At 42.3% G+C, this 72,089-nt stretch overlaps 1 protein-coding gene across 1 annotated transcript; it reads left to right on the top strand.

Annotated features, from left to right (window-relative positions):
• The first annotated feature begins 12,216 nt into the window (after positions 1 to 12,216).
• LOC147418478 (uncharacterized) lies at positions 12,217 to 13,397 on the top strand. The gene has a single exon (XM_086507148.1). It carries the CDS (start codon positions 12,448 to 12,450, stop codon positions 12,976 to 12,978), a length of 531 nt encoding a protein of 176 aa, XP_086363274.1. The 5' UTR covers positions 12,217 to 12,447; the 3' UTR covers positions 12,979 to 13,397.
• The last annotated feature ends 58,692 nt before the right edge of the window (positions 13,398 to 72,089 follow it).

Below are 72,089 nucleotides of genomic sequence, written 5' to 3' on the forward strand. Positions count from 1 at the left end.
GCAATTTTTTGCATTTCTGTCAATTTGCTACAATTTCTGCGTTTTTTCTGCATTTTCTGTCAATTTCTGCAGTTTTCTGCATTTCTGTCAATTTGCTGCAATTTTTGCGTTTTTTCTGCATTTTCTGCAATTTCTGCGTTTTTCTGCATCAAAAAAAATAAAAAAATTTTAAAAAAAAAATTGAAAAAAAAAAAGTTTTTTGAAAAAAAATAAAATAAAATATTTTGGGAGTCACGTTTTTTATTTTTCGAAAATAAAAAACGTGACTCTTAAAACGGACGGTTTGTATAAAAGGTAGATCGGGATCATTTTCCCAAGCCCAAGCCCAAGCCCAAGCCTCAGTCCTCAGTCTTATGATATATACTAGACTCACTCTTATATATATACCCTACTCCCTCAAGAGAGAATGAGAGCATGTGGGACAAGTCCTCCACTCTCCTCCTTTCTCTTCCCACTTGCACCCTTAGACTTTCTAGTTTGGGCCTAGTTCCCTACTGGAAATTGACAGTTTTAGGGATTTCGAGGGCATAGAGTGACCAAACGGAGGGCTGTAAAGCACGGCACGACCCTCTGACCGATACGCTCGTTTTGAGCTATCACACGGCCCATTTCACGACACGCTCTAAAAAATCTAGCAAAAAAACAAACAAAAAACACGCTAAAAACTAGTCACAAGGCCTCCTAGAGCAGCTTTTTGACACCTTAGGGTATCAAAAGCACATGCACTTACGCTCTGGGCGGGTGCTAGAACACGAGTATATTGAGGGTGCCTCTGTTCATACGGACACCCATTACCCATCCACGATAAGCTCTAGACCCTCAGCGGGGACACAAGGTAGCACCACCCAAGACCCTAAAATAGCCGCTAGTGATTCCTCCTCCGACTCAGAAATCATGGAAGCATACCCTACCCAAAACACTGAGAGAGAAGGCCATGCACCTCCCGAAGCTCCACAGCCTAGTACTAGTATGTTTAGTCGTTTCATGGAAACATTAGGTAGAGCTACTCGCTCGGAACCTGATGCAGATGAAGCACGCGAAGGGGGTGGGGAAGTGGAATCTCCTTTCACATCGCACGTGGACCCCACACCCCCAAAGAGTGTCCATGTGGATATCCTACCAACTTCTTACCAAGAAGGCCCTGTTGAGCTGCCTCCTTCAGAAGTTCCCTCTAGAGTACCGTTGGTGACAAGTAAAACCACGGGGAGCAACATTGCTTCTACCTCACAAGAAACCGTTAACACGTCGACTCTAGAAGGATGGTTCATTAATGATCATTGGACATACGACCTCCACACTGAGGTGTTGACGGATCTACACTCTGGCCACGCCTACCATGTAGGATGGATAGAGATTGTACAATCCACCTCTAGTGCCACGAGCATCGAAGATCAACAGAAAATGATCTGTAATGTTATCCATGGCATTATTCAATCAGAAAGGCAAAACCGAGGGGTAAATATACTCTCAACTGGCCCCATGAGATTTCTGGATACGAGCAAGGCTCAACAGCCTACTCTATCACAAATGGAGACTCCTCTAATGAGCCCCATGGACCCATCTTACGTCATTTCACCTGGGGTCTCTATGCAATCTGAGCCTCCGAGCGAAAACTTTAGCTTCCCTAACTTGGCTCAACCCTCTATCAAGGAAAACACAGTGCTCACTCCAGGGATAAGCCTGACAGAGAATGTACCGATGACATCTACGGTTAGCGCAGTGCCACTACCTAGTGTCGTAGTACCTAATATGGGGCCTCGACCATATGTGCCTCTAGCCCCTTATGCACACATGGCCCCCACACCTCCAATTGTACCACTTGCTTATGCTCCTCGAGTGCCGCTCCCTAGCTCTTATCCGAGTGGACCTATGCCCGGTTATGTTCCATATCCTGCATCATCCACACATATGCCAAGACCGGTACCCGTTCCTCTCCCACATATGATTCCAAGAGTACCTCCACCGGCCCTGCCTCCTCACATAGGTGACTTGGCAGCGTTTGCTCAAACCATAGGTCGATCTATCGCGGAAAATATGCGTCATGCATCTGATAGAGAGCCTAGAAGTAAGGCAGTACAAATTGCCAAACTCACGCAAAAATTCAATGGGGACGAAGATGCTAGGAAACACATTGAAGTGTTTGAACAAGTATGTGATTCCTTAGGGGAACGCAACGAACTACATAAGTGCAATGCCTTAAGCTTGACATTAAGTGGGAAGGCTGGAGATTGGTATAGGACCCTAAGGGTGGATGAGAAAACAATCTACCCTACCCTTCGAAGGTTGTTTCTAAAGGAGTACATACGAGAAGGTGTGCTTTGGGGTGTAGCATCTCAGCTACAGAAGGCCGAACGTAAGGAAGGAGAGTCAGTAAGGGACTTCATTAGTCGTCTAAAGCACTTAAACTCTCGTTGCCCTGTAAATGAGCGCTTCAACAATAACCAACTGCTTGATCGATTCATTCGAGGGTTGAGGAATGAAGGAATCTATAATGGACTAGTGATTAGAGGTATCACAACCTGGGAAGATGTCACTGCCAATGCAATCCAATTAGAGGACAACTTGATGATAGCAGGCATGAGGGTGTCTACTGACACGAGATCCACTAGCTCACAAGCCATTGAGTATGAACCCATGACTGCAAAGCCCATTGCCAATGAGCCAAAGGTATTTGAGACATTCTTGACAGACCTCACCAAGGCAATCCAAGAGTCTCTTAAGGATAATCGACCCCCTCAAAATAGTCACATGTATCCAAGAAGGGAGCAACAATGGTGTTCCATTTGCTTAGGTCCACATAGCACTAGTGAGTGCCCTACGTTTAGAGTAAAATTTAATGGAACTTGCAACACATGTGGTAGGTATGGTCACCAAGCTAAGGATTGTTTAATGATCAAACGTATGATGGCAAATAGACCACCTGTAGCCTGGACGGATGCACCTCGAGCTCCTGTATTGATGCCTACTCCACCTGTTGAGCAACTACCGCAACACATGGTCCCTAGATCTCAAAATGTTGTACAAGCTACACCGTTACCACCTCCTGTGCTAGGACCGCAGCCCCCGCATCCAAGAGTCGCCCCTATGAACCAAGTGGGTTGCGAGGAGGAAATAGACAGATGGTTGTGAGGAGGAAATAGACACTAGTATTGCCTACGGACTTGATACATTGGAAGAATGTCCTATATACTACATGGAAGATTGTTGGGGACAAGTCAAGCCGGTTTATCAAGCTGCTGCTCTCGCATCCAGAGGTCAAAATATCAACACCCAGGCTAGGAGGCCACCTCTTCAATGCTACGAGTGTGGTGGACCACATCGAGTAGCGGAGTGCCCTATTAGGCTGCAAAAGAATGCTGCACAGATGCAAGTGAATCAAGGGAGCACGTCTGCAATACCAATACTCACATGTAATCGTTGTGGCATAGATCACTTGATTGCCCAATGCCCCTATAACCCAAATGCGCCTAAAATCACACCCCTGAATTTGGTCGAAATTGCTAGTGTGACATCGCCAATACCACCCGTCGCACCCGCTTATGCGATTACACGGTCCATGCTTCAAGGGCCAATACATATCCTCGAAGAGAGAGATACCGCGTCAGTTATCCAAGCAAAGAAAAAGAAGACACGAAGGAAGAAGTCGCAGAATACGGAAAATTCAAAGCCAAGTTCCAAAACAAACATAGGAACAGGAGATGACCCCGTGTATATGAATGACCTCGAGGATGATTCAGATTCAGTCGAGACAATGGAGACTAGAACCAATACCACAAAGGGAAAGACCGACAAAGAAAACCGTAACATGGAACCAAATGAAAACCGAATGAGAGAAAACCATAAAGAGCCTCTGAAAACACCACAAGTGTTTCCAAATCCAATCCAAGACCCCCAAGAAAAACCGCAGGGGCAAAAAGGGAAGAATCGTAAAAAGAAGATTGGGACGTACCCAAACCCTGTAGACGAGATTAAGCAGGTGAAACATCTAAGAGGTTTAGTGGAGGAGACTCAAAGGAAACTAGAACCAGAACCCATGCATGTAAAAATTCATGACACAGTGTTTCCCACGCAAGTTCATCCACCCCACATGAACCATAGACCGTTAGCCATATCTAGTATCATCCAAGAAGGGAGTGAGGACAGGACATCAGAAAGTGAGCATACACCCTTCTTGTTGGAAAGGATGTTTAACGAAGGAATACCTGATCCCATTGAGGAATATGAGATTCCATCCTCACCAGTTCCTAGTGAAGGACCTACACCCTGTAAAACGCCAATGAATGTTGCCAAACTAGTGGACTTCATGTCTTTTGAGGTCCGAACCACGATCATAGCAAAGCTGTATGGAGATCCTGAGTTATTCCTTGCACTTCGAGCATTCCTTAACGGAGAGCTACGAACGGGATTACCGCAGTTTGCGCAACCAAATAGGCCTGACTCGATTATGATTGATGAGGAAAATCATGTGCAATCACTTGACTTAGATGGACACGAGTCTGTGATCGAGGTACCCATTAACGAATTAGGGCAGTATTTTGAAGGCGACGAGTCTAATGCGACCCTACCCATCACTACCAAGGGATTAACTATAAAGGGAATTCTTGATGGTGGTGCGGGAGTTAGCATCGTTACAAAAGATTGTTGGGAATCCATGGGAAAACCCCGCCTCAGTGTTACTAACATTGTGGTAAAGATGGCAAATGGTACCATAGCCAAACCTATGGGGATGCTCAAGGATCTTAAGATCAAAGTTCTAGGACACAAGGTACGACATACGTTCATTGTAATGGATTTCTCTAAACACCTTATGTCATATGAAATGATTTTAGGACGACCATTCATGAGGGAAGCACAAATGGTTCACGATTGGTCTAAAAATCATGTCTATTTGCAATTCCAAGACTCTGTCCTTAGAGTGGATTTGGTGACTGGTAAGGTACACCCCTTAGGGAGTAAAACCATTATTGATCATCGCTCTGACACCACAGTTCACTCGACCCCACTACAATATTGTTACACTTGTAAGAAGGATACAGACATTGGCCAAGATTCTCCTTATATGGATATCCTACCTGGGATGACTGAGTCGGACAATGTGGATTGGGTACACCTAGCTGCAACCATAGATACCTGGGGAAATAGAGGAACCACTTGGGTAACACCTGAGGGGGATGAAATGCATATACCCTTAAATATGCTACAAGCAATGCATATCGCTTCCGACAAGACTCATCCTAATGTAACGAAGAAAACATACAAGTGGGTCCCTAAAGCTTCTTTAGTGACCATATCTAGTGCTAAAAAACAGAATCCTTGTAAGAAACGTACCACTCGCTCCAAGAAAAGTAAGAAAATGTTGCGATGGATCCCTAAACGACTATTGGAAGCCCAAGGCTACTATCAAGGAAATGATCAAATCTGGGTGCCAAAACGTAGATTGTGCTCTTACCGATCACCTGACCCAAGTGAGCCCAATCCCGTAGTTCCAAAACGAATCAATGATCGTGGAAAGAAAAAAATCACAGAATGCTACACACCCGCTCCCGAGCTAGTTTGGGTACCAAAGAAAGAACGATTTGTTCCACCTAGCTCAGGAAGGGGGGAGTCCCATGAAGATTCTAGCTCCTCCTGTAATACATCCATAGAGGTAAAAGCTTCTACACAGCCTCCATCTATAGTAGTGGACCTCCATGAAGCTACAAAAGAATCCACACCTCCGAGTGTTCAAGAATCACCTAATGAACCACTTCAGGTTCGATCCTGGGAGAGTACCTTACCACCGTTGCAACTTGATAAGGCACCTAGGGTAATAGAAAACTACTGGCAAAAATCCTCACCTCTTACCAACTGGAATAATTGGTTTCAAAGGGTGACAAGCTCATTTCAAACGGTATGATCTACCCAAGGAAGGGGGGAGTGTTTGCTGACAGTCATCATTCATTTGTTTCCCTCTCAACCTTTTTCCCTGACCTCTCAATCTCCGATCTTAGGGAATGTACATATAAAGCTTTATACTCACAAAAAACAAAAAAAAGAGCAAGAGCAATTAGCAAACGAGTATACACATTAAAGTCAAAACATTGACTCAGACCTACACATGTCACATCTGGTACAGTGAAACGGAAACCTATGCCATAAAACACCTTTGATCCTCATCACTTGAGTGATGGAGGGTAGGTAAAATTAGTACGATAGGAGTGTTTCTGTTTTAGAGTTGAGTGATTAGCAAAGTTCTCTTTTCCCACTGATGTGCCTCCTAGAGGTATTGTTTGTGTTTCATAGTGTGTACAGGAGCGTGTTGCTATTGATAGGATTTGGACCTTCATGGAACCTTCAAATCAAGCGCGACCATCAACACAAACAGGTGTTTCTTGTCCATTAGCATTGCCCTTATCTTTTTTGCATCCATGTTTGTGTGCTTTGATTATGATTGGTAGCATAATATTCAGTGCATTTGCTTAGTATCAAACATTTAATTCAATGTAATCTTTTGTCATAATCACTTGTTTAGGTGTAAAAATCAAGCAGTCCGACTAAGGTAGTTTGACCAAGCTAGGTATTAGAAATCTTCTCTTAATACCATGGGGAATGCCTTCCTAATAATCAATGGTTACTTAGGTTCTTAATCCGATTTAGGCAGCATTGTATGAAATGTACTAGGGCTTTCTAGTGGGCTTAACCCTATTGACCTTTAGCTTAAGTATTATAAAGGGAGTTTACTAATGTGATGAGCCTGGGGAATGTAACAGTGTTATATGACCTCCCAAAGTTACAAAATTAAAATGATGAAATGAACAAACAAAAAATCAAAGTGCCACAATGTAAAATTTTAAGCTGGAAGCGAAATCTCAGCTTGATTTGGTACTTCACTCACATGTATCGCCTATGATACTAGAGCCCTAGAGGTTCCCAGCGTGGGCGCTTTTCCTTGAAAAGCAAAAAACCCAAGGCATACAAAATAAGCACACACATCATAATTGAATCACTGTGAAAAGACCTTGGGGGGTCAAAGAAAAAGTAATCAGTCAGGCGATGATTTCATGAGAAATTCCTTTTATGGTAGCTTAACTACAAAGTTTTCTAGATATAGCCTCTAGTCAGCCCTCGAACATGAATACTTGGCTCTCGCGATTAAACAACTTAATTGACCACAGAAAGTTAAGAAGCTTACCCATGGTATTAATATTCGATCTCTAGTGCTTTTCGACCGTCAAATTAGCGACCCCAGACTTGTTTAATTTTTTGCCTTTACATCTGTTTATGCATTTGATTACATTGCAATTTAATGTTCATTGCTAACAAATTGTTTGAAATTCTTTTACCAATCAATGTGTCTACCTAAAACTGCATATGCTTTTTAAGAGAATGCAATTACTGTGCCAATATTGTTTGATTTTGCAGTGACTGAAGAAGGCTAAGGACATTCATCTCAAATGCTCTTCCACCTCGACGAACCAGCTTCAACTCAATAGCTTCCGAGGACGGAATCTACATCAGGAAGGGGGGCATGTTAACCCTCATGGCACACGGACACCCATCACCTACGATGGACGCGTATTATGTATGATTTAGAGTCAGGTACCGGGCTTGTCGGACCAATAGGGAAAGGTAGAGTGATCGCCGATGAGAGGCGCACTTTAACTTGGACATTCAAGGGATTAGTTGGTTAAGCATGGGCGCCCAAGTGTGAATGGGGTGAGCTCCTATAAAAGCCAACTAAACCTAATTTTTACTCATTCTCTCATTTGTGCAATTGAAGAGTGCTCTTGCTCCATCTCCATCTTCTTCTTCTTCACCTCCTTGTGTGTGTGTGTGTGAGAGAGAGAGAGAGGGAGAGTGTGTGTGCGATCGAGCATTGCGAAGGCACGACGGCGGCGAAGCGGTTGAGCGCGGCACGACTGCAGCTTCTTCTTCATCGCGGCGAGGAATCCACCACGAAGACGAGCGTAGAGCGGTGAGTGACACACGCTTTGTTTTCTTGAGCTTGCTAGTTTAGGCTTGTTGTGTGCTTGGAGCCGTTTGTGGCTCGCATACGGTGTATTGGCAAGTCCCTTGCTTCGACAGTGCGGCAAGGAGCGCACAGATAGCATAAGCAGACCATCTAAGTGCAAACCAAAGTAGCTTGATTTTTGTACACCTTTCCTCCTAGAATTATGTCATTCTTGAAGAAGCAGACCTTCCAAGTCTTCTGCACCCATTGGAAAACTTTACTCACTAGACCTCTCATGGCTGGACAGCCTCCAAAAAGATAAAGAGGGTCTTCAACAACAGCCGCTTTGCATTCCAAGCAAATAGCTATGTGTATCCCTCTAGCTTTTATCTTCTAATTCAGTAGGTATTGTCCCCCAAAGTACCTTCCAAAGGAAATTTTTAATCATGTTAGACCTTGGAGGATCCCAAATGTTGTGAGCAATTTCCACCCACTTAAGACTCTGGCCACTCTAGTCTCTTAGCATGGTGAACCAATCCGTCACTCTATAGATAAGCTTGTGGTAAGTTTCCCTTAGTTGTGGTAGAGCGAGATTCCCTGTCGATGGGCCAATGCCAAACATTCCATTAAAATTCAGCGTCACAAACACGTGCTAAAAAGAGCGGAGACTATCAACCACTCTGATGATGAGAAGACCTTTGTGTCTAATGAGGTTGTACAGAGTAGTCAGCTGATATGCTTCCTTCCAGCTCAGACTGCTTTGGTCCCAAAATTGAGTTAATGAGTTAACCCTTTGTTGTCGAATCTTTTGGCTACTTCTCTCCAGAAGGGCTAAAGAGAGCCTCTGATATATGATAGCCACAGGGACCAATGGGTAATAGAGTTCTTGAAGTATCTGGTTGACTCCCTCCATTCTAGTGCTTCTGATGCTTTGGCACATTTGCGTACTAGTTCGCCTATGTTGCCACCAAGTTTCATAGTGGCCCAATGAAGAGCAAGTAACTTGTCTTGAACCCCTACGCCTTTCCATTGCCCCCCTTGGGAGTAAAGATTTGCTTTGTCTACAATGTAGTAATGGCACATTCTTTATCTTGGCTTGTAAGAGACACCATCCGCTTGGCACACTAGGGCTTCACATGCACCGCCTAGTTTACGGAACCCCCCCCCCCCCCCCCCCCCCCCCCCCCCCCCCCCCCCCCCCCCCCCGCCCCCCGCGGCAATCCACTCCCAACATGCCCATTGCCCCTATATCACATCTTTGTGGTTCCAAGAATTCTTTCCAATTGCTTTTCGTGAATTTTGGGATTGAAAAACGAAGGATAGGTACGGGATTATGAGTGAGTTGACTATCTTGACTCTATTGTGGAAGGGGCGAAGCACATACACCTTCTTATCTTGTTCCTACTTTTTTCCATGACCCATAGAATCTTTTGCTTGTCCGAGACTCCTATCTTGTTTCCTATACTAATTGGACCTACCTTTTCATGTGAACATTGAAATATTTCTGTGTTTTTAGTTTGTGAAAAGGTTCTTTGATTTATAGCCTTACATAACTTCACCTCCTTTCCATTTTATTGTTTCCTTTTTGTGCATTACTATGTGATACCTTGCAGTAAACCACCTCTTCCAGTATATTGATTTTTTGTTCTTATTTTATTGTGTTCAAGAATCCTTGGGCTTTTAAATTTAAGGTTGATATTTTTTTGGCAAGCAATACCATGCCTTGAGGGAAACTAATGCATTTAAAAATGTTTGTATATACTTCACTTTTAAATAATTTAGAATTTATTCAAGAGATAATATCTAATAATGGTTTATATTATTACATATGAACCCTTTTACAGTTATTTGGAACAACCCACCCTTTACCCTTGAGTACATGCACAAGATCACCTTGCAAGTAATGCCATTGGAATCGATTTGTTTGTTATATTGCTCTTTATCCATGCCAACCCTGGTAATTTCGTACTCACAAGACCTATTTTCATGCAAGGGGATTGTAATCTTCTTTTGTGTTTGAAATCTCCATCAACATGGAGCCCAAGATGACTTCAATGCATTGATAGATGATGTGGATAGTTATATGACGAACTACTTCGTATACTTCAAGGTTTGGAGAAAATATGAGTGCCCATTGAGCTTTCTTAAGGGGAACAGCTTGTGATAATGGATTTTATGCTATGGAAACTTTCGTAGTGATTTTTGAGCTTGGAGATGTACCCCCTAATGCTCAAAGGTGGTAACAAAGAGAGTAGACACAAACCAATCTATACCCAAAGAAGTCGTAGTCCTATCAGAGGTGGAGGTCAAAGAGGAGACCATGGCCTTGATCAAGAAGAGATCAATGTGGGAAATGAAGTGACTAAAGCAATCCTTAACCTTGAAATCCTCTACTTACACCCAATTGGGATTATAATTTGCAAGGGCTACAAGAGGATGAAGCACTCTATCTACTCGAAGTGAATGAGAGAAATTTGAGATAAAATTGAGGATTCATCCTTGCAAAGGTTACTAGGGTCGTACACCTTCAATAGTGCAAGGATGTTGGAAGAGATTGTAGCATGTGACATTTTCGAAATGAGACAGCTACAAATATGTCCAGAGCATCTCAAAGAGTGAATTCTAGCAAAAAATCCTCACATTGAGCATGGCATTAATGATGTGACAAGCACAGACCTTGTCAAACCTCACACAATCTTTAATGAATTGTACAAAGTACCATCGAATAAATTTGTGTGACCACCATGGATATCAATATATTTGTGATGGAGACGAGACACTCGCAAAGCATTTGAGGGAGACATTCCTCCTTATGGAATTATGTGCCTATATTGGTACGTACATCTTGAGGGTTGTTGGCTACAAAAAGGACTCAAAAGGAAGTGCAATGTTGAGTTGTTCACATCCAAAGCCTTAAGTAACGTTCTCCTAGAGTACTTGGCCACTTTGAAAGCCAACCTATGCATCTTGATGAATAGGAAGGATTGAATGGTAGCAACATTATAGCTTTATGGCATCGATGACAATACCAACAATATCAATGATATAATTTTGGTGTCATGGAACATAATTGACACTAGAGAGTTGTTGCTAAAAGATTGTGATGACCGACTCTAAATAGATTACAAAAAGGCTCAAGAAGGACAAGCATTTTTATAGAATATGGGAGTTAAAAAATCATATTGCAGAGTGCTATCTTGGCCAACATGTAACTTGGGACAAATCACTTACAAAAAAAGTACACATGAACTTGAGTTCAACAAGAAGGCATTGAAAGTTCTTAAAACTTATAGAAATGCATTTATAGAAGGATACTGAATTTTCATTCTCAAAAGCACTTACAGATTTTAAAGTAAAGAGCACTCCTCGGAAGATACATGGATAAGAGGTTTTAGAAAGATATCTTGGACGCATGTGATATGGTAGAATTACACATAGTGAATCCCTTGAGACTCAAGCACAAATTGGAAGGGGTCGATTAGCAAGTGTTATAAGTTTGGTTTGGACTAGGTAGAGAGAAGATTGTGAACGAGGCTTGACCAAGACCAAGGTCCATGAAAACAAGGGTCGGGCAAAAATTAAGAAGAAAGGGGGGGGGGGTGGCGGTTGGGGGGGGGCACAATAAGATGTACAAAGTTCTCATTGCAAATCGAGTGATCCCATAAATTGCTTAAATCAGACACACATTATTCTCAAGAAACTATAACTTGGATCATCCAACCTCGTGTCAAAAGTACCATGTCAAAGAGAACATGTTGTGATCTCAAAATTATATCAAATAATTGCTCTTGCTAATCATGACAGTTCCTATTACCCATTCTGTGAAGTGGCTAAGATCAACTTCATTTTGCAAGTGTCTATAAAATTGAAAAACTTTTATACCAATCTATGTGGCAAACACAAGGTGGGCTTAGTCCCTGTATAAACAATCAATAGGGTTCAATCCAAACCAGAGGAGCTCCTCATAAAGAGACAACCAATCAAGTCTGATATTTCCTTGCTTCCTTCCAAGCTCAAAACGCCAATAATGGAGCACAATCAGGATCACCATACGAAAACTCACGCTCATTCACCTTCTGTCTAGCACGCATACAGAATGAAATCAAGCAATACAACCGAGTTAAGGAGACAACAGCTGCCCACAATATCACACCCCTTACCTGTGGGATCTTGTACTTGTTAAGTTTCTGTTTTAATTAACTTCCACTTTCCTTCCAGCTGCCCACAACCATTCGATCAACGAATACCATAACAATAGAACCGAAAAACATGACGATGAAATCAAAGGACATAAAAGGACGAAAGGTTGTCTATGTGAATGTAAGAAAAATGAGCTTTTGCCCACTGGTTGCAAGCCTTTTTATGGTGTAAAAAGCTTCTTGCAACAAAACCAAATAAACATTTCAACACTCTCTGCAAACCTTGTATAATTGAGAACAAGCAAATTAATTGGTTCAAAAGGTGACAAACCAGACGGCTATAATTGCCCCTTTTTGCTTTTGACAAGAAAGGGGATCATGGCCAAAAGGAAAAGCAATATGGCAACAGGGACAAACAAGAAGGGGAGAGGGGGAGGGGGCAATGGGGGCAACACAAGAGGCAGCACAAGCAGCAGCACTGCCACCATCGCCACCATAGCCAACACACCCAAGCTCACCATCTTGATGTCATCACCACCTTCCATCATTGCCGCTCTCCTCTCTGCCTATAACACATCTCCTCCACACCAATTACCTTCGAATTGTCTCCTTCACAAGAGCAAATTTACAAAAATGAGGCACCTTTGCAATACCGAAGAAATTAGTGTGGGATCTTTCCCAATAGCAGACAAGACAATCACCTTCCGTCCACTATCCGTCGAAATCTTCGACTGCAAAATCAGTGTCTTGAGACCCCAGTTACATGAGTTGCACCCAAATATTCCAAAAATGCAGAGATATAGAGGCTTCCAAGCCAAAGCAACAATTCTTCCTCACAGAACCCCAAGTACCAAATACGGCACTCTTGTGGCTTATCTCAATGCATCTGTCACACCTGCGTTGACATGAACAGCAAGCAATATTGTCGAGGGTTAGGCCAGTCGCATTACGACGAAATTCCAAGCAGCATTTGTTGAAGATTCATTTCCCATTTACATCCAATCTTTAACACATTTGCAGAAGCTGCATTCGGGCGATGCAGACGTTGACAGAGATATGGTGGGCGCTCAGATTGAACCCTCCTCTCACGTGGGCGCACACAAACACATATGACACACTCTCTCTCTCTCTCTCTCTCTCATGTAGACGTCGACACAGAAATGATGGGTACCCTCCTCTCACGCGACTCTCTCTCTCTCAACAGAATCCCACTGGCCTCGTAAAATCAAATCTTTCCTCGCTGGGCTAGTGGGGGCAACTTCCAACTAGGTGTGCCCATTTGCGTTTGGCCAACTTGGGCAATCGAATATCGGACCACTCCCCTACAATGCCTGCTACACGATGCAATGGAACCCAAGTTGAGGTGGGCGGACTCCTTTTAAAGTCTAAGAGCAATGACTCATCCAAGGCGAAAAGTGAATCAAGGTGCAAAAACAGGGCATCCACATGTTGCAGGCAGGTTTTTTTTTTGAAAACTAGTATGTGACCGGTACGTTGCTGCGACCAAAGAAACATGGCCACTATTCTCATAGGGCTATCTTTCCTCCCAGTGGAACACCATCAATACTTTATTCTACATGTATAGTCTGTTGTATTTCTAAAAGTGATGCATGACACAACCTCTTGACAAATTCTAACAAATATGAATATGTAGCTGCAAATCATTTTTTAATACCAAGCTTGGGAGCTAGGCTCAAAGAAATTATCTTTTGTGAGTTGTTAGCCCTTGTTCAATAAACTTCTATTAGGTTGGAGAGAGAGAGAGAGAGAGAGAGAGAGAGAGAGAGAGAGTCCTCCTTTTTGTGTGTCTGGGTCTAGCAATGCTACGAAATTTGATTACATAGCTTAGATAAGTTAGCATGGTGTGAAATATTTGAAAGCTAAGAGAATCCAATGTGATCATAAAACTTTGTTTGAAAATGGATTGGATTCTGTAGAATTGGTTTCAACAATGGAGTGGGTTCAATAGAATTGGTTTCAACAACGGGAACAGAATTGGATTCAATGTTTTGACTCCACTCTCTTACTTGCTTCTATCCTTGCTTCTTTCTTGTGAGAGCAAGGCATGGCAATAGTGCACATCATAACCTACTATATAGTAGGAAGGACGTTTTCCCCTTGGTCTACCTAGGGTTGATAGAAGTGCTACCAAATGCAAAAGTACAAACTGAGTAAGTAAGCAAGTTTTTAAATATGAGTTCCCATAACTGGTACAATGTGTAATCATAAAACTTTTCATGTCTAAGAGTGGAGTTGTGAAAACATTATTAGGGCTCATAGTCTCCAATGTAGCTCTTGGAGTTTCAAGTTTCAAAGAGATGAGTTGACTTTCTTTTAATATCCAGAATGTGATTGGCCTTTCCGTCTATGTTTCTCTGCAGATGCCACACTTGCTTGCATCTCTATCTATGTTTTGTGCACAAGTATGGTAATAGTGTTCATCAGATCATAACGATGCATAAGTAGGTTAGTACGTGTACACTATTTGTTCATGTACACTTATACACCATCGGCACCTTCAAATGTTATAGAAATGAAACCAAAATAAGGTCATCTAATAGTTTATGTGGATGCCCTTGGCCTTCCTCAAAAATTTTAAGCCCCACTATATATAGTATAGAAGTTGTATGTGAATGCTCAAAGAAAATCTAGATTTAGTGTAATCCTACGTACAAATTTTGAGATTTACCTCTAAATGCTAATTGAAGGTGAGAAGAAACCCTGATTTTACCAGAATTCCACATATAAATTTTGAGATTCACATCTAAATCTGCCCTCCCACCTCGGATTCCTCATGCTGCTTTGGATTCGGTCACGCCGCCTTGGGTTCACTCACCTTCTGCCTCGGTTTTGCTTGTGTTCAATTAAACCTCGGATTTGTTTTCAAATACAAAGCTTCCAATGCTCATATAGTAGAAGTAGATTGCGTCTAAAATTTTTCATATGTATGTTTACCAAGTGTCTCAGCAGAAGCATTGTGTATATGAGTGGCTATCAGATTGCTTGAAAGAAAAACACAAGTTTTGTGTATTCTCACGTATGAAAATTTGAAATCCACCTCTAAATTCTAGTTTTGAAGATGAGAAAACCTATAAATTTTAGGAAAAAATCATTGATGAAACATAGCAAAATTGCCTTTAATTTTTCAATCAGTCGGTTTTTAAACTTTTTTGAAAAAACATTGTATTGTGTGCAAATGCTCAAAGTAGACTTAAGTTTACCTATAAATTTTGAGATTTAGCCATAAATTCTTTTTTTTTTTTTGCTATACTCACAATTGTGAGTGAGAGAATTTATATTAACGTGACGGGATTGTATTCTTTTGAAGCTAATATAGATTTAGCAACAAAATTCTAACTTGAAGGAAAGAAAAAAAACCAAGTTTAACACAAAGCCTAAAGAATTTAGTGTAAATTTTCTCTGCCTCTTGCCTTTGCCACCTCGGTTTTACTCGTGCCACTTCAGATTCGTGCATGCTGCCTTGGGTTCGCTCCCCCTTTTTGCCATCTCGAATTTTCTCGTCACATCGGATTCGTGCATGCCGCCTTGGGTTCCCTAGCAAAAATACTTGTCTTTCACATCGATTTTGCTCGTCTGATTTGCTGCAAATTTTCCTATATGTCGGTTTTTAAACTTTTGTGAAAAAAGCATTGTATTGTATGCGAATGCTCAAAGTAAACTTAGGTTTAGTGTAATCCTACCAATCAATTTTGAAACTTAGCCATAAATTATACCAGGAAGGTGAGAAGAAAACCCAAGCTTAGCACAAATCCTAGAGAAATTCAGGGTAAAAACCTTAAGATATTATCAAGATTGTTCTCCTCGTTCTGCCTTTGCTACGTCGGATTTGCTTGTTCCACTTTGGATTTGTGCACACACCGACGTGGGTTTGCTTGCCTTTTTCCCACCTATTCCCTCGCTTTGGATTCTTCGGATTGGCACACCCCACCTTGGGTTCGCTTGTCTTCCGCTTTGATTTTTCTCGCCTTCAACGCTTTCCTCCACCCCTTGTCTTGGAATCAACCTCTTATTCTCTCTCTCTCTCTCTCTCTCTCTCTCTCTCTCTCTCTCTCTCTCGTAAACACCACTGCTGGCTCGAAGGATGGAAATACACCCACACACGATCCTTCTTGCGTCAATTTTTGTAGAGCTTTCTCTCTCTCTCTCTCTCTCTCTCTCTCTCTCTCTCTCTCTCTCTCACACACACACACACACACACACACACACACACACACACACACACACACACAATAACTCAGAACTTTAGAAGTTGGCACCGGATAGTGAGTCTGTCTCTCTCTTATATATATATGTATATATATACTTAGGCTCGTCATAATTGAGAGAATTTATGAATTTTAAAGGGTGGCACATAGTTTAACTCCTAAAAATAGAAGGGGATAAAATATATTAGAACAGGTAAAAGGCCTGTCAGCTCGGCAATCTCTCTTCTCATTTGGGATGCTAGTGTGACGGTTGATTTTTTACGTACATTTTACCCATTTTAAGGTATTTTTTTGTTTTCTATGGGAGAAAATGTTAGCCACTCTCTCAAAAATACACTATAATTCCAAGAAAATAATAATTTCTTGAAAATTGGCAAGGGTCCCCTTGGTGAGTAGGAGTCCCTATGAACTTGATGGAACAATATCTCTTTCTCTCTCTCTCTCTCTCTCTCTCTCTCTCTCTCTCTCTCTCATGACCAATGACATGTGTAACAACCCCATCATTTGCATGCATGTCCCCAAAGCGATACAAAATGAAGTCGACTCACAAACAGACCAACCTTCTCCTTTTTTTCTAGGGATAGATGTTTGACATTAGTTAGTGTATATATACATATGTGTGTGTGTGTGAAAATTTATAGATTTTTTAGGGTGGCACATGGTTTAACTCTCAAAAATAAAAAGGATCAAATAACTCTCAACAGATAAAAGGCACATCAATTGGGAATCTCTCTCCCCATTTGAGATGCCAATGTTAGGGTTGGTTTTTTGTTAAACATTCGACCCATTTTAAGGCATTTTTCTTGTTTTGTGTGGGAAAAAATGTTATGTACTCTTTTAAAAGTACATGATAATATTAAGAGAATAACAATTTTTTGAAAATTTGAAAGGAAAGGGTGTCTTTGGTGAGTAGGAGTCCCCATGAGCTCAATCGTAAAATATATATATATATATATATCTCTCTCTCTCTCTCTCTCTCTCTCTCTCTCACATGGCCAATGACATGTAAAACAACCTATAATTTGCATGCATGTCCCCAAAGCGATACAAAATGAAGTCGACTCACAAACAATCAAACCTTCTTTTTTTTTTCTAGGGATAGATGTTTGACATTAGTTAGTGTGTGTATATATGTTTGTGTGTGTGTCCATCATAATATAGAAATTTTATAGAGTTTTTAGAGTGGCACATGGTTTAACTCTCAAAAATAAAAAGGATTTAATAACTCTGACTTGATAAAAGGCCCGCCAATTGGGAAATATCCCCATTTGAGATGCCAATGTTAGGGTTGTTTTTTTTCAAACATTTTACCCATTTCAAGAAAATTTTCTTGTTTTATATGAAAAAAATATTAGCGACTCTTTTGAAAATACATGATAATATTAAGAAAATAACAATGTCTTAAGGGCAAGGGTGTCCCTAGTGAATAGGAGTCCCCATGAGCTCAATCATAAAATCTCTCTCTCTCTCTCTCTCTTTCTCTCTCTCTCTCAATAATGTAGATAACAACCCCTACCTTTGAATGCATGCCCTCAAAGCGAGACCGACCTAAAAGGGTACGTGGACATGCGAACCTTCTCCTTTTTCTCATTCGCTTTTAAAAATAAAAACTTACACAAATTTATAAAAGGTATCAATATTGGTCTTGAAAAAAGCCCCTTGATAAAATAAAGCCAAATATATCATTAAAAATCAATTTTTTATTAAATAACAAAATCTCTACCAAAATTATGTTTATTTGCTTAGGAGGAGGGAAACTAAATTTATACATTTATTCTATGTATAGTTGAAAGTATTTGGTCTTTACATTGTACATTTTGAAAGGCTTTTCATTTCCCTATGCATGTCAAATCTTGACCCTTCACTTTTGCATTTTACATTAGATGTTTGGTCTAAACTTTTGTGAAGTAAACCAATCCATGACACATGGATGTCTTCTTCTTACTTGAAATTTTTAAGCTGCATAAGTATAGTATAGATAGAAATTCCAGTTCCATCTATATCTATATGTATTCTATTACGACAGAGGGAGTGCCCTTTACACGTGTCGAAATCTGCAAGATGAAGACTAAAGTCCAAAAATGAGAGAGGCTCCTATGCACACGATAAAGAGAGAGAGAGAGAGGCCGCCAAAGGTGGTCGGCGGTACTAGTATATTGAAAGGTAAGGAGAGTTGCCTTCATGCAGCTCTTTAGATAGTACTTTCTATTTGAACATATTATCTATTTTAGAGCATGAGCTCTCTCTCTCTCTCTCTCTCTCTCTCTCTCTCTCTCTCTCTCTCTCTCTCCATCGTGAGAAATGTGATTCTCAATTTCGATGGCTTGCCATGAGGAATAGAATGAATTGGTAAGTGTGATTGTAAGGCAACTAGAGGGTAGAGAGTTGATATGTGTAGGGGGTGACATTATATAAAATGGATACGGGTAGTGTTCATCTTCAGATAGCACATACATGCATGATGAATGTTGGTAGGCATATAACAAGGTAGACTGCAATAATAGGGGCTTTACACTGAATCTTTAAGTATTGTTGGCTTGATTTCGATTGGTATGTGTGATTGCAAGGCGGCTAGAGGGTAGAGAGTTGATGTGTGTAAAGGGTGACATTAGATCAAACGGATAGGGGTGGTGTTCATTTTCAAACAGCACATGCATACATGACGAATGTTGGTAGGCACAAGGCAAAGGAGGTGAGGTTCAAAAGGTTAGTAGTAGAGGGGGAAGGGTTCAGAGGGTGCCATTAACTATGACTTTATTGTTAATTACTTGGATATAATCTTTTATAAATTCTCACATCCAACTTTCACCATCTTCTAGACCATACAAAAGTAAAATTTAAAATTTGTAGGTAGGGATACCACCTTGATGCCTCAATTCCGAGAAAAAAACGCTTGGTGAATTGTTGTTCCTTTACGGCACCGCTCTTGAAGATTTTAGTGGAGTAATGACGAGTTCACAAGGATCTAGAGCCAAAATTTATTTTTTAGCACCCGATTGGGCGAGCTCTTGCGGTGTCTATCAAGGTACAAAACAACTTTCTCACTATTGGTAACATTTACGCTCCCAATGATTCCCAGGGCACGATGATGTTATGGAATGACATCTCACAACTGCAAATAGAGGGGGATTCTTGCTTGATGGGAGACTTTAATATGGTTTGTTCCAAATATGGTAGGTAGGGCCCTTCAATCATTCTTGCTAGGGTGAATGTAAGAAATCAGTTTCCCTGGAGGAAAAATGGGCTCTGTTTGATGCCTGGAAGACTAGCCCTTGGAAGGATGATGCGAGGTTCACTTACCACAGTCTCCAGTCCTCCCAGCTTGCCTCCAGACTAGACATGCTCTATTTCTCTCACAGTGGAGATTGGGTGCATTCTTCATTGCTTATGCAAGTCCTCATGAATAAAGTCTCTCATACCATTTTCCTTGTAATGTAATTGGCCTATTTAATTTGAGAGTACGGAAATTAATGAGAGTACTTTTGAGAAATGACTTTGTGAGCATAGCGGGTGAACATAATTGAAGATAGCAACATAATCATAGCAATTAGTTAACTTGGCATGAACAATACTTTTGCAAGAGAGAGAATTTAGAGAACATGACAACAATTGAGGACCGGATTTATGTGGAGCCGGTCCCCCCTCCAATAGGCATTTGTATTATGATTTCTCCGATTAAGAGAGACTTGTTACAATACAATCTTTGTGTTCCTTGTGACCTAGGTGATGCAATGAAGATGGAAAGCTTCATGCATCACAAACGTAACATAAACTTGAAGAAAGCTTTAACTATCCCAAGCCTCAGTCCCAAGACCTCAAACACCTTCGAAGGTGGAGAGAGCTAGCAGGGAATGAGGGTAGGGAAGAGGAAGAAGAAACATTTCGTAGGAGAAAGAATTAGTTCCTCACTTATCATAACTCTGGTTGCTAGCATACATAATAGCATAGTAATGAAGAAGAAGGAGATGACAAGCTTAAGCATTGAAGCATGGATCTTGGTTGGATTTGCACTCCATATCCAAGAGTGTTGGTGTAGGCTCTCAACCTCTACTTGCTTGGAGAAGGAGAGGGAGCTCTTGCACTTTGCATAGCACACAATGAGAGTGTTTGTGAGTGTGTGTGGGTGAGTATACCCCCTAAGCAACCCCCTAGCTTGCTTGGGTCGACCCCCCCTTGTAGCTCATGCTTGAAGCTCATTGGACCCCTCCAGGCCTAGCCAATCACAAGCAGGAGGCATTACAAGCAGCAAGGGTAGTCTTGAGACAAGTGTCCCCCTTTCCCTTTTGAGAGAGAGGGCTAGATAAATGCTAAATCATTTAATTAAATCTCCTAAATTATTATTGGACCCCTTGGGTGGCCAACCAATAGGCTTCAGGCACACCATGAGGGCAACATGAGGAGGAACTTGACAAGTGTCCCTTTTGCTTTCTTTGTACCATGCATGCCTTGTGTGAGTGTGTGGGTATTCTCTCTCATCCCCCCTCATGTAGGGCTCGCCCCCTCCTTGTAGGGATTGAATCTTTGACTTTTTGACACCTCAAGCCCCTCATGCATAGGTCTAGTTCCCACCACAAGCTTGGCTCATAAGCACTTTAAGCTTGGGCTGGGTTCTCACCTCAAGTGCAACCCTAGCATCTCAAGCATGTCAAGCACCTCAAGCATCTCAATAATTAAGCACCTCAAGCATCTCAAGCACCTTAATCATCAAGCATGACAAGCACCTCGAGCTGGGTCAGGTTCTCGCGTCTCAATCTCAACCCTAGCTTACCAAGGTCAAAGGCCTTTTACACACATTATTGGAGGTCTTTAATGAAGCTAACCCTAAGGTCTTATGCTCCATTTGTTAGCCTTGCTCTTTGATAGACCATCTCTCATTTGGGCCCCTTTACCATTGGCCCCGTGTTGAGATAGATCTATAAGCACATGTCTATATCTTAACACTTGTTCCCGTTTATTCTCCCACATTAAGTGATCAATTTAATATGAGAAAATCATTTGGGTTGGTTAGATATTAGATATTAGATTTTATGACATTACCTCTCTCTTGAAATCATAGTCGTCCTCGACTATGAGGTAGAAGAGATAAAGCCTTAGTCATTAGTCAATTTTACTTAGCGGATAGAGGATCCCTTTTTACCCTACGACATCTTTCCAAGATGGATGACTAATCCATTTGGTGCTTGGGAGACATAGCTGCCGCAAGCATGTTTGCTCTTTAGTCCATTTCATTCTCCCAAAGTAGAGTGACAAATTCTACTTGGTGTTTGAGAGACGTCGTCATCACAAACATGATTCTAAGCATGCATACTAGTTAAATTTATGCACAATTAAAAAGAGGACTAGTCTTATAAGACAAAAACATGAGTCATTTAAAAGAAATTTGTACATTTGCTTACTCTAATGTAGCATTGTAAGCATTGACAAGGTTCATACTATCCTTAAGTTGTATTCCTTGCATCCATATAGCATCTTCAAAAGGATAATTTTTGAACTTAATAAGATACCGTCTAATAATCTTACCATGTCGTAGTACCTTGTCTTCATGCCGAAGGACAGCTTCGGGTTGTAGCACCTCTTCTTGGTCTTCAACTTCGGGAGGGTCTTCAATAATTGGTTCAGTTGGTGGCTCTCCTTTGTAGGGCTTAAGTAGGCTTACATGAAAGGCATTGTGTATGAGCCAATGGTTGGGCAACTTGAGTTAATAAGCCGTCTCATTGATGGGCTTCAAGATTTGGAAAGGACCATAGTATCTTTTTGCTAGTTTAGCATAATACTTTTGATGGCCCGTAGGAATTTTGCTCGTCGTTTGCCTTAATCGAGCCTTAGGAAGCTTGAGTAAGACCCAATCATTTTCTTTGAACATTAGGGCTCTTCTGTGCTTATCACCAACAGCTTTTTGCCTTTGTTGAGAGATGGATATAGCCTCCCTAATCTTTTGAAAAGATTCTTGTAGATCACGGCTATACTCATCGGCGGCGAAGATCTTCCCATGTACTTTGAGTAGTAAGGGACTTTTAGGTCTTCCATCAATGATCGCAAAAGGTGCTTTTCCCGTAGAAGTATGTACAATATTATTGTAGGCATACTCTACAAGAGGTAAGTACTTTTCCCATTGTGAGCGTTGATCTACTTAGGTAACATAAGTCTTGAGTAGATCAAGTATCGTAAGATTGGCTATCTCACTTTGGCCATCCGTTTGTGGGTGATAGGCCGAAGAGAAATTCAATCTTGTTCCTAGATTTTCAAAGAGACCTTTCTAGAAATTACTTGTCATTCTAGGATCTCTATCTGTCATGATGGATGTGGGTAATCCATGGTGCTTGAAAATCTGAGATATGAAGAGAGTTGCCATTTGATGTGCCTTAATAGTCTTCTTGACAGGAATAAAATGTGCTTGCTTGCTAAAACTGTCAACTATTGTCCATATTCTTGGATTCCCATGGATAGACTTGGGTAATCCAAAGATGAAATCCATGGATATACTCTCCCATGGTGAATTTGGAATAGGCAATGGTTGGAGTAATCCACGTTGCTTCCCTCTATCATACTTGGTCTTTTGGCATACTACACATTTTAAAACATACTCTTGTATGTCCACTTTCATGGTAGGCCAATAGAAGTACGTCTCTACTCCTCGAAGAGTAGGTTGAATACCTCTATGCCCCGCATATGGAGGAGCATGGGATTCATACATAACTTTCTCAAGAAGGGAATGGGTAACACATAGCCTATTGCCGTGGAGAAGATAACCATCCCGCAAGGTGAATGGTTCCTCTTTCTTCCCCAAAGCAAGGGCTGACATTATGTCTCTAAAGTCAGGGTCAGTAGCATACTCATCTATCATAGAGGATAGATCATTGTGAGTAGCTATAGACACCGCATTAACTTTGGGTCATCGTGAAAGTGCATCGGCCACTTGATTGTGCTTACCAGCTATGTGAGCAATATGGAAATTAAACTGTGAAATAAAATTTGCCCACCTCATTTGTTTGTCGGAAAGCTTGGTTTGCGTCATGAAATACTTGAGACTTTGGTGGTCGGTTCGTAGGATAAATGGAGTCCCCAATAGGTAGTGCTTCCATGTGTCTAGGGCATGTAGAACAGCTAAAAGCTCTTTCTCATAAATGCCCAAGACTCGTTCATCAATATTGAGCCTTCAGCTCTCATATGCTATGGCATGCCCTTCTTGAAGCAAAACTACTCCAAGGCAATCACCACAAGCATCACATTGGACCTCAAATGGCTTTGAGAGATCCGGAAGCACGAGGACTCGTTGGGAAGTAAGCTTCTCTTTGAGCTTTTCAAAAGCATTTTTCTCCTTAGCAGTCCATACAAACTTAACGTTCTTCTTAGTTAAGTCGTGTAGTGGTCCTGCTACTTGAGAGAATTTTGCTATGAAGCGTCTATAGTATGCGAACATACCAACAAAGCTTCTTAGCTCATGTAGATTTCTTGGGTTAGGCCATGCTTTTATTATCTCTAACTTTGATGGATCCATTCGGATACCATCTTTAGAGATAATATGACCTAGGTATTGAATCTCTTGAAGGAAGAATTCGCTTTTCTTTTGGTTGAGAAAAAGCTTGTTCTCCCTTAATGCTTGAAAAATCACTTGGAGATATTTCTTATGTTCCTCCAAATATTTGGAGTAGATGATGATATCATCAAAGAACACTCCAATGAATTTGCGGTATGGTCTAAAAATTTTCTCCATCAAACGATTGATGGAACGTAGTTGGTGCATTAGTCAAGCCAAAAGGCATGACTAGATATTCATAAAGACCAAACGTTGTGCGAAACGCAGTCTTTAAGATATCTTCATCCACTATCCTTATTTGATGATAGCCACTCTTAAGGTCAATCCTAATGAAGTAGGTAGAGCCTTGTAACTTATCAAACAGATCTTCTACCCGAGGTACGGGAAATCTGTTTTTGATAGTGATATGGTTTAGTGCTCGATAGTCCACACACATACGGTATGTACCATCTTTCTTTTGCACTAAAAGGACTGGAGAACAAAAGGGAGAGGAACTAGGCCTCACCATCCCTTTGTCTACCAGCTCTTGTACTTGCCTCATGATCTCCTCTTGTTGAGCTTGTGAGACTCGATAAAGAGGCTTGTTAGGTGGTGAGCTTCTAGGAAGGAGCTCAATGTGATGGTCATCATCCCCTCGTTTTGGAGGTAAGTCCATAGGGATATCATCGATGAACACATCTTGGAATCCTTTTAGAAGATTAGACAAGTCTAACTCTTCTTGATTCCTACCATTTACATTTGATGAAGCATTAGTATCTTTTAGAGACTCTTTGACAAAATCATGTACGCAAAAACTGAGCTCTTCATTGACTTATCAAAAGCAAGAGGATTTACAAGTGGAATAGTGCGACCACGCTCACTAGCATCTATATACATGTTCTTTCCCTTGTAGGTGAAGTAGATTCTCCTTTCAGGGAACTTCATGTTGGCAGCCATGCGATCAAACCATGGTGCCCCTAGGATAACATCCTCATGTTGGAGAGGAGAGATGAAGAAGTCTTCCTTGTCGACATAGCTTTGGACATGAAGCCTCAACTTCCCAATCAAGGGAGTAATGGAGGCTTGTTGTCCCTTGAAAGCTGCATCAGCCACTACTATATCTCCCATCTCAAAAGCTTGAATGCCCAACTTGGTGGCCAACTCCATTGATATGAAGTTAAGACTAGAGCCATGGTCAAACAAGATAAAGGAATCATACTCTCTTACCTTTCCCCAAGCATAGGAAAGTGATGATCCTTTGCAATGAGCATCCTCTTTTGGAGCTTCGATGGTGGAAGCCCTAGGAGTCTCATTGCGAGTATTCTTCTTGGGGCCACAACGATAGCCATGTCCTTGCTCCCCACACTTCAACAACACTTATGGTCCTTGCGAAAAGCTTCAAGCTCTTCAGGAGAGAGTTTGTTTTTACCTTTGTAAACTCCCTTCTCCTTAAACCGATTGTTGTTGTTGTTGGAATTGACTTGGGAAGTATTTTGAACATCGGTTTTCCCCTTTGCATCATTTTTGTCTTTGTTTTCCATGGGCTTGACATTACGTCTAGCCCCTTGATGGAAATTGATGCGTGAAGCAACCATGGTGTGATGGATTACTTCGCTAATAGTACCAGGCAGTTGAGAGTTGATGTATTCGGCCATCTCTTCAGGTAATCCCGCACAGAATTGCTGCCTTTGCTCGGCAAAGTCTATCTTTTGAAAGACAGTAGCTTTGAGATGTAAATCCCAAAACTTGTCTACATATTTGTGGATAGACTCATGGGAGAGGAGCTTCAAGCTGAGCCATTCGGTAAGCACTTTGTCCTTTGCATCGCTTGCAAGGAATTGCTTCATGATGAAAACTCGTAGAGTTTTCCATGTCTTTGGGGCTTCACCATTTCCACAAAGGCTAGCCCATCATTGACGAGCTGATTTTTGGAAGTGCATAGCTACATGGCGTAGCTTGGAGGACTCTGTGAAGCCCTCATCTCCAAAGGCCGCATCAAATTTCTGGATGAAGGCCAACACTTTGTCGGTAGCACCAAAGGTGCCATCATAGGTGAGAAAAGAGATACTCTTTCCTCCCTCCTTGAACTTCTTTAGCTTTTGTGACCTTCGCCATGCAGGAAATGATTTGCGATGTCCTCCCCTCTTGTATTCTCTAGGAGAATAGCCATAAATTTCGTCGGAAGAGGAGGAAGATGAAGAAGAAGGAGAAGAGGGTGGCCTCTTCTTAACCCTTTTCTTCCTTTGTTTCCTCTCTTGCCTTTCAGAGTGATGAGGAGAAGGACTATGTGTTGATCTTTTCCTCTTGGGAGGAGTGGGCGATCGTCTAGACCGCCATCTTCGTGGAGCCACATCTTTAGAGGAACTTAAACTTTCATTGCTTTCTTGCTCTTTGGATTCCTCCTCTTGAATGGGAGAGAGTCTTCTTTTGGGGGTCTCTTCAAGAGGCCTCCTAATCTCTCTCTCCTCTTGGAGAGGAAGGGAAATTCCATAAGCACAAAGTTGTTGAGTAACTTCGGCTTGCAAAGCAGGGTTGCCCATAGCTTGCTGCAACCTAGTGACGAGATAATTCACAAACACGGGAGCATCATCATTAGCACCTTCATGTGAAAAATCAAAGCTATCAATGCTCATTCTACTCTCTTGATTATTGTCAGCCATTTTAACAAAATTTATGTATGTACTTAGTGTACGCTTTGGCAATTCAAAACCTTAGTTGCCACTCCTCTTAGCCTTTGAAAATCGGCTCTTAAGTATCTACACCCACGGCTCGAAGTGGTTAATTATAGAGAGTAGAGGAGTAGGTCTAACATAGCAGAGTTGCCAAGGGCTAGCTCCTTTCGGAATTCTTATGGCTCAATAATGGTAAAGTTGTAGGCAAGTCTAAAAATACTCCATTATTAAGTCCAAAGCTCCCGAGGTGTGCACCATCCTCCACATAGTGGGCTCAACAAAATCGATAATAGATCCCAGTTCCACTTACCCCAATATAATTAACAACATCAACCATTTATAGGCTACTTAAGGACCTCTCTTCTTAATCAAGAAAAGAGAAACCAAATGCTCTGATACCAATGTAATGTAATTGGCCTATTTGATTTGAGAGTAGCGAAAATTAATGAGAGTACTTTTGAAAAATGACTTTGTGAGGATAGCGGGTGAACATAATTGAAGATAGCAACATAATCATAGCAATTAGTTAACTTGGCATGAACAATACTTTTGCAAGAGAGAGAATTTAGAGAACATGACAACAGTTGAGGACCGGATTTATGTGGAGCCGGTCCCCCCTCCAATAGGCATTTTTATTATGATTTCTCCCATTAAGAGAGACTTGTTACAATACAATCTTTGTGTTCCTTGTGGCCTAGGTGATGCAATGAAGATGGAAAGCTTCATGCATCAGAAACATAGCATAAACTTGAAGAAAGCTTTAACTATCCCAAGCCTCAGTCCCAAGACCTCAAACACCTTCGAAGGTGGAGAGAGCTAGCAGGGAATGAGGGTAGGGAAGAGGAAGAAGAAACATTTCGTAGGAGAAAGAATTAGTTCCTCACTTATCATAACTCTTGTTGCTAGCATACATAATAGCATAGTAATGAAGAAGAAGGATATGGCAAGCTTAATCATTGAAGCATGGCTCTTGGTTGGATTTGCACTCCATATCCAAGAGTGTTGGTGTAGGCTCTCAACCTCTACTTGCTTGGAGAAGGAGAGGGAGCTCTTGCACTTTGCATAGCACACAATGAGAGTGTTTGTGAGTGTGTGTGGGTGAGTATACCCCCTAAGCAACCCCCTAGCTTGCTTGGGTCGACCCCCCCTTGTAGCTCATGCTTGAAGCTCATTGGACCCCTCCAGGCCTAGCCAATCACAAGCAGGAGGCATTACAAGCAGCAAGGGTAGTCTTGAGACAAGTGTCCCCCTTTCCCTTTTGAGAGAGAGGGCTAGATAAATGCTAAATCATTTAATTAAATCTCCTAAATTATTATTGGACCCCTTGGGTGGCCAACCAATAGGCTTCAGGCACACCATGAGGGCAACATGAGGAGGAACTTGACAAGTGTCCCTTTTGCTTTCTTTGTACCATGCATGCCTTGTGTGAGTGTGTGGGTATTCTCTCTCATCCCCCCTCATGTAGGGCTCGCCCCCTCCTTGTAGGGATTGAATCTTTGACTTTTTGACACCTCAAGCCCCTCATGCATAGGTCTAGTTCCCACCACAAGCTTGGCTCATAAGCACTTTAAGCTTGGGCTGGGTTCTCACCTCAAGTGCAACCCTAGCATCTCAAGCATGTCAAGCACCTCAAGCATCTCAATAATTAAGCACCTCAAGCATCTCAAGCACCTTAATCATCAAGCATGACAAGCACCTCGAGCTGGGTCAGGTTCTCGCGTCTCAATCTCAACCCTAGCTTACCTAAGGTCAAAGGCCTTTTACACACATTATTGGAGGTCTTTAATGAAGCTAACCCTAAGGTCTTATGCTCCATTTGTTAGCCTTGCTCTTTGATAGACCATCTCTCATTTGGGCCCCTTTACCATTGGCCCCGTGTTGAGATAGATCTATAAGCACATGTCTATATCTTAACACTTGTTCCCGTTTATTCTCCCACATTAAGTGATCAATTTAATATGAGAAAATCATTTGGGTTGGTTAGATATTAGATATTAGATTTTATGACATTCCTATTCTTCAGAAGAATTGCATCAGCCGCTGTAGGGTGCCAAGAAATTGCTTATCACCTACCCAACTCTTTTGAAAATGCTTTCTTTAAGGCTCTGGTGTCTCGAGCTGCGGAAGAGATGAGCCACGACATTGTTACCATATACATGTGGTAGTGATGTGTGTGAACACACTAGGACAACCAGGGCATTTTTTCCCTCTTTAGGAGGTTTTTTCTCCCGTGCATTGTATATACGTCAATCACTCTAGGGCTATCTATCTTTCCATTGCACACTAAGTAATATACTCTAGGTTGTGCTCCGCGATCTTCCTTCGTCTTCTCCAAGTGTGCGCTCCTTGCCGCACTGTCGAAGCAAGGGACTTGCCAATACACCGTGTGCGAGCCACAAACGGCTCCAAGCACACAACAAGCCTAAACTAGCAAGCTCAAGAGAACAAAGGGTGTGTCACTCATCGCTCTACGCTCGCCTTTGTGGTGGATTCCTCGCCGCGATGAAGAAGAAGCTGCAGTCGTGCCACGCTCAACCGCTTCGCCGCCGTCGTGCCTTCGTAATGCTCGATCGCACACACACTCTCCCTCTCTCTCTCTCTCTCTCACACACACACACACACACAAGGAGGTGAAGAAGAAGAAGATGGAGATGGAGCAAGAGCACTCTTCTATTGCACAAATGAGAGAATGAGTAAAAATTAGGTTTAGTTGGCTTTTATAGGAGCTCACCCCATTCACACTTGGGCGCCCATGCTTAACCAACTAATCCCTTGAATGTCCAAGTTAAAGTGCGCCTCTCATCGGCGATCACTCTACCTTTCCCTATTGGTCCGACAAGCCCGGTACCTGACTCTAAATAATACAACGTTTATAGATCATAGGGTGTCCGTGTGCCGTGAGGGTTAACATGCCCCCCTTCCTGATGTAGATTCCGTCCTCGGAAGCTATTGAGTTGAAGCTGGTTCGTCGAGGTGGAAGAGCATTTGAGATGAATGTCCTTAGCCTTCTTCAGTCACTGCAAAATCAAACAACATTGGCACAGTAATTGCATTCTCTTAAAAAGCATATGCGGTTTTAGGTAGACACATTGATTGGTAAAAGAATTTCAAACAATTTGTTAGCAATGAACATTAAATTGCAATGTAATCAAATGCATAAATAGATGTAAAGGTAAAAAATTTAACAAGTCTGGGGTCGCTAATTTGACGGTCGAAAAGCACTAGAGATCGAATATTAATACCATGGGTAAGCTTCTTAATTTTCTGTGGTCAATTAAGTTGTTTAATCGCGAGAGCCAAGTATTCATGTTCGAGGGCTGACTAGAGGCTATATCTAGAAAACCTTGTAGTTAAGCTACAATAAAAGGAATTTCTCATGAAGTCATCGCCTGACTGATTACTTTTTCTTTGACCCCCCAAAGTCTTTTCACATTGATTCAATTATGATGTGTGTGCTTATTTTGTATGCCTTGGGTTTTACTTCAAGGAAAAGCGCCCACACTGGGAACCTCTAGGGCTCTAGTACCATAGGCGATACATGTGAGTGAAGTACCAAATCAAGCTGAGATTTCTCTTCCAGCGTAAGATTTTACATTGTGGCACTTTGATTTTTTGTTTGTTCATTTTCAGCATTTAAATTTTGTAACTTTGGGGGGTCATATAACACTGTTACCCTCCCCAGGCTCATCACATTAGTAAACTCCCTTTATAATACTTAAGCTAAAGGTCAATAGGGTTAAGCCCACTAGAAAGCCCTAGTACATTTCATACAATGCTGCCTAAATCGGATTAAGAACCTAAGTAACCATTGCTTATTAGGAAGGCATTCCCCATGGTATTAAGAGAAGATTCTAATACCTAGCTTGGTCAAACTAGCTTAGTCGGACTGCTTGATTTTTAAACCTAAACAAGTGATTATGACAAAACATTACATTGAATTAAATGTTTGGTACTAAGCAAATGCGCTGAATATTATGCTACCAATCACAATCAAAGCAGAGAAACATGGATGCAAAAAGATAAGGGCAATGCTAATGGACAAGAAACACCTGTTTGTGTTGATAGTCGCGCTTGATCTGAAGTGTGGACGAGAGAAAGGTTCCATGAAGGTCCAAATCCTATCAATAGCAACACGCTCCTGTACACACTATGAAACACAAACAATACCTCTAGGAGGCACATCAGTGGGAAAAGAGAACTTCGCTAATCACTCGACTCTAAAACAGAAACACTCCTATCGTACTAATCTTACCTACCCTCCATCACTCAAGTGATGAGGATCAAAGGTGTTTTATGGCATAGGTTTCTGTTTCACTGTACCAGATGTGACATGTGTAGGTCTGAGTCAATGTTTTGACTTTAATGTGCATACTCGTTTGCTAATTGCTCTTGCTCTTTTTTTTTTTTTTGTGAGTATAAAGCTTTATATGTACATTCCCTAAGATTGGTGATTGAGAGGTCAGGGAAAAAGGTTGAGAGGGAAGCAAGTGAATGATGACTGTCAGCAAACACTCCCCCCTTCCTTGGGTAGATCATACTGTTTGAAATGAGCTTGTCACCCTTTGAAACCAATTGTTCCAGTTGGTAATAGGTGAGGATTTTTGCCAGTAGTTTTCTATTACCCTAGGTGCCTTGTCAAGCTGCAAGGGTGGTAAGGTACTCTCCCAGGATCGAACTTGAAGTGGTTCATTAGGTGATTCTTGAACACTGGGAGGTGTGGATTCTTTTGTAGCTTCATGGAGGTCCACTACTATAGATGGAGGCTGTGTAGAAGCTTTTACCTCTATGGATGCATTACATGAGGAGCTAGAAGCTTCATGGGACTCTCCCCTTCCTGAGCTAGGTGGAACAAATCGTTCTTTCTTTGGTACCCAAACTAGCTCGGGAGCGGGTGTGTAGCATTCTGTGATTTTTTTCTTTCCACGATCATTGATTCGTTTTGGAGCTATGGGATTGGGCTCACTTGGGTCAGGTGATAGGTAAGAGCACAATCTACGTTTTGGCACCCAGATTTGATCATTTCCTTGATAGTAGCCTTGGGCTTCCAATAGTCGTTTAGGGATCCATCGCAACATTTTCTTACTTTTCTTGGAGCGAGTGGTACGTTTCTTACAAGGCTTCTGTTTTTTAGCACTAGCTATGGTCACTAAAGAAGCTTTAGGGACCCACTTGTATGTTTTCTTCGTTACATTAGGATGAGTCTTGTCGGAAGCGATATGCATTGCTTGTAGCATATTTAAGGGTATAGGAATTTCATCCCCCTCAGGTGTTACCCAGGTCGTCCCCCTATTTCCCCAAGTGTCTATGGTTGATGCTAGGTGGACCCAGTCTACGTTGTCTGATTCCGTCATACCCGGTAACACATCCATGTAAGGAGAATCTTGGCCAATGTCTGTATCCTTCTTACAAGTGTAACAATATTGTAGTGGGGCCGAGTGAACTGTGGTGTCAGAGCGATGATCAATAATGGTTTTACTCCCTAAGGGGTGTACCTTACCAGTCACCAAATCCACTCTAAGGACAGAGTCTTGGAATTGCAAATAGACATGATTTTTAGACCAATCATGAACCATTTGTGCTTCCCTCATGAATGGTCGTCCTAAAATCATTTCATATGACATAAGGTGTTTAGAGAAATCCATTACAATGAACGTATGTCGTACCTTGTGTCCTAGAACTTTGATCTTAAGATCCTTGAGCATCCCCATAGGTTTGGCTATGGTACCATTTGCCATCTTTACCACAATGTTAGTAACACTGAGGCGGGGTTTTCCCATGGATTCCCAACAATCTTTTGTAATGATGCTAACTCCCGCACCACCATCAAGAATTCCCTTTATAGTTAATCCCTTGGTAGTGATGGGTAGGGTCGCATTAGACTGGTCGCCTTCAAAATACTGCCCTAATTCGTTAATGGGTACCTCAATCACAGACTCGTGTCCATCTAAGTCAAGTGATTGCACATGATTTTCCTCATCAATCATAATCGAGTCAGGCCTATTTGGTTGCGCAAAATGCGGTAATCCCGTTCGTAGCTCTCCGTTAAGGAATGCTCGAAGTGCAAGGAATAACTCAGGATCTCCATACAGCTTTGCTATGATCGTGGTTCGGACCTCAGAAGACATGAAGTCCACTAGTTTGGCAACATTCATTGGCGTTTTGCAGGGTGTAGGTCCTTGACTAGGAACTGGTGAGGATGGAATCTCATATTCCTCAATGGGATCAGGTATTCCTTCGTTAAACATCCTTTCCAACAAGAAGGGTGTATGCTCACTTTCTGATATCCCGTCCTCACTCCCTTCTTGGATGATACTAGATATGGCTAACGGTCTATGGTTCATGTGGGGTGGATGAACTTGCGTGGGAAACACTGTGTCATGAATTTTGACATGCATGGGTTCTGGTTCTAGTTTCCTTTGAGTCTCCTCCACTAAACCTCTTAGATGTTTCACCTGCTCAATCTCGTCTACTGGGTTTGGGTACGTCCCAATCTTCTTTTTACGATTCTTCCCTTTTTGCCCCTGCGGTTTATCTTGGGGGTCTTGGATTGGATTTGGAAACACTTGTGGTGTTTTCAGAGGATCTTTATGGTTTTCTCTTATTCGGTTTTCATTTGGTTCCATGTTACGGTTTTCTTTGTCGATCTTTCTCTTTGTGCTATTGGTTCTAGTCTCCATTGTCTCGATTGAATCTGAATCATCCTCGAGGTCATTCATATACACGGGGTCATCTCCTGTTCCTATGTTTGTTTTGGAACTAAGCTTTGAATTTTCTGTATTCTGCGACTGCTTCCTTCGTGTCTTCTTTTTCTTTGCTTGGATAACTGGCGCGGTATCTCTCTCTTCGAGGATATGGCCTGGCCCTTGAAGCATGGACCGTGTAATCGCATAAGCGGGTGCGACGGGTGGTATTGGCGATGTCACACTAGCAATTTCGACCAAATTCAGGGGTGTGATTTTAGGCGCATTTGGGTTATAGGGGCATTGGGCAATCAAGTGATCTATGCCACAACGATTACATGTGAGTATTGGCATTGCAGACGTGCTCCCTTGATTCACTTGCATCTGTGCAGCATTCTTTTGCAGCCTAATAGGGCACTCCGCTGCTCGATGTGGTCCACCACACTTGTAGCATTGAAGAGGTGGCCTCCTAGCCTGGGTGTTGATATTTTGACCTCTGGATGCGAGAGCAGCAGCTTGATAAACCGGCTTGACTTGTCCCCAACAATCTTCCATGTAGTATATAGGACACTCTTCCAATGTATCAAGTCCGTAGGCAATACTAGTGTCTATTTCCTCCTCACAGCCATCTGGATAAGCATTTGATGGCTCGCAACCCACTTGGTTCATAGGGGCGACTCTTGGATGCGGGGGCTGCGGTCCTAGCACAGGAGGTGGTAGCGGTGTAGCTTGTACAACATTTTGAGATATAGGGACCATGTGTTGCGGTAGTTGCTCAACAGGTGGAGTAGGCATCAATACAGGAGCTCGAGGCGCATCCGTCCAGGCTACAGGTGGTCTATTTGCCATCATACGTTTGATCATTAAACAATCCTTAGCTTGGTGACCATACCTACCACATGCGTTGCAAGTTCCATTAAATTTTACTCGTAACGTAGGGCACTCACTAGTGCTATGTGGACCTAAGCAAATGGAACACCATTGTTTCTCCCTTCTTGGATACATGTGACTATTTTGAGGGGGTCGATTATCCTTAAGAGACTCTTGGATTGCCTTGGTGAGGTCTGTCAAGAATGTCTCAAATACCTTTGGCTCATTGGCAATGGGCTTCGCAGTCATGGGTTCATACTCAATGGCTTGTGAGCTAGTGGATCTCGTGTCAGTAGACACCCTCATGCTTGCTATCATCAAGTTGTCCTCTAATTGGATTGCATTGGCAGTGACATCTTCCGAGGTTGTGATACCTCTAATCACTAGTCCATTATAGATTCCTTCATTCCTCAACCCTCGAATGAATCGATCAAGCAGTTGGTTATTGTTGAAGCGCTCATTTACAGGGCAGCGAGAGTTTAAGTGCTTTAGACGACTAATGAAGTCCCTTACTGACTCTCCTTCCTTACGTTCGGCCTTCTGTAGCTGAGATGCTACACCCCAAAGCACACCTTCTCGTATGTACTCCTTTAGAAACAACCTTCGAAGGGTAGGGTAGATTGTTTTCTCGTCCACCCTTAGGGTCCTATACCAATCTCCAGCCTTCCCACTTAATGTCAAGCTTAAGGCATTGCACTTATGTAGTTCGTTGCGTTCCCCTAAGGAATCACATACTTGTTCAAACACTTCAATGTGTTTCCTAGCATCTTCGTCCCCATTGAATTTTTGCGTGAGTTTGGCAATTTGTACTGCCTTACTTCTAGGCTCTCTATCAGATGCATGACGCATATTTTCCGCGATAGATCGACCTATGGTTTGAGCAAACGCTGCCAAGTCACCTATGTGAGGAGGCAGGGCCGGTGGAGGTACTCTTGGAATCATATGTGGGAGAGGGACGGGTGCCGGTCTTGGCATATGTGTGGATGATGCAGGATATGGAACATAACCGGGCATAGGTCCACTCGGATAAGGGCTAGGGAGCGGCACTCGAGGAGCATAAGCAAGTGGTACAATTGGAGGTGTGGGGGCCATGTGTGCATAAGGGGCTAGAGGCACATATGGTCGAGGCCCCATATTAGGTACTACGACACTAGGTAGTGGCACTGCGCTAACCGTAGATGTCATCGGTACATTCTCTGTCAGGCTTATCCCTGGAGTGAGCACTGTGTTTTCCTTGATAGAGGGTTGAGCCAAGTTAGGGAAGCTAAAGTTTTCGCTCGGAGGCTCAGATTGCATAGAGACCCCAGGTGAAATGACGTAAGATGGGTCCATGGGGCTCATTAGAGGAGTCTCCATTTGTGATAGAGTAGGCTGTTGAGCCTTGCTCGTATCCAGAAATCTCATGGGGCCAGTTGAGAGTATATTTACCCCTCGGTTTTGCCTTTCTGATTGAATAATGCCATGGATAACATTACATATCATTTTCTGTTGATCTTCGATGCTCGTGGCACTAGAGGTGGATTGTACAATCTCTATCCATCCTACATGGTAGGCGTGGCCAGAGTGTAGATCCGTCAACACCTCAGTGTGGAGGTCGTATGTCCAATGATCATTAATGAACCATCCTTCTAGAGTCGACGTGTTAACGGTTTCTTGTGAGGTAGAAGCAATATTGCTCCCCGTGGTTTTACTTGTCACCAACGGTACTCTAGAGGGAACTTTTGAAGGAGGCAGCTCAACAGGGCCTTCTTGGTAAGAAGTTGGCAGGATATCCACATGGACACTCTTTGGGGGTGTGGGGTCCACGTGCGATGTGAAAGGAGAGTCCACTTCCCCACCCCCTTCGTGTGCTTCATTTGCATCAGGTTCCGAGCGAGTAGCTCTACCTAATGTTTCCATGAAACGGCTAAACATACTAGTACTAGGCTGTGGAGCTTCGGGAGGTGCATGGCCTTCTCTCTCAGTGTTTTGGGTAGGGTATGCCTCCATGATTTCTGAGTCGGAGGAGGAATCACTAGCGGCTATTTTAGGGTCTTGGGTGGTGCTACCTTGTGTCCCCGCTGAGGGTCTAGAGCTTATCGTGGATGGGTAATGGGTGTCCGTATGAACAGAGGCATTACCAATGTGATCGTGCTCTAACACTCGTCCAGAGCGTAAGTGCATGTGCTTTTGATACCCTAAGGTGTCAAAAAGCTGCTCTAGGAGGCCTTGTGACTAGTTTTTAGCGTGTTTTTTGTTTGTTTTTTTGCTAGATTTTTTAGAGCGTGTCGTGGAATGGGCCGTGTGATAGCTTGAAACGAGCGTATCGGTCAGAGGGTCGTGCCGTGCTTTACAACCCTCCGTTTGGTCACTCTATGCCCTCGGAATCCCTAAAACTGTCAATTTCCAGTAGGGAACTAGGCCCAAACTAGAAAGTCTAAGGGTGGAAGTGGGAAGAGAAAGGAGGAGAGTGGAGGACTTGTCCCACATCCTCTCATTCTCTCTTGAGGGAGTAGGGTATATATATAAGAGTGAGTCTAGTATATATCGTAAGACTAAGGACTGAGGCCTGGGCTTGGGCTTGGGCTTGGGCTAGGGCTTGGGAAAATGATCCCGATCCCGATCTACCTTTTATACAAACCAACCCGTCCGTTTTAAGAGTCACGTTTTTTATTTTCGAGAAATTTAGCCGTTTGATGCAAAAAATGCAGAAATTGAAAATGCAGAAATGCAGAAAATTGAAAAAACACAGAAATGCAGAAAATTGCAGAAATTGAAAACGTCGAACTTGAAAATGCAGAAATTGCAGAAATTGAAAAAACGCAGACAATAGCAGAAATTGAAACTTGACAGCAAATGCAGAAAACGCAAAAAACAGAAATCTCCACACACTCCTTCCCTGCCTTTCCTATGATAGAAATTGCACCACAAGGAAGCGTAAAGTGCTAACCGAGCTTAGTGTAGGGCATATCCCCGGCAGCGGCGCCAAAAATGTGCGCTCCTTGCCGCACTGTCGAAGCAAGGGACTTGCCAATACACCGTGTGCGAGCCACAAACGGCTCCAAGCACACAACAAGCCTAAACTAGCAAGCTCAAGAGAACAAAGGGTGTGTCACTCACCGCTCTACGCTCGCCTTTGTGGTGGATTCCTGGTCGCGATGAAGAAGAAGCTGCAGTCGTGCCGCGCTCAACCGCTTCGCCGCCGTCGTGCCTTCATAATGCTCGATCGCACACACACTCTCCCTCTCTCTCTCTCTCTCTCACACACACACACACACACACACAAGGAGGTGAAGAAGAAGAAGATGGAGATGGAGCAAGAGCACTCTTCTATTGCACAAATGAGAGAATGAGTAAAAATTAGGTTTAGTTGGCTTTTATAGGAGCTCACCCCATTCACACTTGGGCGCCCATGCTTAACCAACTAATCCCTTGAATGTCCAAGTTAAAGTGCGCCTCTCATCGGCGATCACTCTACCTTTCCCTATTGGTCCGACAAGCCCGGTACCTGACTCTAAATAATACAACGTTTATAGATCATAGGGTGTCCGTGTGCCGTGAGGGTTAACACCAAGCTATGTGCATTTCCCTGCAACCCTAATTCCAACAATTAGTATCAGAGCAGGTCACGTCCTCCCGGGCTTAGTCGCCAGCAGCTCTAGCACACGCCTGCTCACTTTCTTCGATTTTTTGGCAAGCGTTCGTAGGTCGATAAAAGTTTCAGATAGACTCGTAGAGCTAAGTATGCTCATATTTTTTATTCGGGCTCATTTTTTATTCGGGCTATTCCGTCATTTTGTGTAGAATTTTTGTCAGTGCCATTTTTTGCAAAACAGGTCCCTTACAGTCTTCTATGGTTTGTGCTATATAGCACGTGTTTTTCTCGCTTCATTTCTCCTCTTTTCGGGTAGTTTTCACATTAGGTGAAGAATTTACCATGGCTGAGATGTTTGCCACTGAGGAGAGAATGGATGGGAACAATTACCGTATGTAGGCTTTTATGATGCAGCATGTTCTTGTGTCGACGGGTGTCTGGAATATCGTTCAAGGCATTGCTGTATGTCCTGGTTGTGAGGATGTAGGCGATGTTGAGGATGTAGTAGGTCTTGTTGTAAGGATTGCTGCTATTAGAGTTGTTTTGCCTACAGTTGAGCAAGCTCGTTGGGATGAAAAAGATGTGCACGCTCATGCATTGATTGCATTGTCTGTGAAGCGCACTATTACTCCCCATGTTTGTTCAACGAAATCTGCCAAACAGACTTGGGATATTCTAGCAGGTCTTTATGCAAGCTGCAATGAGGCTAAAATTGCTTTGCTGTGTAAAGAGCTGGAATCGAAGATTATGCATGAGGAAGATGAAATGGACAATTTCTTTGCTGGTGTCAACGATGTTAATGAGCAACTAATTTTTGTAGGAGAAGTCATTTCTGACAGTTCATTTGTGCAGACTGTTCTTGATGCCTTGCCAGACTCTTACCAGACTTTTGCTAGTACTTGGAGATTATGACCCAAGGAAATCCCGAAGTTGTCAAGTTTGATGCATTATGCACATTGCTATTGCAAGAGTCACTTTCCAGAAAAAACAGGACTAGACAGCGTACAATTAAACATGCTTTTATTGCTGCTTAAAGAAAAGGTGGTAACAAAAATGCAACCACTTCTTATGGTTCTTCTGCGAGTGGAAAATCACCTGTTTCTAATGCTTTTGCTGGCAGCAATTCGTCTAGAAATTTTGGTGATAAGGACAAAAAGAAGATGCGTTGCCATTATTGTAAAGCTAATGATCACTTGATCATGCATTGTCCAAAATTGAAGGAAAAAGAGGATAAGAAGAAAGAGGCTGGATCCAATACAAGGTCCAATACAAGTGCAACGATTGTAGAGGCTTCTTTCAAAGGATATTGTGATGTTGATGTTGATGCAGAATGGGCATTTAGTGCAGAGTGTAGTTATGATCCTATTGTCCATGATGCATGTATGTCAGTTGCTCCAGATTGACATGTGTGGTATTTTGACAGTGGGGCTACAAAGCACATTACCTCACATCGTGATTTGTTTACCTCTATTGAGTCTGTCCCTCATGGGAATACGGTGACTTGTGCCAACAATGCCTCTTATCCTGTTCAAGGAGCTGGAAAGATTGTGCTTATTGTTGCAAATGGTAGTTCTTTCACACTTGTTGATGCATTGTATGTACCTAGGATCAAGAAGAATCTTTTGTCTGTATTTGCACTTGCTAAACTTGGACTTGTAGTCAAATTTTGTGGATGATAGATGTACAATTCATGATGTCAATTTTGGTGATGAAATTGTTGCATCTGGCCTTTTGTGTCGTGGGATGTATAAGCTCAATTTGTATGACAACTGTAGACAAAATTTTGCAAATGCAGTTGCAGATTCAAGGGATATTTCAGATGCAAAACTGTGGCATGCACGTTTTGGGCAGTTGAATTTTGCCAATTTGCTGCATTTGAAAAGATCTGATATGGTTGCTTCTTTGCCGCCTCTTGAAGCACCTGTCAAACATGTTTGTGCAGATAGTATTTTGGGTAAAATACAGCGTGCTAAGTTTCCAAAGGATGGGTAATTTCGTGCTACATGCAGATTGCAACTTGTGTATAGTGGTGTTTGTGGGCCTATGCAAGCTCCGTCCTTGAGGAATTACTTGTACTTCGTGACTTTCATTGATGACTATTCCAGGCATGCATGGGTATATCCATTGAAAGCTAAGTCCAAAGTGTTTATGTGCTTTAACCAATTTCTTGCTATGGTTGAAAATGTCCCGATATGTACTATGGGCACCCTTCGTTGTTCCGATCGAGGGGGGGAGTATATGTCTCATGAGTTTAATGCATTTTTGGCTAGTCGTGGGATAAAACACCACTGTACAATGCCGTATATGCCTCAACAAAATGGTGTAGCAAAGAGGAAAAACAGGTCTCTTACAGAAATGGCATGATATATGGTCAAGAGTCAAGCTTTACCACATTCGTTTTGGCTTGAGGCTGTCATGTGTGCCACTTATGTACTCAAAAGGTGTCCTATGAAGCATGGCATGATAGAAAGCCTTCTATTGAGCACATGCATGTTTTTGGTTGTTTGGCATATGCTTTGGTGTCACAAACACAACGGAGAAAATTGGATGATAAGGTTGTCAAATGTATTTTTGTTGGTTATAGTGCTAAAAGTAAAGGTTATAGGTTGTATCATCTACAAACAAAGTGTATTTTGGTTTCACGGGATGTTGTGTTTGTGGAAGATTCTGTTCAGTCCTTGCTGTCATGTACTAAAGACAATAATGTAAGCTCATAGGACATTTATGACACTTTGTTACCTCTTTTCAATGGTGGAAGTACGAATATAAATTCCAATGAGGCAATTAGGTCTCCCCAATCTTAGAAAAATAAAAATTCTTTCAAAACATATTAAGTGCATAAGTGAAGGGTGAGTTTAGGAAATGAAAAGGCAAATGAAGATGAAAAGTCAAAAGATAAATGAAGACAAAAAGTCAAAAGACCTTCTGTGTCCATATAAATAGCTGTTTCTCTGCTCTTTCATTTTTCCTTTAGCGTTTTCTTCTAAGTTCTCTTTAGTGTTTTCCTCTCTCTCTCTCTCTCTCTCTCTCTCTCTCTCTCTCTCTCTCTCTTTCTCTCTCTCTCTCTCTCACTTGCAATGTTGTATTCATCTTTCTTAGGTAATATGTTGCAAACTATGTGCTTTGTCATTGCCTGTCGTTACATGCTATAGATTAACGCATCGTTTATTTTTTTGATTGGAACCTTTGAATTAGGAGCACCTTTTAATTTTTTTGAAGCCATTAGGAATACCTTTTAATTAGTGGCAAATGTACAGCCTATGGGGGTTTCTGAAAATGTTACAAATCAGCATATTACTGATGTAGATGTACATGATGTACTTGATGAGGAAACGGCTAAAAAAGAGCAGGCTAGAGATGTGCCAAAATGGTTGGTGCATACATTGCGTGACAGTAGATTGGATGCACCTTTGTCTAGTCATACTCGTTCAGGCTCTCGCCATGCATCTTATGCATCGGATTGTTATGATTTGGCTATGTCTAGCTTACATGATATTGAGGAACCTCTATCTTTTGATGAAGCACATAATTCAAAAAATTGGATGGCTGCCATGCAATCAGAATATGATGCACTTATAGAATGCCATTGGTATGAAGTGTGTTTACAAGTTGAAACGCAAGGCGGATGGTGAGATTGATCGCTATAAGGCTTGACTTGTTGCAAAGGGTTATGCACAACAAAAAGGTATAGATTATGAAGAGAATTTTTCTTCCACTTTTCGTATGACAACTGTGCGTTTTCTATGTGTATTGGCAACTCATTTTGGTTGGGATGTACATCAATCAGACATTGTTACTACTTTCTTGAATGGTGACATATTTGAGGGAGTTTATGTAACAAAGCCTCGCAATTTTGTCAAGAAAGGAAAATAGGATAAGGTGTGCAAATGTAACAAAGCTTTGTTGTGCGCGTATGTCGCATGTGTCAATGCAAGGAAGATACACCGTGTGCGAGCCACAAATGGCTCCAAGCACACAACAAGCCTAAACTAGTAAGCTCAAAGATACCGATGACGTGTCACTCACCGCTCTACGCTTGCTTCGTGGAGGATTCCTCGCCGCGAATAAGATGGAGATACCGCTACGCCACGCTCAACCGCCTTGCCGCCGTCGTGCTGCCGCAATGCTCGATCGCACACACACACACTCTCTGTCTCTCTCTCTCTCACCCACACACACACACACACACACACACACACACACACACACACACACACACACATACACACACACACACACACACACACACACACACACACAAGGAGATGAAGAAGAAGAAGATGGAGATGGAGCAAGAGCACTCTTCAATCGCACAAATGAGAGAATGAGTGAATTTTAGGTTTAGTTGACTTTTATATGAGCTCGCCCCATTCACACTTGGGCGCCCATGCTTAGCCAACTAATCCCTAGAATGTTCCAGTTAGAGTGCGCCTCTCATCGGCGATCACTCTTACCCTTTTCCTATTGGACCGACAAGCCCGGTACCTGACTCTACCAAGTAAATAATACAACGTCCGTCGTAGGTGATATGGTGTCTGTGAGCCGTGAGCGTTAACATGCCCCCCATCCTGATGTAGATTCTGTCCTCGGAAGCTATTGAGTTGAAGCTCGTTCGTCGAGGTGGAAGAGCATTTGAGATGAATGTCCTTAGCCTTCTTCAGTCACTGCAAAATCAAACAACATTGGCATAGTAATTGCATTCTCATATAGAATTAAAAAGCATATGCAGTTGTAGGCAGACAATGTGATTGGTAATAGAATTTTAACCCATTTGTTAGCAATAAAGATTAAATTGCAATATAATCAAATGCATAAACAGATGTAAAGGTAAAAAATTAAACAAGTCTGGGGTTGCTAATTTAACGGTCGAAAGGCACTAGAGATCGACTATTAATACCATGGGTAAGCTTCTCAATTTTCTCTGGTCAATTAAGTTGTTTAATCGCGAGAGCCAAGTATTTCATGTTCGAGGGCTGACTAGAGGCTATACCTAGAAGACCTTGTAGTTAAGCTACAATAAAAGGATTTTCTCATGAAATCATTGCCTAGCTGATTACCTTTTCTTTGACCCCCCAAAAGTCTTTTCTCATTGATTTACTTTTGATGTGTGTGCTTATTTTGTATGTCTTAGGTTTTTTGCTTTTCAAGGAAAAGCGCCCACACTGGGAACCTCTAGGGCTCTAGTACCATAGGCGATACATGTGAGTGAAGTACCAAATCAAGATAAGATTTCTCTTCCAGCTTAAGATTTTACATTGTGGCACTTTGATTTTTTGTTTGTTCGTTTTCAGCATTTTAATTTTGTAACTTTGGGGGGTCATATAACATTGTTACACCTCCCCAGGCTCATCACAGTAGTAAACTCCCTTTACTTAAGCTAAAGGTCAATAGGGTCAAGCCCACTAGAAAGCCCTTGTAAATTTCACACAATGCTGCCTAAATCAGATTAAGAACCTAAGTAACCATTGATTATTAGAAAGGCATTCCCCATGGTATTAAGATAAGATCTCTAATGCTTAGCTTGGTCAAACTAGCTTAGTCGGATTGCTTGATTTTTAAACCTAGACAAGTGATTATGACAAAAATTACATTGAATTTAATGTTTGATACTAAACAAAGGCACTGAATATTATGCTACTAATCACAATCAAAGCAGACAAACATGGATGCAAAAAAGATAAGGGGCAATGCTAATGGACAAGAAACACTTGTTTGTGTTGATGGTCGCGCTTGATTTGAAGTGTGAGCGAAAAGATCCCATGAAGGTCCAAATCCTAACCACAGCAACAGGTTCTTGTACACACTAGGAAACACAAAGAATACCTCTAGGAGGCATATCAGTGGGAAAAGGTACCAACACTTATTGAAAAAAAAAACAAAAAAACGTAAGGAACCCTAACCTAATTATTTGCACTCCCCCTAGAGAGTCAAGGGAATAGGATATTGTAGAGATTGGGGGGAAACCCTAAGGCTAAACCCCTATCCTCGTCTTCGAGATAAACAAAGTCATCATGCATGAGACCATATGTGCCATCCGCGTAGTCATGTAAATCTTCTTCTTCATCATAGGTACCCATGTTTACTAAGAAGATCACTAGACGCCTATAGTCATCTTGGTCAAAAGGGTAGGCTTGTGCAATGGGAGAAACGCTCTCTACTAAGTATGGATCAGTCGTGGTCAAGAGACGTATCAGCCACTCTAACTCCTCAAAATTCCTCTCACATGCTAGCGTACCTACCAAATCCCATTCACATGCAAGCACCGGAAAGACCATGTGAAACATTTGTGAAAAGTAACGAGGGTACCTCTCACCCAAGGCAGGAGTGGATGACTCTAGTGTACTAGCCATATCTCTACACGCAAATAGATGATGGTTAGAGTGCAAATATTACAAGGGTCGTGTTCTTGTGCATAATGTGTTTTTATGATTTTGTGTTATGGCTCTTGCTCTTTTACTTTTTTTATCTTGTTTTTGTGAGTATAAGGCTTTATATATACATTCCCTAAGATTGGAGATTAAGAGGTCAGGGAGGAAGGTTGAGAGGGAAGCAAGTGAATGATGGATGTCAGCAAACACTCCTCCCTTCCTTGGGTAGATCATACCTTTTAGAATGATGTCGTCACCCTTTGAAACCAGTTGCTCCAAGTTGTTATAGATGAAGGCTTTAACCAATAGTTTTCGACCACCCTATGCGTTTCACCTGGTTGCAAGGGTGGTAAGATACTCTCCCATGATTTTATTTGCAACATTGTTTTAGGTGGTGAACTTACAACGGGAGGTGCAAACTCTTTCTTGCTTGTATGGATATGTACAATGGTAGGTGGAGATTGTGTCGAAGCTTCTATTTCCGTATAGGAACTACATGAAGAGTAAGAAGCTTCATTTGATTTCCTTGTTCCTGAGCTAGGTGGAACAAATCGTTCTTTCTTTGGTACCCAAACTAGCTCTGGAGCAGGTGTGTAGCATTCCGTGATTTTTTTCTTTCCGCGATCGTCAATTTATTTTGGAGCCACATGATTGAGCTCACATGGACCCGGTGACAAGTAAGAGCACAATTTACGTTTTGGCAACCAGATTTGATCATTTCCTTCGTAGTAGCCTTGGGCTTCCAATAGTTTTTTAGGAATCCAACGCAACATTTCTTTACATTTCTTGGGGCGAATGGGACGTCTCTTACCAAGCTCCTATCTTTTAGCACTGGCTATGGTTGCTAAAGAAGCTTTAAGGACCCACTTGTATGTTTTGTTTGTTATATTGGGATGGGTCTTGTGTTTCTGAAGATTTTTTTCAACTACATCAGTTGAAGCTCTAGAGAGTTGTGCAATGGGGACATATGGTTCAACTTCTTGGACATGCAATGTTTTGGGTTTTATTTACTTAAAAAGCAATATCTCAGGGACTATGGCTTGCGTGAGAGGGCTAAGAGTTGGTTTCTGTGCTGTGACACCCCCTGTCCCCCAATCAATAGTGCATTTGGTGGCTATCATCCACGTGCATCCTAGATTTATATTACCCTTTATAGTTCCAACAGGCATGACCAAAAAGTCTTGAGCTACAACCCCATTGTCATAACTGACTTCTAGAAGTGTGCCAGATTCCAAAAACCGAAGTTTTTTTCTTGTTGACACCCTTGACTTGGATAATACTCTCAGATAGAGGTGGCTTCCCTAACTGACACCACACCCCATATGATAGCAAATTATATTTAGCTCCCGTGTCCAATAAGGCGTTATATAGCACTTTTCCATAGGTTCTGTTTAGCTCAATAGGGTATCGTAGAGGTGTGTCAGAGTCCAACCAATCCTCGTCAGTTTCAACGTGGAATGCATGTGTGACTCCAAGGTTAGCCTCTCGTTTTCGTCTTATGCGTTGTTGTCGCTCCTTAGCCTCAGCTTGAGCTTGTATCTTTTTCAATTTTGTTTGTGCCTTGGCTGCCTTTTTCGTATGGATGGCACGTAGCTCCTCTTGGCTTAAAGGATCATAGTATCTTTTAAATTTGCTCCAATTGAGGAATCCAATGGTTTCAACTCCATTAAGAGTCCCCACACGAATGGTTCCTTATGGTGTGATCTCACATACTCTGTATGGTCCTTTTCCTGCATATTTTGACTTTTTCTTTTCGTTACGCACTCCATACATAAGGACTTTATCACCAACATTGATATCTTTGTTCTTTAGATGACGGTCAAACCATTTCTTCCTCCTATCTTTCTCCACAAGTGCATTTTGCATAGCTAATTTCCTCTCTTCATCTAGCCTTTCAAGGATATATAATCGCTCAACTAAGGGGTTACCATCCCAACCTTCTTGAGAAGCTACTCAAAAACTAGGAACGACAAACTCCCATGGCATAACCGCTTCTTGGCCATACACCATCTTAAACGGTGTGCGGTTAATGGAAACTTTGTACGCAGTACGATAAGCCCATAGAGCTAATGTAAGCTTTAAATCCCAATCTGTACGATGAGCTTCCACTGTTTTGGTCAAGATAGAGATTAAGGTCTTGTTGGTGCTCTCAGCTTGGCCATTTGCTTGTGGATAATAAGGTGTGGACTTATGGTGAGCTATCATAAAGTTGGTAGTGAGTTCTTTTATTACTCCATTTATAAAAAGAGTATCATTGTCACTCACAATCTCAAACGGACAACCAAATCTTGTAATAATGTTCTCAAAGATAAACTTAGTAGTTGACCTCGCATCAGCCTTACGTGTCACCATGGCTTCCACCCACTTTGTCACATAGTCAGTGGCAACGATAATATATCGAGATTGAGTGCTACGAGCTGCCAGACTAATTGGGCCTACAAAGTCCAAACCCCAGTTTTCAAATGGTTGAGTCACTTTAACAGGATGTAAGGGCATCCTATCCTTTCGTTGTGTGATCTTGTAACGTTGGCATTCATCACATCCTTTTGCAAAAAGTGATGCATCCTTAAATAAGGTTGGCCACCAATAACCTGATTGCAAACCTTTCTAGATGTTAGTTCCCCTGAGAAACGTCCTCCGGCTATACCCATGTGGGCTTCTTGCAGTATGTATAAATACTCATCCTCACGGGCACAACGTCTAAGAATATCATCCTTCCCTAGCCTGTAGAGAGTTCTTGCAATGAGAGTGTAAGGTTTACATTCTTTTAACAGTTTTCGAGCTATGTCTTTACGAAGGTTTTTGAGTGGAAAACCATTAATTAGAAAGTTCACAATCTTCTCACTCCATTCAGGTATGGTTTTGACTAGGAATAGAGATGTATCGGGCAACTCATCATCGACTCTAGTAGGGGCTTCACCATTGGGTATGCGAGACAAATGATCCGCCATGACATGTTTTTTACCAGGTCTCACCACAACGGTAAAATCAAACTCAAGGAGAATTTACAACCATCGTGTAATTCTTCCTATGGAACAAGGTTTATTTACTAGATACAACAAGGCTTGATGATCAACATAGAACACAAAATTGTTGGCCAGAAGGTAGTAGCGAAATTTCTTCACTGCATAAATCATACCTAAACCTTCTTGCTCTGTAGTGGTATAGTTTCTCTCGGCATCATTCAATTGATGACTTGCAAAGCTAATGGGGTAGTCCAGTTTATGGTCTCCTAGTTGAGCTAGAACACACCCAATAGGAAAGTTCGATGCATCAATATGCACATGAAAAATTACATTCCAATCGGGCACTCATAGAATAGGAGCGCTAGTCAAGGTCTTTTTCAATGACCCATAAGCATCGTCACACTCCGCAGTCCATTGGAACTCAATAAGAAGCTTGTACAAAGGACGAGCTATCTCGACAAAGTTTAAAATAAACTGTCGATAATAACCAACATGGCCCATGAACCTTTGAACTCCTTTATAGTTTGTAGGTGGTGGCAATTCAACAATGGCTTTAATTTTGCTCTCATATCTGGAAATCCCATTTTTGGACACTATATGTCCTAAAATGACTCCATGTTTAACCCAAAATTGGCATTTGAAAGGGTTTAAGGAGATGCGATACAATCTACACTTCTCAAACACTTTTCGTAAGCATGATAGATGTTCTTTCCAAGAGGAATAAACACAAAGGTCATCTAAGAAAGCTTCACAAAACTCTCTCAAATATCCTCTAAAAGCAGTGTTTATTAATCTTTGAAAGATAGCAGGGGCATTGGTTAAGCCAAAAGCCATGACACGAAATGTGAACACTGCAAATTCAGTTATAAAGGATGTTTTAGCTTGGTCGTCCAGTGCAATTGTGATTTGATTGTAGCCAGAGTACCCATCTAAAAAGCTATAAGCTTTCTTCCCTGCATCTCTTTCAAGCACATGTTCTGAATATGTCAAGGGGTAATGGTCCCTCCTAGTGGCAGCATTGACCTTCTTGAGATCCACGCACACTCTGAGTTTCCCATTCTTTTTTGGCACAATCACTATTGGAGACACCCATTCTGAGTGCTCAATAGGGTATATGAATCCGCATTCCACAAGCTTTTCAATCTCTTCTTGAACGATTTTTGCATATTTAGGATTCATTGGGTAGGGTCGTTGCTGAATTGGTTTAGCCATGCTATTCATTGGGATTGTGTGTTGCACCACGGAAGGTGGAACACCTTTCATATCATGATAAGTCCATGCAAATATATCCCTGAATTCCTTGAGAAGTTCTTTAAGTACACACTCCTCAGTCTCGGTCAGATCTTGGGCAATGAAAACAGGTTTAGACTCTTCTCCTGGGTCTGCTAACTCTATTTCCTTAACTATCGCTGGACCGTCATAGACTCCATTGCTCCCATCGATAGGTTTTCTTTGAGCCTTTGTATACACAACCTTACGTTCCTCTGTGGTATAGGATTTGAAATGTTCAGGTGTGCAGGGTGTAAGTCTGTGGAGTCTTGTTGTTCTGTGGACTACGATTTTCCTTCCGATTCCTTTTGTTGTTGAGCTAACTCTCGATTTTTTCGTCTCCTTACAGTACGGCTCAACTTTGGCTTCTCTGTAGCTTCTAGTTGTGCGATGTCAATGGGTTGTGGACTACACCACATAAAACTTTGAAGGTATTCACCCTAGTTATCTACTAACTTTCGATGAGCATCACATGCCCCTATATAATTAATCTACCGCATAATTAAGCCATTATGCGGTAGATTTCTTTTCATTTATTCTAGCACGCACATTTGCTCGATATCGTCGCCTCTTATATCTCTTACTCTTCTTCTTTAATTCTCGATTACGGCCGATCTCTAGTGAAGAGTCACTAGATGAATCACTACTTGTGTCTTCTGCTCCCGTGGATAGATTGTCATCTAGGTTACCACTTGGGCCTGAATGGTTTGTCCCCACATTTGCACTAAGATTTAACTCAGATTCTTCGTCCTCAGAGTCAATTTCAATTGATGATTCTGACCCCAAATCGTGTGGGCTATAGGCTTGTGAGGCGCTATTGGTTCCAATGCCAGTCAAACTTTCATCTTGTAGATCATCATAAGTTATATGCATTGCTTCTAGCATATTTAAGGGTACAAGTGGTGGTATTTCATCCCCCTCAGGTGTTACCCAGGTCGGTCCCCTATTTCCCCAAGTGTCTATGGTTGCTGCTAGGTGGAGCCAATCCACATTGTCCGACTCAGTCATCCCAGGTAGTACATCCATATAAGGAGAATCTTCCCCAACATCAGTGTCCGCTTTACACGTGTAACAATACTGCAATGGGGCCGAGTGAACTGTGGTGTCAGATCTATGATCAATTATAAACCTGTTTCCTAGAGGATGTGCTCGACTCGTCACAAGATCCACTCGAATGATAGAATCTTGGAACTGCAAGTAGACATGGTTTTTAGACCAGTCATGCACCATTTTTGCTTCCCTCATGAAAGGACGTCCTAAGATCATCTCCGATGCCATAGTGTGTTTGGAGAAATCCATAACAATGAAGGTAATTCTTATTTTATGTCCAAAGACCTTGATCTTGAGATCTTCTAGCATCCCAATAAGTTTAACGATAGACCCATTGGCCATCTTCACTACTATGGTTGTGGTCGCAAGGTGAGGTCTTCCCATAGTTTCCTAGCAATTTTTAGTCACAATGCTAACCCCAGCACCACCATCAAGGATTCCCTTCACAGTTAATCCCTTAGTAGTGATTGGTATGGTCGCATTGGATTCATCACCCTCAAAGTATTGTCCCAACTTGTTAACATGTATTTCTATAACAAGGTTCTCATCTAGGTTGGGTTGTGGATCTAAGGTTCCTCCTCTGTTGAAATCTCCCCAGCTCCATCCATCTGTGCAAATTGTGGTAGCCCAAACTTTAGTTCTCCATTGAGGAAGGCTCGAAGAGCTGAGACTAGCTCAGGGTCTTTATATAGTTTGGACATGATGGTGGTTCTAACTTCTGAAGACATGAAATCCATCAATTTGGCAATGTTTAACGGCACCTTTTGGCCTTGAGTCCCTTGACATGGGGAAGATGGAATCTCCATTTCTTTGATAGGATCAAGTAGTTCCTCTGTAAACATTCTTTCCATCAAGAAGTGAGTACGCCCACTTTCCCATGACTTTAAGTCACTTTCTTCTTGGATGACACTAGGTATGGCTAAGGGTCTATGGACTTGGTGAGGTTGTTGTTGCGTAGGGAACACGGTGTCTGTAATCTGGATTTGCCTAGGTGCTGGTTCTAGATCCCTTTGGGTATCTTCTACCAAACTCCTTAATTGCTTGACTCGCTCAATCTCCTCAGTAGGATTTGGATAAGTTCCTATCTTCTTCTTGGATCCTGGCCATTGTGGCTCATGAAGATCTTCCTTGTTGGTTTCTATCTTAGTGGTCGTTTTGGTCTCCATGGTTTCTTCTGAATCAGAATCCTCTTCAGCGTCATTCATATATACGGGGTCGTCACCAGTCCCTATGTTGGTCTTTGAACTAGGGTATGAATTTGCTGCTTTTTGTGATTGCTTCCTTCGTGTTTTCTTCTTTTTCTGAGATTGGGCAATTGATGCCGTGTCTCTTTCCTCAAGAATATGATTTTGTTTTTGGAGCATCTATCGTATGAGTACGTTTACTGGTACCACATGTGTACTTTGTGATGGCTCCTTGATAACTTTAATCAAGTTTAACGGCGTGATCTTTGGTGCATTTGGATTATTTGGACATTGGGCAATCAAATGATCTATGCAACATCGATTACACATGAGTATCGGCATTGTAGACGTGCTTGCTTGATTGGTTTACATTAGTGTGGAATTTTTTGTAGCCTAATAGGACACTCGGCTACATGATGTGGACCTCCACACTCATAGCGTTGAAGAGGTGGTCTCTTAGCAGTGTAATTGATATTGTGGCCTCTTGTCGCAAGAGCAGCTACTTGATATACAGGTTTGACTTGTCCCCAATAGTCCTCCATGTAGTATTGTGGAGTTTCTTCAAGCACATCCATCCCATAGGAAATATTAGGATCTATATCTTCCTGACAGCCTTCCAAACAAGCAATAGATGACTCACAACCCACTTGATTTACATAAGTGATTCTCGGATGTTGTGGTTGCGGTCTTAGCACTGGAGGTGGTAAGGGTGTTGTTTGAACAACATTTTGGACCCTAGGGACCATGTGTTGTGCTGTTTGTTCAAGAGGTGGGTCCGACATCAATGCAGGCACTCGAGGTGTGATTGTCCATGCTAAGGTTGGTCTATTGGCCATTGCACACTTAAATAATATGCAATCCTTAGCTTGATGACCATACCTCCCACAGGCATTGCAGTTTCCATTGAATTTTACTCTAAGAGTAGGGCATTCACTAGTACTATACGGTCCATAGCATACTGAGCACCATTGTTGCTCCCTTCTTGGATACATATGATTGTTTTGCGGAGCACGATTATCCCTAAGACTCTCTTGAATAGCCTTGGTGAGATATGCTAAAGTCATCTGAGATATCTTTGGCTCCTTAGCAATAGGCTTTAGGGTCATTGGATGATGCCCTGATGCTTGCGAGCTAATAGATTTAGGCTCAACAGACACCCTTTCTCCTTGAATCATTAAATTATCCTCCAATTGGATCGCATTTGTGGTGACTGCTTCTAAAGTGGTGATACCTCTAATGACTAGGCCATTGTAGATATCCTCATGTCGTAACCCCCTAATGAATCTATCAAGCAATTGGTTATTGTTGAAGCGTTCATTTGGATTACAACGAGAATTCAAATGCTTCAAGCGACTAATAAAGTCTCTCACCAACTTTGCTTCCTCTCGTTGGGCTTTCTGGAGCTGAGAGGCTACACCCCAAAGTACTCCCTCTCGTATGTATTCTTTCAAGAACAGTCTCCTAAGAGTAGGGTAAATCGTTTTTTCTTCCACCCTTAGGGTTCTATACCAGAGAGAGAGAGAGAGAGAGAGAGAGAGAGGGAGGGAGAGAGAGGGAGGGAGAGAGAACACAAACGCTAGATGTGAAGAGGGGGCGATTAGCTCACATGACTACCAGAACAGAAGACCCGTACAGTGATTAAATGATACTGAAATGTGTACCCCCCTGACCCCATATATATGAGTGCACAAGGTGGGCGCCCAACTCAAATGGACGGCTGGACAAGGTAAAATATATGCTATGGGTGGCCTGCCCAGAGACACTAGCCGCACAAGGAAGTGTGTCCTAGACTTGTGTGAAGCAGTAGAGGTGTGTAAATTTAACACCCCCACTTAGCACCTGATGTTGAACAAACCGCATGAAGCTGAAGATGTGAGGCAAATGATGAAGTTGCCTGCTGCAATGTCCACTAAAGGACAATACTCTGGCAAACTCCGCGAGTGTAGGAGCAATCTGAGAGATCTCCATGGTAAAGTGCCATCACGAGCAGTGTAACAAACTGTTGTACTCCGCCGATACATGGTGAAAATACTGCGTGAAAGTCTCAAACTGAGTGTGAAAACAACTCCTTGCTGTGAAAGAGGTCCCAATAGACCTGCAAGTGTCCTGCCCAATAGGATCTGTGGTGTCTGTAGTCAAACCGGCTGGAGAAAATGGGGAAGCCCAGGAACTGCCATGAGCATGACCGAAAGCCTATCAATACATAAACCTGCAACCCAAGGTGTGTAAAACTCCAGGAAGGCTAGATGTAGCAATCTGCGTCGTAAACTCCTTGGAATCAAGGAAAGCCAGACTAAACAGTCTACAATGTAGAAGCTACCGTAAGTTGCAGCAGTCATCGTGAGACCGCACGGACCACCACCGGATGGTGTCTTGTCAGTAGGTAGGATAATACAAGATGAGGGGAAAGCGAGACTCAACAGTCTGCGTAGTGAAGTGCCTCTGAGAAGAGGTTGGTCAAACCAAGCTATCTACACCGTAATCATCCTATAGAAGTAGGGAAGATAGGCTGAGCCGTCCGCGCTGTGAAGATCCTCTGAGAAGAGGAAAGGCCAGACCAATGTGTCTACGATGTCTTGCTTGTATCTCCTGCCTCCAAAACAGAATCCGCACCAACAATGCCACCAAACCGCATCTCGGTGTGGCTCTCAAGGTAAATGAGCTGGGAGTGGCCTACTGCCAAGGTCGGGGGATAAGTCTTCAGCAAGGTTACGGAGGGTGAGTGTAAGTAACTCTGAAGGTAGCAATCCAAATGATCAAGAGTGTAGAAGAGCAACTGCACTACCATCCAAGCCAAGCTCCGGATGTAGTCGCGTGATGATGCTTGATCTCCTGTATCTCGTGGGTAAACTCTCCAAGAAAGTCCAAAGCACTGAAGCCCCACTCCAGTTTGTAGATCCAAGCAATGAACCTGTCCAAGAAGAGATCCAAGATCCTCTCCTGTATCTCGTGGGTAAACTCTCCAAGAAAGTCCAAAGCGCTGAAGCCCCACTCCAATTTGTAGATTCAAGCAATGAACCTGTCCAAGAAGAGATCCAAGATCCTCTCCCTAAGTCCTGTAGATGCTCTTGTGTAAGCAAGTGATCTGACGTGTCGCTGTCAATTGGTAAGTGTCTGTCCACCCAAGATGGTGGTGTCCTCTCTGGGAATATTGTGATCCCATATGCCATGAGCATGGCCATATCTCGTGTGAATTCCTCTGATGAGTGCATAGGTGTGTCCACAGCAAACCACAAGTCCCCTCTGGAGTGCGCAACCGCCGAATGATGGCTGGAATGAATGGATCTCCCAATGATCGTATGCCTGTAGGTGATCAAGCCGATGTCGAAGATACCGTGTACTGCAGCAGTCACTGAGAGACCGTAGGGACCACCGGATGGTGTCTTGGCAGGAGGTAACTTCATCCTCTATGAAAAACACGAGCCATGTGGCTGCTGTCCACCCAAAAAACGCAACTGCGAGGTGATGAAAACGCTGCTGTCCAGCGATTTTCAGTGTGCTCGCACGCTCCCCGCAGGGTCCGGAGGGGTGCAGAGGGTTTGGAGAGGGTGGGGAATTAAAGTCACTGCCCCTGGTGGGCTGTAAACAGAGAAAACAGCAGTGGTATATGGCTGAAATTGGTGGAAATGGAGAGGATACGAGCCGGCAAGGCATCGGATGCCAAGCCAGTGATGTAGGCAAGATCTGTAGAGGGCAAGGCCCAGCGCTTTCCTCTTCTGCTGAAAACACAACAGCAAACCAAAAACACATATGGTAGCAAAAACGCAAATGAAAGGAGGGGGTTTTCCGCGATGAAAAGGGTTCCAAGCCCTAGCGCTAGTGGAGAAAGCAGCAGATCTGGCGAGTTTTGGCAAAAACGTAGGTGGTAGAGCAGTCCTTCGCGCTGGATGCTGTCCGGAAGATGGTGCCGCCCCCTCTTGCAGAGATCGTTGGCTGATTTGACTCCTGGCTATTGCAAAAAACATTGGCTGATCCAGCTCTTGGGTGGAGAACCTAATGCGGGTGATGATGCGCCCTCACCTCTGGCGACGGATACCATGTGAGAGTCCGCGTGAGAGAGAGAGAGAGAGAGAGAGAGAGAGAGAGAGAGAGAGAGAGAGAGCACAAACGCTAGATGTGGTGAAGAGGGGGCGATCAGCCTCCCATGACTACCATAACAGAAGACTCGTAAAATGATCAGATGGTAATGAAATGTGTATCCCCCCTGACCCCATATATATGAGTGCCCAAGGTGGGCGTCCAACTCAAGTGGGCGGTTGGCCCCAAACTCGGCCGGCTGGACAAGGTACAACCTATGCTATGGGTGGCCTGCGCAGAGACACTAGCCATACGAGGAAGTGTGTCCTAGACCTGTGTGAAGCAGCAGAGTGGTGTAAATCTAACATTGGTCCTGTTGATGTCACGTGCACATGACCACGTGCCACGTGGACATACTTCATCGATTTCCAGAGCCAATTTTGTACCTATCCCTAGATAAGAGTGATTAGAATCCCAGTAGGATTAGTATTGGCAATTTTGTGAGCCTGGTCGCAGGACTTGCCTGTCTGGACGAATCGATTAGATTGGGTTTTCCAGTTTTGGAACCCTCTTGCATAAATGGTTTGTACAAGCACTTTGACAGATGTTATTACACTTCGGTGGGCATGTGACATAACGAGCATGTAGGTCTAGGTTAGAGGAATGTGTTGGTCCAGTTCGTTTGTCAAATGGGTCACAGAACGGTGGGTTATCGCTAGAAAACTCCCACGTGCGCACATTTTCTCGACTTGGCACAACCGACCTAGCACTTCAAATTCCCTATAAAAGAAGCCCATTGCCCAACGTTTTGCAACAGATGAGCCAGCACCAGATCTAGCTCGAGCTTTTGCATGCTATGGCGTTTTTGCTCCCAGATCGCAGATCAACCCAGCGTTTTGAGTTAGGAGCAGATTAGCCTAGTGTTTTGAGTTTTAAGCCCTTTCCCAGAGCAGAATCGGTCTGCTAACGCTAACCACTGTGTTGCAGCCCGGTACTCTGGCAGCCCATTGAGCCTCTTCTCGGCCTTTCCCTCTCCGCATCGAGTGCTCCCATTGTTGTCCATCATCGGCCCCATCATCATCTTCTCGGCTGTTCCCTCTTCTCATCGAGTGCTCCCATTGCTGTCCATCATTGGCTCCATCATCATTTGCATTTTCAGGCCTGCTTTATGCGACGGAGCGGCTGCGTTTTTGCAGCCAGCTTTCAACCCTTTATCCTCTCACATTGGGAGGTCAAATCAGCCCCAAATCTACCCCTTGGTGGCCATCAACAACCCCTCATCGAAACGGATTTAAAGGTTCATCAAATCAGCCCCGGAGATGCTTTATCTTGAAGAGTTGTTGTGGTGACATTCCCCATTTGAGTCAGTAGAGTCTGCATTGAGGTATTGCATATGTGTGCATTCCATTTACTCAATCAAAAGCAACCACATCGGCAATGGTGTGGGGGGCCAGTGAGAGGGTTGGTTGGGACCCCATCAGGTGTCATTCTCTCTCTCTCTCTCTCTCTCTCTCTCTCTCTCTACATATCTCTACCTGATTCTCTTTCTACAAGGAAATAAAAGGAACCATCTCTCACGCTATGTAGCACACATTAACACAAGAAGTAAAGATTCGTGGAAGTGTAAAGTCTAGATCTTGTCACCATTTCAATTCCGCTGCACTGTGTCATGGAAAAACACCAAGGTTGTGGTGTTGAGGGGCTGGCTGCCCTTAGGGCATTGCGGGTACTAACTTATGCTTGAGAAGTGACTCCTAGGGTCACTATATATCGAATTAAAGCTAGGTCGGGCAATGCCAGGTAAAAACCCACGATTTCTATAATGTTGTCTAAATGTCACTTATAAATTAGTAACTCACTTATAAGACGGGATTCACATGGAGGTAATACCTAGGTTGGGATACTGATACTAGACTTTGCCAATACTCCCTAGTGCTTACACCTAGCTAACATGGGCTGTGCTCATGTGCAATCAGAGAGTATGCAACTAATCTAAGTGCCTGGACATGCACATTCTATGTACAGGCTCATAAGGGTGCCAAAACACTTCCTAGGCTGTCCTAGACCCTAGAAATAGAACTTACAGCTTGTCCACATGCACATTGGGCAGAATAAGTTCAATACCCCTATAGTACTAGAAACACCCGCAATACCTTAGCCCTCTAGCGTTTCTACGATTAGAACCCTTGGCCTTTTGCTGCTTGCAACCCAGATTCAACCTTGAGTGTTTTTTTGAGCATCAATACCAACATCTCCTCTTGGTACTTCAAACGCTTGTGGATTCAACCTTGTCACATTAGATCAACGAGCTTTTTACAGAATCAGTTGTAGATCTTGATTGATTTCAGTTTTCAGTATTAGCCTCTGAGATCCAATCAATAGTAGTAAGATCCCATCAACATCTCAACATCTAGGACCATTGTATCAGCATTTGTGAAATTTAAAGCAAATACCTCTCTAGCGATAGAGAGGGGGTGTAGCAGGGTTACAGTGTCACTGGCAGTTAGTTATCGTTGGGCTGGAGTTCACACTAGACGGACTCTCGCCTGATCATGACACGTGGCAGGGATACAGGTGGTGGTCTAGTCGACATCGTGGCGAGATCACCATCATCGCTGTTTGGAGATAGACTTAGCTGTACTGGATATTTTGTTGGCCATAGTGGCGCTTCATGATTGTATATATTTGTAGTTGGTTTTGGTTGACGATATCATCATCCACTTTGTGTCACATCCCAACCCTATGTGTTTGTGGACAAGCTACACCACAGCAGGGTTCAGTCAGTCCAGTCAAGTCTAGATTAGCAGTGATCTGACACTTTTTTGAGTCTATTCATAGACCGTGCTTGCCCAGTCACTGAGTGTAGATACATATCCTCTGGTTGCACACAGCATGATCATAAGTATTCACTTTAGAATTCATCAGATTTAGTCAGGGGATTTTTCCAGTGCATTTAGACTATTTTCCTTATTTTTGGTATTTTCACTTATTATTTTTAAGTGACTTTCCAACAAAAGTAGGTAGGGCAATTTTGCTAAGTTAATATATAAGCAAACCCAAGTTAGCACTTTCTGTAGAAGAGGCAGTAGGAGCTTCCCGTTCAACAGGAAACTTCTCAGCAATACCCCCTCAGAACCCCTAGCGTTTTTGGATCGCCATCTTCGCCGGGCCTTTCCAGATCTCTGGCATTCCCATCCATTGCAGGATCGCTTGCAGGATCGCTATCCTCACCAGCACTACCTAGCGACTGCAGATCCCCATCATCGCCATCAAGTTCCAGTTTGCTAGCGTTTTTCCATTTCAGCCTATTAGCGTTTTTGGTCTCCAACAAGCCCATCGTTTTTGGCAAAGGACACAGGCAACCCCAGCGTTAGTGTTTTTCAGCCCCTGCCGCATCAGTACCACAGCGTTTTCAGCCCTATGGTACAGTAGCAGATTCAGCCCCATTGGTTGCAGAAGTCCCTCCATTTTCAACCCAAGAAAACGCAGCCAAAACAGTCATTTTCAGCCACCGGAACAGTCCCGAAATTCAGCACTTAGAAGATCACAGATTTCAGCCCTAAAGTCGTCGTCGTCGTCATCGGCATAGTCCAAGTTGCATCAGTCCATTGCATACGCATTGTACCACTTTGTGCAATCAAAAGTAGACCACTCTCTCCGACGAGAGTGGGGCCGTCGGAGGAGGGTTTTACAACGTCTCTGGTGTCGTATCTCTCTTCTCTCTCTATCTCTCAGTCTCATACACTTGCACGCACATTGTCCATTCACTTTGTTGTGATCATAGCACTTTCCATTAAGAACGGAAGGCTCTCCCTTCCATAAGAACTAAAAGGAACCTTGAGCACAGTTCGGAGCACTCATCTTGAGCAAAGCGCAAACAATCATTCCGCTGCATCTAACACTTTGTATGGTCTAGCGTCCTGAGTCTTGAGTCGAGTCCAGCACCGCACATCTGCACCCTCCCCGCACATTGGAGCCTTGACACCTCAATTGTACTCTTGAGTCCTGGGCTTGGAGCTGAGTGTGCTGGGAGCCAGAGTCTGTATTGTTTTATGAGTTTGGCGAGTTCTAGTGAGTTCGGAGTCTATTGTTGTGCTTTGAGGAGTTGTTCCATTGCTGTGTGATGTTTTCTTTCTGTTGGAGTGAGGTTTCTCGCTTACTGCACTGAGGAGCACCCATTGTACCAAGGCTACAGTGTCACTGGGATGGGACAAGCGGTTAGCTATAGTTGGGCTGGAGTTTACACTGGACAGACTCTTGCGTGGTTAGTGACACGTGGCAGGGATACTGGTGGTGGTCTAGTTGACATCGTCGCAAGATCAACATCACCGTTGTTTGGAGGACTTCGCTGGACTAGATATTTTGTTAGCCGTACGTGGCTTTTCATGATTGTATATATTTGTAGTGTAAGGTGCAACGGAAGTGAATGTTGATATTGCTCAAGATGAGTGCTTCGGACTGTGCTCAAGGGTTCCTTTTACTTACGGAAGGGAGAGCCTTCCGTCCTTTAGAGAGAGAATGCAATGATCACAAACAAAGTGAATGCTACTGCGAATGAAGGTGCTGAGAGAGAGAGAGAGAGAGAGAGAGAGAGAGAGAGAGAGAGAGAGAGAGAGAGAGAGAGAGAGAGAGAGAGAGAGAGAGAATATGACACCAGACGATTATCAAACCCTCCTCCAAGGGTCCCCCTCTCTATGGTGAGAGAGGTCTATGCTATAGATTGTAGAAATCTTGTACAATGGTCTAGATGCATTGGACTTGCCGACGATGTCGACGACAATGATGACAACAACGAGGACCTGAAAACGCTAGGGTTGAAATGCTAAAATTTGCAAACGGTGACTTTCTGCTGATCTCTGACACTGTTAGGCGAGAGGATGGCGATGACGACGACTTGACGATGATGCACTGAAAACGCAGATGCTGAAAACTGAAAATGGCGGGCTGAAACTGACAACGCTGGCTGACTCGATGGTACGGGGACGATCTGCTGCCGGTGGTGAGATCTGCGAGGCTAGGGGCTGGATTTGCTGTGGCTAAGTGCTGAAAACTGAAAATGCTGATGTGCTTGGATGATCTAGTGCCAGAATTTGCAAACCCTAGGCTTGATCTGCAAACTGAAAACGCCACGCTGATCTATAGCAAAAACGCTAGAGGATCTGCATCCAAAAACGCTATCTGCTGCAGTTGGCTGAAAACGCTAGGCTGTCTTCTGTCGGTCTTGCTGAGGAGAGAACACTGCAAGTTGCTGGAACTTCTTCTGTCTCTTCTACTAAAAACTATTAGCGCTAGGTTTATTTTATAACCCCTTAGCAATTTGTCCTACTCACTTTTCCAACAAAAGTCACTTATTAAATAATAAGTGAAAAATGTGTATTTTGGGAAAAAGGGTTATATGCTCTATAAAATGCTCATGATGGGTAGTGAATGCAATGCTAATGAATACGATGTGTACAACTAGAGGATATGCAACTAATCTAAGTGCCTGGACATGCATGGCCTGCGCACAGGTTCACAAAGGTGCCAAATAATTCCTAAGCTGACCTGAATCCTAGGCTTGACATAGCTTGTCTACATGCACATAGGGTTAGATGTGCACGTGACATCCCCTCCTTTTCAAAGTGAGGTACTGGTATCGAGCTGGATAGTGTCGAGAGAATGTGCCAACAACTGTGGGAATCTTGAGAAGAACTCTTCGCCGGCCCACTCTGATGCGTGGGTCGTACGATACTTGAACTTCATGAAGGTCTGTAATGCTTGCTTCTTTGGGCGGCGTCGAAAGCGACAGTGATATGTGGCAGCGTCAATACTTCATCTGCATCTATGGTCGTGGGTCCACCTTCATCAAGAATCTCCGAGGAGGAAAATTTCTAAAACCAATGCCAACACAAAACCATAAACATACCCATTTCATGTAGAGTAATTGGAAAAATACTATTCTTCCTAAATGACTGTGCATGCAATGCAGATGAACAAAGTGACGGAGTGCCAAACCGTTCACCAACCACGCAGAAAAACTGGGATCGAAACTTGAGTTTTTGACCTAACCCTATCAACTGTGGCAAATCACAATGAAAATGCCAATCCTTGATGGACAATCTTGCTCGTGCTCTTTCTGAGACTGTGTCATGCCAAGGAAGAAACATGTAAAAGCGATTGACAAAACGGACAGTCGATAAACAATGTGAATTTGAATTCCTTGAGTGCAAATTTTTTTCCTTTTCGAGAGTGATCCGCATATATTCGTGCTCATACGTGAGTGAGTCATGTGCATCGTACAATACGGCATGCCTGTGAAAAGGAAACACATAAAGACAGCGACGAAAATATAAGAAATTGTCACAAATGAGAAACTCGAACAATGCGTGTTGACTAATCATGCGAACACACAATACTTCCTGAATGGGTTCTTTGAACCTCGACTTGAGAGCCGAGATCGGTCCTGCGTGACTGATCGTATCTGCAATGAGGTTAGCTTCACTAGAAAAATCATTATCTAAACCATCATCCTTGCGAACAATCACATCTCTATCATGCAAAAAATGTGTGTTGTGCTTTGGAGAAGAAAGGACTGAGAGAGTCTCCTTCTATTGTTTCTTTTGAAGCTCCGCCTGCACATTAGAAAGGAGAGGTAAAGAATGAAGACCCTCCTCACCACGAATGTTAATGGGAGAGTCACTTTGGGCATTTAGAGTGAGAGTATTGTCTGCCCAATCAATGAGAGGGTTATGCTCACGAAACCATCTAATGCCCAAAGTCATATCACTTCCTAAGAGAGAAGACACAACAAATTTTCTACGGAAGGAAGCTTGCGAGTCATACCGGGAGCGAAGCCTGACACCTCGAGAGGAGTTGTCTGGCTAACCTCCAAGCGGGCTCTTTCTACAAGAGAGACACCAATCACATCATGCATACTGCCTGAATCAAACAAGATCACCATGCGTTGACCATTCACATGACGATAACACTTTATGATTGACTCATCCACTAGAGGATCATGAGAAACTTGGAATACATTAGTGTTCTTATTTATGGCATTAATAGAGGATGTGGGTTCTTTAGGTTAGTTGGATTCATTCTTCGGACATGTCTTCTCTATATGACCCTTGATGTGACATTGATAACATCGACCTTCCTTAGCATAAATGACTTGCTCTTCTGCCGTTATGTATCCTCCTATAATTCCTTGTGCATCTTTTTCATCCGGGGTTAGCTTAGGTTTAGCAGGTGTTTTAGCTTTACCCTTAGATTCATTTTGAGAGTTCTTTTTTGAAGGATTAGAGGAAGATTGGCTAGAAGAGTTACCGTTCTTACCATTCTGTGGGTTCTGAGGAGTCTGAGAGGTACTGTGAGAAGATTTTTTCTCCTTAGGCTTTCCTTTGTTGTGCTTTATCTCCTGTGCGAGAGCAATCGTTATCGCCTTGTTGAGATCCACTGGATCGAGTACTTTGACATCAAACTTGATATACTCGTCCAACCCAATAAGGAACGCCTCTTTGCTTTCATCATCCGATTTGCGTAATTGGGTGCCGAGTTGCAAAACACGGTTAGAGAAAGACATGACTGGCATACAACTTTCTTGTGATTGCTCCAATCTTCTTTCAACCGCGCTAAGTACTAAGGTGGCATAAACCGTGCCTTGAGCTTGTCTTGGAAGTCGGCCCAATTGAAAGAAAGGGGCACGTGCCGCCTTCTTCGGCTTCCTCTAGGTGCACGGCCAACTGTGCCTCTTGCCATGCGTGATACCAATTAATGGCAAGATACATGGCTGTCGTCAAAACTTTAATATTTCCGTTTTTCTAGTTGTCGCAAAGTAAGCATTAAATTGATGCAACCAAGAATGAATAACATTAACATCCATCTTACCGTCATACTTACTGAACGTTAATTTCTCATTGATTGGATTGTTGGAGTTTGCATCTCTGCTTGTGCGATGTGATGAACTGCCCACATCTTTGACCGGCTCGGACTTCGAGGTGAGTACTTGTAGGACCAACTCTTGCATGCGTTGGTCTCTTTGCGCCTCAGGCTCTAATTCCTAGGCCGCTCGCCTTTTTTCGGTTGCTATGCATTGAGCTTGCTCATGCTCAAGCTCCATAGCTGCCGATCTTGTTGAGACTAGGGGTTGGATCTGCTGTGAGTCAACTCAAGCCTGAACGGAAACTTCCATCTTTAGATGGAACGCCCTTTGTTTCTAGGAGGAAAGTAATTCCCCTTTGTTAACCAAAAACTGCAACCTTGCAACCAAATCATCAGCATGCTACCCCTTTTTGAAGACTTGCCAAAACTCCACATGTGCCTGTGCAAGACAAGGCTTGAATTCCATATCAGCCTACATATAGTCCTCCATGGGGATAACTTGGTCAATTAGTTCAAGATAAAAAAAAGTGCACTTGCAGAAGACAAAGCAAGTCAGCCAATCTATCTCCTCGAAGAGAACACAGCTTTAGAAACCCGCTCCACAAGTGTTGAAGAAGATCCCAGTGTTGTCCAAACACCTCTCTCTCTCTCTCTCTCTCTCTCAGGCTAGAAAAATTGTCTCCCCCTCGCCAAAAATTGATGACATGTCAAGCCATTGAAGAACGGAGCCAACCTGTAGATCCTGGCCGAGGAGCTTAAACCCTAAGTGAAGAAGCAGAAGCAGTAGAAGAAGTTTACTGACTTACAAAGTCTTGCCCAGTGGCCTATTTTTAAAAGAAGAGTTCCCACCAACTTATGGGACCCCGTCCAATGAGGCCCAAGCGACATAAAGGCATTAAAAATAAAGCAAGTCCACACACACACACACACACACACACAGAGTTGATGACGTGGCAAATCTGTACGGATTTTTGGATTTTGCGTTGACATACTGACCTGGCAGACCAGTATAGACTTTCGCAATTTGCACTGGCTGTGTTGACGTGGCACCTGTACGGATTTCTGCAAAACGTGCTGGCAGATTTTGGGCGCTAGTGCTTTTGGGGCCAGCTGATTTTGAGTTTGAAGCTTTTCTTGTAAACTGCTTTTCATAGGCCAAGGGCCTTTAAATATGTGCAGAGGGCTCAGTCTCTGGCACTCTTCTGGGTGAAGGTGCAGAGCGCGAGTACCGGCATTATACTGAGTTCAAATAATATAAAGAAATACCGAATGGGGCGTCATGGTTTGGCGCCGGTTCTCTCTGGGGTGGAATTCTGTAACTCTCTCTCTCTCTCTCTCTCTCTCTCTCTCTCTCTCTCTCTCTCTCTTTCAGTTCAGTTATTGCGGAAGTGCTAAAAGTCTGTTCAATCTGCTCTTTTCCGTTGGCATGTGGTGCCCGTCTCGTGACACCTTCTGAAATCGAAAGCCACAAGCTTGCTTCTCTTGCGGGAAGCCATGGCAAGACAACCATATGGGAAAACCGAAGCAATCCAACAATGCTCCACATCATGAATCCTCCATGGGCCCTTGGTGAAGAGAAGTCGAGGTAAACAAGGGTAAAAAGTTGTAGATGAGGGTCCTTAGCCTCCACATACCAAATCAGCCCCAAACTGGAGAAAATGCAGGAAAAAACACCAAGCTTGTTCACTCTCAATCAAGTCCAATATGGCACCGAATCAGCCTACTCTGAGCAGTTGTGGACATATTGCTATTGCAGTTGTCTTTTATGTAGACCTGAAAACTGGTGACTAGGCTCAGGGAACTACGTTGGCTATGAAGGGAGAGGCCAGTGCAGCCTCATACTCTTGCGTTTATAAGGACAAACTTTCTCCCTCAGCCCTGCCATAGGCCTCAACGTCATCGACAACCATTCCCTTCTTTTATGTGTGAAGCAATGTTGGGGAAAAATGTGTCTCAGCTTATTATCGTGCCGTTTTCAATTTCAAAAATGCCGGGCTTGAGGGCACGGGAAAAAGGAGAAATGCCGTCCCTAAATAGACAAAAATAGTGTAAAAATCTTAAAAAATAGCCTAATTTTTTGAAATTTCCTCTTGAACTAAACAAGGAAAGGAATTTTGTATGTTTGAAAAAATGATTTTTCCCGAACACTGGTTTGAAGTTTACAGCAACGAAGTGACCATGGAAGTTTCCATAGAGTATGGATACCCCCATGTCCATCCATCATCCTTTACTGAGAACGCACAATTCCCGAGGGCCATGTTTGAAAGACTTCACCGTGGATTTAGCATGAGTGCTAGAGAGCATGTGTTTGTCAAAAAGAAACAGTCAACCAAATCAGAGGAGATGAAAACACAAAATTATTTGGGAAGGCTACTTGCAAAAGTAGAGTGTGCACACAATAGCGCGAGTTACTGTTCCAAATGTTACTGTCCACCCATATAAATGAATGGGTGTTGCCTAGAGATTAGAAGACATGACCAAAATGATTAAGAGCTGCTAAAAGCAACACTAGGAAGGCTCAAGATAGAGCTTGGTGGGTCTATGTTGATCCTCATGGGCCTCTTGGTAGGGGAACCAAGTTTAACACGTTAGTGGAGCAGGTGCCACCCCCTTTCTAAATGGGGAGGAGGTGCATACACATTTGGTGCATCTTTATGTCATGTGCATAAAGACGCCAAGGATTCATGCGAAGCAACTTACCTCATTGGTTATAATCAGGCCTTTTTAGCAAGGGGGTGTAGTTCGAGCCCTTGGGCTAGCTCTCCTTGTATGGGCAGCGGTTAGGGCCTGCCCACATGTTTGGCAACCTGCTTTTGCGGAGTCAATTAAGCTACGACACGGTTCCAGCTAGGTCACAGCACTCACCTGAGTGCTATATTTGGTGCTCACATAGGCTAAGGGGCGAGAGGTGACAATAGGAAATATGAGGTGATTGCAAAGACAGAGAGAGGCTATTGAGTGCATGAGATACAAAGGTAGAATTGGGAACCAGTGGCAAATGCAAAAGAAGAGAGAGAGGCCATGGGTGCATGATACAGAAAGAAATAATTGAGAACCAGTGGTCCAAATGAATATGTCAACATGTAGGGAAGATAATTCAAATGCCATTATTATTTGTACATAGTGTATTTAATACAGTAAGTGCAATATCTTCCGAGGGAGGATTGAAAAGCAGCTACTATGTTATGCCGACCTTTTATTAATTGACCACCTAATCGACCATCCGAAAAGCCCACTTGTCTTGTCCTCAAGTTAACCCACTTAGTTCCGAAACCTTTGATTTTTGTTGAAGAGGGAGTGTCTTGAATCACTTTCAAGCTCTTTGTATATGGCTCTAGGAATCTTGAAACCATAGCTGTGGAGGTGCGTGCATGCGAAAGAGATTCTGATAGTGAATGCGTGCTTTTGGGTTGTTTACATTGGCACACGGATGTTGTAGATATGAACGGGTGGCATTGTTACCCTAAGCTGTTGATAGAAGCTTACCTACATCTTTTGGTTTTTCCCCTTTTTCTCTCCTGTTATTAATGAATCATGGGGAGAGAGCAAAATCTTCCAACAGAGAAACAAAATTTTAATCCTACAATGCTTTTTGAGTCGTGGTATAGATATTTCATCACTCTGCAAATTGGAGATTAATGAATGGATAGGCGACTAGAACATATGATGCAAGTGGTCACTAATGAAGACTTTATACACTTTTTGCTTATAGAAATGAGAAGACTTTTATATACTTTTTTCTTATAGAAATTCTGTCTTGGTTAACCGAATTTTCATTTAAGCATCTAATTTGCCTTGAGCATTCTAGGGTAAGGGGGCCAACTTTAGGCCACCTAAGCCGCGCGGGGGCTCCTGATCTGTGTGTTGCACGGAATACATTGCTGAGAGGCGCATTTGGAAGAGCACCACTATTGCTATCTCTAGAAAAAATATGGTGATGAGGCGATTTCTGCAGAGAAAGTATGGCGCCGACGAACATTTCCTTTGTAACAAAACTGGGTGTGAGAGGGAAGCCACTCCCAAGGGGAGTAATGAGCCAAAGCGGCCAGCAAGGCTTAATCACAGATCCAACGGCGCAAACCCCTTAGACAGACGTGCTAACTAGCCTAGCAATAGCCAACTTGTGACCCATTATTGGAGAAAAGTTTTCTTAAACTTAGGGAGTCCAGGGTCCCATTACAGGGGGGGGGACCGGTTTTTTATTGGCCCCTTTACCCTATCCTTAGCAAAAGCTATACAAACCTTGCTTTTTGGGAACCAAAAAATTGAAATTAATCTTCAAATGTAAGTTTAATGAACGGTCTTGGACAATAGTAAATTTATTATAATGTACATTTTCTTTTGGTAGATTCTTGGAACATAGTTCGATATCAATTTATATACAAAATCATACTCGTTAAGATATTGCTTTACTTGCTTTTTGACAAAACTCTGTAGTTCACAGTCAAACCTTACTCACGTATAAATTTTTGACTAATGTGAAATGTCCCAAGTTCTAACTACTTTTAATGTGAAAGGACTCTTTCAGAAACTTCAAAGCAAATTACCATCAAAGTCAAATAAATGCCAACACCCTTCTTCATTGAAGCTTGTTTTTGACAGCAAATTATAAAAACCAAATTATAGCTTTATGGAAGTTTCTGTTGGTAGTTAAAGAATGCTGCTTGGAAAACTTTCCACGCCAAAATCCTTGAAAACTTTTTTCAACATTGAAATCGCTCGGCCAAATGTTTAGGCATGATAAGGACAATATACTAGAGAACTATATGTCGACGTATTCTCAACTAGAGCTTATAAACTACATATTTACCGCATATTGTCCAATAAATTAGTAAAAGCTTGATCGAACAGGTTACATACGAATGCTTTAAATTTTCACATGTTGTGTAGTGATCAAGATTATATTTCTACATTGTTGAAGCTCATAACAATGTTAGAAATCTATTAGATTATTGAATAATTATTTCCACTTCATGAGTACAAAGCCATTTCAAAGAATGCACGTCTTTTTTTTTTTGCACAAAGCTCAAAATTGGCATTCATTCAAACACATATACTTGATTTGATATGGTTTTCCTTCCTAAACGTCTACCCTGGTTTTACTTCTTTATAAATTAACAAAATTCGGTTGGATTTTATCAAGTTTCATTAGAGAAAAAGGAGAAAAAATAAAGTCAATATGACGACAATCTATAATTTTGTTTATAGATTTACTAAATTTAGTAAAATCCTATGAATTAACTTTTTGACCGTAAATTAACATAGTATAGTAAAGCTATAAAGTTTAAATTTCTTTGAAGATTTTTAAGCATGCAAGAGCCTCATACGGATCATTTTGATAAGTTTCTTTTATAATACCAAGGTGACCCTTCAATCTTTTCTTTTTCTTGCAATATCCACACCAACCAATGTGGATTGTAGGGCAAAGAGGGGTAGCATGTATGAATAAGAAAGGATTGTAAAATTTTGGAAAGATGATGTCGGGCTGAAAACTATGACACCAAAAAGAATACCCATTTTTGTAGCCAGTTGGTACATTCCTTATCATGATTCCCCCCTTTCATGCTTGCATGGATAGACATCAACCATTTGTTGATTTAGAGGAGGACATTGCTTATTTTAAAAACAAAGGGGATGTTATTTCCTTTGGGGATATGAATGCTCGTACTAAAACATTGCGACGTGATACTCAACAATTTGATATGCCATACATTTCGAAAGAGTGGAATAACTATGAAAATCTACTTTTACATATGAACAATAGCACATGTATACTCATTGCTAATGGTGTATCTTTGTGGAGTAGAATCGATGGATTTACATGTAGAAAACACAATGGGGATAGTGTGATTAACTATATAATACTCTCCAAAGTCATCATGTATCACATAAAGAGATTTACACTTAGTCAATGGACCTCAAAATTAGACTATTGAACCTTATGTATTGACCTTATATGTGGAGAAAAAACTAAGTATGAAAATCTCAGCCAAAGGTAAGAGAAGTTATCGATTTCAAATGGGTACCCATGTATATTGAAATGGTCAAGCAAAAGTTTTGGATGACAAAGTTTTAATATGATGCACCATTGCAAGCTTTCAAAAAAGTTATTTGTTGAATAATTAAACACTAGATAATTATATTTTGAATAACAAATAACAAGAAAAATTTGCACTCTTTGTCTTAATTTTCCTTGTACAAATGCTAATCATACAATAAAATTAAAATATCTTCTTTTATAACCATAAAATTTCTCTTTCTAACCTTAAATCATCTCTTCGTTGAGAAAGAGAGAGACATTTGAAATTTTTGAATCTAACCTTGTCGTGGTGGAGTCTCCAAGCTCTGGCAAGAAGAAGCCAGCTAGGTTGAGCAAGAGAGAAACCTTTGACATTTTTGAATCTCACCTTAAGATGACAGAGTCTCCTAGATTGGTCCACTCAATAGAAGAAGAAGCTAGCCCTTAAAAGTTAACCATGTATAATAGGAGGGTGACTAATCTCGTAACATAGAGATTAGTGATGGACAGCCAATTAGTTGGCATGAATCTTAGCAAGGCGTCTTCAAGTCATCCTTGTAAAAACGATCCTTTAGGTTTACTCTCATAATTGATCCTACTTATATAGGTAGTTATTTTCCTACTTTTGGATCAATTAAACTTGCCTCATGAAAGGTCGTCTCAAATATATCTCATAGTTGAGTTTTTTTTCCAAAAAATCTAATAATGGCAGAAGTATGTTGGTGGTCAATCCCACATGAGTTGACTCTCACATTCTCTAGTAACCTATTGGTTGTTTAATAAGACCATCTACCAGTTACAATTTCATTTTTGTTTATCTTATTTTGGGTCTGTCCCATGCTTCTCACATTGATTTTGTGGCTATGATAGTGCTTGTCTCACTATCTGGTACCACCATAATTTTCACCTCATTATATTCCATAGGAAGTATTGTATTCCCTTTGTTTCTTTTTTACTTATCTCACTATCTGGTACCACCATAATTTTCACCTCATTATATTCCATAGGAAGTATTGTATTCCCTTTGTTTCTTATGTACTAATCTCTTACTTTGTTCATAGGCAACAAAATATTGAGCGTCACAATAATGGAACCCCCTCCCCCGCCCCTGGGCGATCTTGTGGATGTGGTAGGCAAAGATGTGGATTCTAGTTGGTGGGAAAAGGTTTTATCAAAGGAGGCCATGAAGTGGCACCCTTAAATGGATGTAGCTACAACATGACTTAGGCAACTGCAGTGACATTTGATGCTCACGAGTGATAAGTGACAACATTTATAATGGGACTATGGTAGTAGGCTCGTAGCTACAATAAGGGGCATTGCAACAATAGAGGATTGGGAAGATTAGGTGGAGTTGCTCTACGTTTATGGGTATGGAGATTGTGACACTTGCCACCAAGGTAGGCTACTGGCTGCAACATTGTAGCCTTTGCCATTGCTCGATCTCCAACAAGCCTTGAAGCTTATCACATGATCCATCTGCTTTTGTTTTGGTTTTATACACCCACTTAACCTTTGGTAGGAGTAGGATGAGAAGGTAAATAAGTAAGAACTCAAGGATTTATACTAAAGGAAAATCTCTACACGTTTGATCATAAAGTCACAAGCTTCAAAGCCTCTCAACAAGCCTTACATAAGGCAGATGGGGCTACATAGCTGCTCCCAAATTTGTTTATAGTAAACTCAAAAAATCTCACTCAAGTCAAGCCTCGTATAAAACCACATAATATTTAGCAAAGAAAACTCAGAGAAAACCATTGAAAGCATGGGCAAGTACAATGAAGGGCCTTTTCTCACAAACTTTAGTCATAGACATGCGTGTAGAAGACAACTTCAATTCATGGAGCTTCCATCACCAGTCAATAGAAAAAGTGGTGAAAGGGCAGCAACCCACACCCATGTTAGTGCCCCTCTTGAGGAGGACTCACCCTCAACACAAGCCACAAGACCCTTGCCTCGCAACATAGGACTTCTACTATAGAACCCCAATGCACCATCACGGGTTGCATAAACAAGGGATTCTTGCTTGATAGCTGAAAACCTCACCTCACTCATGGATTTTTTTTGTAGAAAGCTAAGTACAGTACCTTCCCTACTTGATTATGAATTGTAGTCAACTTATACTATTAGATTCTCCACTCAACAACACCCGCACAATTGTCACCCATCCATGGTGACACCTCACATACATTCCCTTTGTACATGCTTGTCATATGTACACATAAAGATTCCAAAAACCTAAAGAAGAACCTACTAAAGCACTTGGGGATACTCACATCATTTCTCAAAAACACGTCACAACATGATCGATCTCTTCTAAAGTAGCTACTCCCAACAAGACCACGATATATCAAATTTCAGCTCATGGGATTCTCCTAGATAGAGCTATAAAGATTAGTAGATTTGAGTGCCCTTATAAATTTTGGAGATCACTTTGTTTGCATATTTATTATTGTTGCATCTTGGTCATTATTGAAAGGCAAATAGGAGATCCTAGGAGGTTCTTTATAGGTTCAGGAGATTAATGCCATGATGTAGTGGTCGATGAGAGAGTTCACGTGAGGGTACTTACAGGGTCAACCCCCCTTACAGGGTAGTTTTAGGGTCAACCCCCTTGAGGAAATCAAGATTTGGCAAATAGACCACTAGCTATCTCTACTACTTCACTTATGTGTTTAGACTTTTTACCTTTACTAGACATTTGGATTGTATGACAATGATGTAATATTTTGGTCCCATAGGTCTTTTAGGTCGTTTGCAAACATAAATAAACATTTTATTCCAACTCTCTCTCTCTCTCTCTCTCTCTCTCTCAACCCACCAAAACCCCCCCACCCCCAAGAAAGTCTGCTTTTGTCTCCTAGGCAAAGATTGTGTCTCTCTTGCCGAGCCTTACCATAAAGATATCCTTCCTTTTTTGTGCTCACAATTTATTGAAAATCTATCCCAAGGCCAAAGGTTTCCCCTATTATGCTTGTTCTTGTCTTCAATGTGAGAATCTAATGGTGCAAGGGCAAGGGATTGTCTAGTTGTACTAAGGCATCATCACATGACTCCCATTGTGGAGAAGATAATAAAGGCAACAATGATGCCCAATCACCATCCTAAAAATCAAGGGCTCAATCCTACTCTTGCAAAGGCCTCCACCATGGTGCCCCCTGGACATGAAAACATCTTTAGTTCTCATTGAATTTGAGAATATAGAAACACATTGGGGTTAAAAAGTGAGTGATTGCATAACTATTTTGGCACCACAAAATATTGAATTTGGTGCACCTAATGCACAGTGGTAACCAACACTTGATCAAGGAATACTGTTGAGGTAACTATCTTGGTGTTAGACTTAGGTCCGTAGCCGACAAGGGTCTCATTTTTGTGGAGATAAAAGAGAGAGGGAGGGGGAGGGGGAGGGGAAGGGGGGGGTGAACTCTGGCTTGTGGTGGAGTGAAAGAGGACACCCATTTAGATCAAGGGGTACTATAGGACGGATGATATACCCACGATTAGCGGTAAGATGGCACCTATTGTGACATCTTCATCAATTAAGGGTTTTTCTTGTGTATTAGCTTCCTTTTGAAATAAAGGTCGAATGCTATACTGGTAATGTTGGCTTATGGCCTCATATTGGAATATTGGAGTTTAGATTGTTTCTAATGCATGCATCACAAAAACACTCAGCAAATGTGATAAGGGAAAACATAAATAACTTGCAAGGCATGAAATGTGCACTTGATCATTTGAGTGAATTT

This window comes from Adiantum capillus-veneris, chromosome 30 (genome assembly GCF_014529385.1).
Source record: "Adiantum capillus-veneris isolate H3 chromosome 30, ASM1452938v2, whole genome shotgun sequence".
NCBI classification, from domain to species: domain Eukaryota; kingdom Viridiplantae; phylum Streptophyta; class Polypodiopsida; order Polypodiales; family Pteridaceae; genus Adiantum; species Adiantum capillus-veneris.

Excerpts from the sequence above, each read along its gene's own strand:
- LOC147418478 (XM_086507148.1), top strand. The coding sequence starts at position 12,448 with ATGGCCAAAAGGAAAAGCAATATGGCAACAGGGACAAACAAGAAGGGG.